The sequence below is a fragment of the Mytilus galloprovincialis genome, chromosome 11 (genome assembly GCF_965363235.1).
Source record: "Mytilus galloprovincialis chromosome 11, xbMytGall1.hap1.1, whole genome shotgun sequence".
Lineage (NCBI taxonomy): Eukaryota > Metazoa > Mollusca > Bivalvia > Mytilida > Mytilidae > Mytilus > Mytilus galloprovincialis.
Window position 1 is genome coordinate 34,911,339 of NC_134848.1, and position 72,089 is coordinate 34,983,427.

The 72,089-nt window shown below is 31.8% G+C and overlaps 2 protein-coding genes across 2 annotated transcripts; one reads left to right on the top strand and one right to left on the bottom strand.

The window, feature by feature from the left end:
• The first annotated feature begins 30,711 nt into the window (after positions 1 to 30,711).
• LOC143052054 (uncharacterized) lies at positions 30,712 to 40,446 on the top strand. The gene is made up of 12 exons (XM_076225026.1): positions 30,712 to 31,169; positions 32,615 to 32,836; positions 33,793 to 33,882; positions 34,740 to 34,838; positions 35,370 to 35,664; positions 36,270 to 36,552; positions 36,972 to 37,208; positions 37,648 to 37,724; positions 38,209 to 38,313; positions 38,688 to 38,902; positions 39,426 to 39,590; positions 40,051 to 40,446. Exons 1-12 carry the CDS (start codon positions 30,970 to 30,972, stop codon positions 40,358 to 40,360), a joined length of 2,298 nt encoding a protein of 765 aa, XP_076081141.1. The 5' UTR covers positions 30,712 to 30,969; the 3' UTR covers positions 40,361 to 40,446.
• Positions 40,447 to 41,741: 1,295 nt separating this feature from the next.
• Positions 41,742 to 45,407, bottom strand: LOC143052055 (uncharacterized). Its single transcript, XM_076225027.1, has 4 exons — positions 45,150 to 45,407; positions 43,358 to 43,582; positions 42,599 to 42,847; positions 41,742 to 42,038 (listed from the first exon to the last, which is right to left on the bottom strand). The coding sequence occupies exons 1-4, from the start codon at positions 45,174 to 45,176 to the stop codon at positions 41,757 to 41,759; spliced, it is 783 nt and encodes a 260-aa protein (XP_076081142.1). The 5' UTR covers positions 45,177 to 45,407; the 3' UTR covers positions 41,742 to 41,756.
• Between the last annotated feature and the right edge of the window lie 26,682 nt (positions 45,408 to 72,089).

Genomic DNA, 72,089 nt, shown 5'->3' on the forward strand with positions numbered 1-72,089 from the left:
ATAAACAATCTACCACGTGTTTGTCTGCTGTGCTTGAATTCAAAACGACCCATCAGACTTATTTACACGATTTTTTGCTCAAGCAGACAGTTAAATATGTCCGTTTACCTTATGGGGTCTGTTAAGAATGGATTTGCTGTTATAAATTGTGTATGCATGGAAATATAAGTAAGATAACATTGATTTTTACCGTAACTTTTGAATACACAACATTCCCAAGGTATCCCCACAAAACACATGGCTACTTTGTAACGACGACTGGTAACGTGTAGCCACTTTCTAACGGCAAATTTAATTGGATGATCTTCAAAGATCAATAATAAAATTGCTAATAAATGATTGGATACGAATTTGTGTCAGATTATAAATAGGTGAAAAAATGTAAACATTGAAATCCGCCATCTTGACGTAGGAAACAAACTAATTTTCAGTCTTGGATTAAAGGACATTGCGCACATTGCCAGCGTATCATGCATAAACAGTCATCTGCAAATATATCTTTCAATTTGTGTTTTACACTTACTTTTCTATGTTTTAGTTAATTTAATGTTTTACTTTACTACAGAATGGGACATCGTTCTCAAAGATGCCGCAGAAAAAATTATAGGTGGCGCTGTTTGTGGGCGTAAACATTTTTCTTACGGGTTCTTTTTTTTGTCGACAAATTGACCTCTATCTGTCAGATTCAGGCGTTTGCCTTCCAACTGTTGATGGTTTGAAGAAAACTATAAGTTATTATGAGTGAACGAAGGGCAAAGATTTTTATTCTGCAACTTCTGTATCTGTATTTTTCTTGTTGATCGTGTAAATATAAGTTACAGGACATGAAGTGACTATTATTTTTTTTACGTCACACAGGTAATGGAAAATAAATTTGTCGTTAATAGTTTAACGAATTCTGCATGAAAATATTAAGCAGTGTCGGAAGTGTTTACGAGCAGTGTTATGTCCCTCAGGAATTACGGGAAATTAAACTAGTTAGCATTAAGCATAGAAAAAACAAATGTGGTCACTTATTCTTATCCCGACCGGCAGTAAAACGTAGCCGAAGTGGGGCGTCCGATTGGCTGCGCGGAATGTATCGGGCTCACAGTCACGCCTGGTGATATTAAATGGGGACGTTAAATCCGATGCCTCGTGTTAAGAGAGTGCCAAGCTAAAATCAGCCGCGTCTAACGCTTAATCTTATTCTATTGATTTCTTACCTTGTATTACCCGGAGACTGCCTCTGCCAATTTTACCAGACTAACTAGAACGCCAGTATCCAGAAGTTTGTGTTTTCTCTTCCCCACACTTTGGGCAAATCTTCATTATGTATCCATGTGAATCCCGAACCGTGTCGATTTCTGTTTTGCTGATTTGGCAGTGAGCTAATATAAGTTTTTCGCGTTTATACGCGCACTTGAAACTAAGTTAGGCGATTTGGGGATTATCTGATAAAATAAGAGGGAAGTCTAACTTGAATGGGTCATCTTTGGCAATATTGTGAAAATTAAGTTTTAATAAACGATAAGTAAATGGTAAATTTTCTCTATTTAACGGAAATAGTTTTTGCCTTGGATTGAGCGATATATCGTTATAATCTGGAAGATCTAGTTTAATTTTTTTTTTAGGTTTGTTCCACTGGTTTGTGGGTAGGGTACAATCTACTTCTGCTGGTAGGATGGTTTTGTCTGAATTTATCGAAAGGTCCAAAGGTGTTTCAGATGACTGTGAGGGTAATGATGAGTATACGGGTGATGGTGATGTTACATGTGATGATGATGGTAATGGTGATGGAAGTGGTACTGGTGAGGTTATTGGTGACAAAGTTGTACTGCTCTTAGATAAATCCATGGGTTCCTCATTAGTTGACTCTATAATTACTGGTGTAACGGTCTTGGTTAAATTTAGGGGTGTGTTGATAGGTGCTGAGGATATAGGTGTTTCTGATCTGGGAATAAAAGGCTGGTCCGATGAAGAGTATGTCATACATGTAGGCTCTTCAAATGGTTCTGATTTAAAATTAAAATTAACTTTATAGCAAATAAGGATAAATTTTCAAAATAAACAACAGTATATACAGTTTTGTCTGTTTCACAAATAAACGAAGGTGGGAAAATGGTCAAAATGGGTGCAATGTATCAGCACATTATGTGAATATGGATACAACTACTAAATGAATACAGAAAGGACACTTTTGTCTGTTACACAAAGAAAGTGAAATAGGTGAACATTGGGTACCTTAACGATTGCTAGCTATTTAACTAAGTTTCACCAACATTTGTTTCTCTGTAAAAACACCTGTACTAAATCGGGAATATGACGGTTGTTTTCTCGTCATTCTGTTGGTTAATATTTATATATAGGTGAGTGTTTATTTTTATCAGGATAAAATACTACCCCCTTTTTGGTTCACCATCGAGTTCTGTATTTTTGTCAATACACTTCAAGGGGGTGGCATGCTTTTGGGATGTGGGTTATAGGAGGCAAAACAGTTAGGATGTGGGATGTAGGGAATAACAAAAAAAAGTTAAATGGGGAAAGAATAAGATAAAGTTTGGGAAATTGGAAAAAATTACTATGTGACAAGAAAAACAGATTTGGGAAATGAGCGCCCCGTGTACCCTTAACCAACCTTTTTCCCACCTCCAAATGTTTACAATCATGAGTTCATTCATATTCATGATGACCATTCCTCTAATGTATAGACCTTATCGCTATTTCGGAACCTGCGACACTTGACCTCAGAATCTGCGACACTTGATCTATTGACGTCATAGTATGAGCCGTGGAAGGGAGCACCCCCCCCCCCCCCCCCCCCCCACACACACACACTTTCAAAATGGATGGAGGAGGAAAAACATATTTCTTTGACTTTGTTTGTTTGTATGTATGTTTGCTTTTTTTTTGTGTAAAGGGGTTTATTTAAACGCAGGGGCGTAGTAGTCGGGGAAGGGGACCATTACACACTTGCAATGGTGAGGGGCAAAATTATAAGACCCCCCCCCCCCTTTTGACAGTTAATTTTGTTATTAAAATATAAAGTGGCTACGAATGGGGACATTAACTAACTTGTAGACTATTTCTAGACACATTCCCCGTTTCCATTCTCAATTATATTAGACTATTATGATAGAAAATATAGGTTAAAGGTATTTATTTTGGCTTGTTACTTTACAAAGCCCCCCCCCCCCTTTTTTCTTCACTTTTCAATCTACTCCTACTTCAATGATATATATATCAAAGGAATAAGCAATAATTTACATTTTTAAGAATTGAGAAGCGCTAGTGTTAATACTACTTCATTAAAGACTAAATATCTTTAAACATCGTGATACATAAACCGGTATGCAATTTTTTTTGTCTTCAATCTTTTTAATTATGCAATCGTCTTAAATGCAAATTGTATTACTTTCTAGTTGGAAACGTCGTACAAGTCAGATCCAAAACAAAAGTAACAATATAAACGGGATGGTAACAACCAACCGTAAAGTTTTTCTGCTATCGCCCGGGAATTGACCTGACTTCGACATGCAGAAAAAACTATACCGTCCTGTTTTTTTTTTGTTCTGTATCTTATACTTAAAATTGAGAACGGAAATGGGGGAATATGTCAATATGCCTAAATAAAATTGTGTACAAGTTCAGTGAAAATGGACGTCACACTAAACTCCAAAACAAATAAATGAACTAAATTTAAAAAAACACACAAGACTAACAAAGGCCAGAGGCTCCTGACTAGGACAGGCGTACATGCAATACAATATACAGTATACAATACTATTTAATATGTCTTCAAACATAATTGGTGTGTCTTGCTTAAAAAACTAAAAAAATAAAAATTAACTATCATCGTCTAGTGTTTTCAAAACACATCTCTTCACTCTGTTTTCTCTGAAATAAAAAAAAAAAAAAAACAGAATATGTGGCACTATAAAATATAATTCTAATCACAAAATTCAGATTTGAATTTCATCGGTTTAAAAGTTGGTGTGGACTATCAATCCGAAAGGTCATAATTATCCGCTTGTAGTCGCCGCTGCTTCCGAAATGACATGAATTTCTTTTTTTTTTTCTTTCTTTTGTTAGATTCCTCTTCAAGAATTATATTTTTCATCTAAGTTTGCAAACCAATGAAAAGTTTACCCTTGTTTTTTTTGCTTACACCATTTTTGTTTTATGCTGTTTTAGTTATATAAGTTTTGCTTTAAATCCATTTGGTCTTGGCGCTCCCGATGAAGGTTATGATAGAATTCAATGCCGTCATCGACTTAACATTATATAGAATTTTGTTTCTATTTAGGTCTTCTGATTTTTATTCTCAAATATAGTAGGTGGCGTTGGGCCTTCCAAACATTTGATCTTAGGCCAAAATGTAATGGCTTGTAATTTAAATGCAAGCTTTTGTCTGATGACTTTCTGTTCATAGTATATATAATTATACAACAAACACAATGGATTGCCCAAGGTAAAGTTGACCTTTAGTTATGTCTATTCTGTTAACACCATCTTGGATTTTTAAGATCCCAGGCGTTTTATTTTTTGCCTATCTAAACATATGGTACGGAGCTATCTGGTTGAGATCATCCATGAAACACCTGGTGTGATCATCCATGAAACACCTGGTATGAGCACGGAAATCATACCCTATATAAACTATTTATATTCATCTACGATTTTATCATATAAAAAGGACGTTTATTTCTAATGTAAACTTTATTTGCCAATTTCAGAGCTAAGCATATATGTCTGCTAATTTTAGAGAAATGTAGGTTTTAAAATTCCTAAATACCTGAATTGAACCCCTTTATATGATGGTTTTTTTCTTGTTCAATCGTTTTCTGTGAAGTTTTCTTTACTTTTTGCCTTTGGTCATAGTGTTACTGTACTTAACTTTGATTTGTGGTAACATATACATGTAATACGTAGAAGATTGATTTTTGAAGTCTCAGGCTAATGTTACCAAAAACTAGTGTAAAAGACAATATAACTGTCATAAATTATGTAAGAAATGAATTATTTCTTAAATAAACAGGAAAAAACATCAGACAAGTCTTTCCCCTTTTTGCTTACTCACTAAAGGTTCTGAATTTATAGTGTATAAAAATAGACTGTAGAGTTACCTTAGTGTTAGTCCACATTTAATTTACTGTAAATGTGTTTTAAAAAAGAACAAACTGTATCATGTGTTAAGTACGATACACAAAGGGTAATGCATGTTCTTAAACAAGAAAATGATGTTTATACTTACGGTCTTTCAGAGTGCGTATGAATAGTGGATCGCCAAGTTGGCTTTCTCCATCTGCAGAACTGGCAGATAACTGGAACTTGTATTCAGTGCCAGCCTTTAGCCCATGAGCTTTGAACATTTTACCAGGCGCTGTCACTGATTTTTTGTAATTCGTTGAAGGAGTTATCCCGTAGTAGATATTGAATTTAACGGGTATATCAAAATCTGGAGAATTCCAACCGATCGCAATACTGGTTTGATTGCGTTTGAGTAGCTGTAAATTGCTTGGAGTCGGTGGAACTAAATAGAAACTTTTGAAATAACTCAACATTATTAAGTAATTAAATGCAGTCTAACAAAGTTCGCAAAATCAATAAAAAGAATGACATCAACCACAAAACGTAAAGTTTCAATCACATAACGTAAAGATGCAACCATATGTTATAATGATATATCCCTATACCTTAAAGATATAACCACATTACGTGAAGATATAACCATGTAACGTAAAGATATAAGCAAGACACGAAAAAGATATTACACATGTACCACATATTAACGTTTTTATGTAAACATATAACGTTTGAGCGTTCCTGGTGAAGTTTAATCAAAACAAATCGCATCTGACGCACCAATTCATATCGAACTATTATAATTCAATGTACTGTAAATTCACAGAAAAATATATTGATTGGCAATTTGTACATTTTCCATCCTACTACCTAACTGTTTTAGATCATAGATAGATCGTGATATTCGAAAATATTCGAAAATGTTCCGTAATAACGCCATGAAAAAATGCAGCAACGTCACGTTTTCGTGTCAACCCGCGTCAATTTATCATGAAATGCACGCGACATTTTTTCACACAACTGAACAACTATCGCAATTCTGTACACATAAAAAAAACAGTTTTTCAAACTACTTCATGGTATTTCATATTCTATACCATGTTTAAAAATAGGTGTTTAAAGACATATGACTGCTGAAAAAAAGATTAATGACATTTTATTTCATCAGCTCGAACAGCAGCTTGCACTAGCGTGGTCATTTGATATTCTTGTTCACAAAGTAAGTATTAAAAACAAACACGGCATTATTGTATATATATCTGTAATTGCGTTCAGTTTTTGTTGAGGTTATATTAGTACTACTTTCTTGATACCTTTGTTTTTGAAGCATCTTTTACCCGTATCTCACAGTGATTTTTTATTCTCAAATTATTTTACAAATATTATTTTACTCTATTTTTTTCTTAATTTGTTGTTTTGTTCTATATCTAGCATCCTCCAAAAATGTTCCCAATGATGACTGGCGTATAAAACTATATTCACATGTCACCTGGGAGATGTTCAAATGAGAAACCATATTCAGTTTTACTGAAGTTTCAGCCAAATTGAATGCATCGTGTTTTCACAATATTACAAGGTTCTTTTGACGTCCGAAAAGCCTTGCAATAACTGTTTGAGTGATACCCATAAGACAATATTTTGTTAGTTGTACAAGGTGTTCCATGGTATCAGTCTTTTGAACAGTTAAAAAGGAACAAAATGGATAAAAATAATGAACTTTCCAATATCAAAAATCAAACAAAAATCCTGGTTATTGCATATATATAATTGTGTGTTGTGATTTTGCATAATCATGTTGTTTTTATTCTTGTAGGTGTGAATTCTCTGGAAATTAATCTTAATAGAATTCTTTCAGTGCGCATGACACGTTCTGTTGATATAAACCTCTTTGGGTGCGCTTGATAAGAAAATACCAAGGGGACATTCAACTCCTTGGCAGATCTGACTATCAAACGTAGATGAATGATAGCGATATTTGTCGATTGCTTCACCTCTGATAGTAGGAGAAAGGCAGGCAACAGTATTTTTCGAAGAAGAAAAAAAGACAAACTAACTACACAAAGCTTATAATAATAATAATATTAATGTAAGCAAAACATTACACCTACCTGGATCCAAACAGCATGATAAGACACGATCACAACACACAAGAATAACAATCAGCATCAACATTTCTGCTTCTTTGGTGTACTTTTGTCGTTATGAAATTAACTTAGTTGGGTCAGTTTTTATACTAACATATCTTGATAATGATTTTTTTGGTAATGTTGATTATGACATTCTGGTAACGTGTTCTCTAATCATTAAGACCATTTATATTATGTAATACCAACCTTTCTGGAAAGAAACATAATTATATAAAATGATATGAATAAAAAGAAGATAAATGTCAGTGAGTCCTTCGTCTGGATTTTACTAGTGCAATAAAGCAAAATTTACATAAAAACACAAACGAAAATATCCCAAAGTGCAGCTTCACCTGTTGCGATAAAGATCATGTCATTATGTTTGCTGTCCATATCCGGTGCAATTTAGAGCTTGTTTTGTCTATACGTGTATACAGTCGGTCGATTTAGGTTTGCTGTCTATACCCGCGGCTATTAAGAGGTTTCCATACCGTGTACTGTCAAAATCAAAAAAACGTTTTAGAGCTTTTCAAGCTGTGTCTTGTCTTTACTCAGGCGATTACGACCGTGTCATAAACTGTAAATAAGGCTCGCTGGTGCGTGCAAACTTATGACTTGCTGGAAATGACCTTTATCACAACGGCAAAAGAATGATAACTCAAAATAATATGGATCATAAAAGGCAGAATTCCTTTAATCAATCTTGCAGGGTAAAACGGACTTCAAAATAATGTAATAAAAAAGCCGGGTTTCGGGTATTTGATATAAAAAAAAACGTTGATATGACAGTCACGTGGTTGATGTTATAATTTCATACCTAAATATTCTTTATGTCAATGCATTCTTAGTTGTGTTTTCGCTGGAGAGTGGCGTGTAATTTTGAATGCTAACACAAAACAAAAATGAATAAAAGGTTGCTGAACTTTAAAGTCTGTTAAAACATAATATAAGTGGTTGGTTATAACTCGCATGTTAGCTTCAACATATAATATATAAACATAACAAGAGGTGGTATGATTTTCAATGAGAAAATTCAAATAACCTGTTTATAAGTAATTAAAGGTCATCGTACGGTCTTCAACAATAAGAAAAACCCTTTCTGTTTAGTCAGCTATAAAAGGCCCCAACACGAAAAATGTTAAACAGTGTAATCGAGAAAACTAACGGCCTTATTTATAACAATAAAATTTACGGAAATCAAATATGACAGACATGAACCAACGACATCCACTGAAATATAGGATCCTGACTTGGGACAGGCACATAAAGAATGTGGCGGAATAAACATGTTTGAGAGCTCGAAAAAGAGCCGTCCACAGAGAGAGCCATGTTTTAAAGGAGGCCTTACCCAAGACCAAGCAGATATTGTCATCAATCAAGTCCAGTATTATGAGAAAGGTGTTGTTGACAAACAAAGTGAGACTGATTCTGTCATCATATTATCAGACTAGAAAGATTTGCAGAATATACTTACTGATTATAAGTCAACTCCAAAGACCACAACAGTGTCAATACAAACAGATCCTCCTCGAATTCCAGATATGCCAAGCCATATATTTGAAATTCTCAGGGTAGTAAAAGACATCCGTGGACACATCCCATCATCACGGCAATCCTTTTACAGCCAAATACAGTTTATATGGCTCCTGCTGGATACGCTACCGCTTCTTCCTCAATCAATTACAATTCTCCTTTAAGTTCTTTACAATTCAACTCTAAATGTGCACAGCATACGAAAACAGCAACCGCTTCAAAACCAAACAAATCAAGCTTCTCAGATAGCGAGGAACATATTTAAATGGACAATAGATGGACAATAGACATCCGCAGAAAATAGGTGATTTAAACTGTGTAACTGAGTGGACCGTATCACATGAAACTCGGGTGTTTGTTTATTTTGCTATCTTCTGCAGACTGGAAAAAACTGGACATCAAAATCCAGGTAATTTTTTCATTTTCTGAAAAGTAGACTTCATATAACTTTTATATATCTAGTTCCTGCCATGCCTAAAAACTTTCCTAGATGTATCAGTTTGTCTGTACTCATAGTAAATTTTGAGGTGTAAACACGGCCATATTTTTCAATTCCTTATGATGAACCTTAAAATGGATTGGTGCCATATCCATATTACTTTTGACAGCCTCTACTCTTTAACTGTTTGTACTAATTTATATGGGATTGCTGATAGGAGACATGCATCGCTCTCGTTCTCATGCTTAGATATGGCACAAAATACATACAGGTAAAATATCCGTCGGATTTCTTCTTTAATCTTAGCGAACAATCAACGGATTTCTTCTTTAATTTTAGCGAACTACCAACGACAAAAGTACTTTATTGTTATATTTGTAATAGATGTGCTTTGATGTGCCTGATTAATTCCCCTTAATTTGGACAGATTAATTATTTAGTATTTAAATGTTTCTTTTAAGTTAAATTTGATTTAAATATAGTAGGATAAAAGTAAGGATTGTTAATTTAACTGTTTTAGTATTTAACTTTTGATGTTTTTATAATTTTGTAAGAATATTCATTTATTCAACTTTTCTTCAGTACCTTTTATGTTGAAGTTCTCCTGATTAATGACAAGTTTATGATATCATTTGATATTCAGTCGGAGTCGGCCTTGCACAGGCTTTCAAATACTCGCCGGAACTAAAATTAGTACTACTCGAGTCTAGAGTTCGCCACCACTTCGGTGCAGTTCGCCAGAGTTAGTCACCCCTTTTTGGTGCAATTTTACTACTTTAAAACACAACGCGAAGCAAATTTACTTTATTTTACTTAAAAGACTAACTCTGGGAACACTTCATTTTCATTTTTACATTTGAAATAACTCTATTTTTGAACTTCAGTTTAGAAAGTTTTCTGACTCCTGTTTATTTCCGACTTTGTTTAAATTCATGCAATTATTGTACATTTATGAATAAATTATAGTTTCATTTGATTCATTGTCTGTTATTCAGCCATAATCTGATATCAGGTATCCCGATGGTCGAATAGGGACAAAGTACTGGCCACTACACGTCCCGGGAGGTGTCGTCACCGACCCCCTCCGTTACAAATGGTGCCGTGACCAGGATACCTGATCCCTCAGTTTTGGTATGAATATTTTTATTGCATTTATTTTTGATATTGTTTAAATTTTTGATTTTCAAAATGATAAAGTTTGAACAGAAGTTTTAGAAATTGACCGTATTCTATTCATAATTATATTGACAGTAAAAGCAGACTTGTTATTGGTTTAATAATATTTTTTCTACATTTGCCTATTAATTTTATACCTTTTTTGATAGGTTTAGAAATCGACCATTCTCTACAGAGAAATATATATTGACAGTCAAAACAGACCTGTCATTGGTTTAATAATATTTTTTTCTATATTTGCCTATTAATTTGATCTTTTTTTTGATAATTTTAGAAATCGACCATATTCTATAGAGAATTCTATTGATAGTAAAAAAAGACCTGTCATTGGTTTAATAATATTTTTTCTACATTTGCCTATAAATTTGATATTTTTTTTATTAATTTAAGAAATCGACCATATTCAATAGATAATTGTTTTGACAGTAAAAATAACCCTGTCGTTGGTTACATAATATTTTTTCTACATTTGCCTACAATTTTATACCTTTTTTGATAATTTTAGAAATCGACCATATTCTATAGGTAATTATATTGACAGTAAAAACAGACCTGTCATTGGTTTAATAATATTTTTTCTACATTTAGCTTTAAATTTGATACCTTTTTTGATAATTTTAGAAATCGACCATATTCTATAGGTAATTATATTGACAGTAAAAACAAACCTGTCACTGGTTTAATAATATTTTTTCTACATTTGCCTATCAATTTTAAACCTTTTTTGATAGGTTTAGAAATCAACCATTCTCTACAGAGAATTATATTGACAGTAAAAACAGACCTGTCGTTGGTTTAATAATATTTTTTTTCTACATTTGCCTTTAAATTTGACACCTTTTTTGATAATTTTAGAAATCGACCATATTCTATAGGTAATTATATTGACAGTAAAAACAGACCTGTCACTTGTTTAATGATTTTTTTCTACATTTGCCTGTTAATTTGATAACTTTTTTGATTATTTTAGAAATCGACCATATTCTCTAGAAAATTATATTGACAGTAAAAACAGACCTGTCATTGGTTTAATAATATTTTTTCTACATTTGCCTATAAATTTGATAATTTTTTTATTAATTTTAGAAATGGACCATATTCAATACATAATTGTTTTGACAGTGAAAACAAACCTGTCATTGGTTAAACAATATTTTTTCTACATTTGCCTAAAATTTTATACCTTTTTTGATAATTTTAAAAATCGACCATATTCTATAGGCAATTATCTTGACAGTAAAAACAGACCTGTCATTGGTTTGATAACATTTTTTCTACATTTGCTTCTAAATTTGATAACCTTTTAAGATAGTTTTAGAAATTGACCGTATTCTATTCATAATTATATTGACAGTAAAAGCACACTTGTCATTGGTTTAATAATATTTTTTCTACATTTGCCTATTAATTTTATACCTTTTTTGATAGGTTCAGAAATCGACCATTCTCTACAGAGAATTATATTGACAGTCAAAACAGACCTGTCATTGGTTTAATAATATTTTTTTCTACATTTGCCTATCAATTTTTTATTTTTTGTATAATTTTAGAAATCGACCATATTCTATAGAGAAATCTATTGACAGTAAAAACAGACCTGTCATTGGTCTAATAATATTTTTTCTACATTTGCCTATAAATTTGATATTTTTTTTTATTAATTTTAGAAATCGACCATATTCTATAGAGAATTCTATTGACAGTAAAAACAGACCTGTCATTGGTTTGATAATATTTTTTCTACATTTGCCTATAAATTTGATAATTTTTTTATTAATTTTAGAAATCGACCATATTCAATACATAATTGTTTTGACAGTGAAAACAGACCTGTTATTGGTTAAATAATATTTTTTCTACATTTGCCTAAAATTTTATACCTTTTTTGATAATTTTAGAAATCGACCATATTCTATAGGTAATTATATTGACAGTCAAAACAGACCTGTCATTGGTTTAATAATATTTTTTCTACATTTGGCTCTAAATTTGATACCTTTTTTGATAATTTTAGAAATCGACCATATTCTATAGGTAATTATATTGACAGTAAGAACAGACCTGTCACTGGTTTAATAATATTTTTTCTACATTTGCCTATTAATTTGAACTTTTTTGATTATTTTAGAAATCGACCATATTCTATAAAGAATTATATTGACAGTAAAAACAGATCTGTATTGGTTTAATAATATTTTTTCTACATTTGCCTATCAATTTGATAATTTTAGAAATCGACCATATTCTATAGACAATTTTATTGACAGTAAAACAGACCTTTCATTGGTTTAATATTATTTTTTCTACATTTGCCTATTATTTTGATAACTTTTTGATAATTTTAGAAATCGACCATATTCTATAGAGAATTCTATTGACAGTTAAAACAGACCTGTCACTGGTTTAATAATATTTTTTCTACATTTGCCTATTGATTTTATACCTTTTTTGATAGGTTTAGAAATCGACCATTCTCTACAGAGAATTATATTGACAGTAAAAACAGACCTGTCATTGGTTTAATAATATTTTTTTCTACATTTGCCTATCAATTTGATATTTTTTTTGATAATTTTAGAAATTGACCATATTCTATAGAGAATTCTATTGACAGTAAAAACAGACCTGTCATTGGTTTAATAATATGTTTTCTACATTTGCCTATAAATTTAATACCTTTTTAATAAATTTAGAAATCGACCATATTCTATAGAGAATTATATTGACAGTAAAAACAGACCTGTCGTTGGTTTAATAATATTTTTTCTTCATTTGCCTTAAAATTTGACACCTTTTTTGATAATTTTAGAAATCGACCATATTCAATAGGTAATTATATTGACAGTAAAATCAGACCTGTCACTGGTTTAATGATATTTTTTCTGCATTTGCCTATTAATTTGATAACTTTTTTTATTATTTTAGAAATCGATTATATTCTATAGAGAATTCTATTGACAGTAAAAACAGACCTGTCATTGGTTTAATAATATTTTTTCTACATTTGCCTATAAATTTTATTTTTTTTTATTAATTTTAGAAATCGACCATATTCAATAGATAATTGTTTTGACAGTGAAAACAGACCTGTCGTTGGTTACATAAAATTTTTTCTACATTTGCCTAAAATTTTATACCTTTTTTGATAATTTTAGAAATCGACCATATTCTATAGGTAATTATATTGACAGTAAAAACAGACCTGTCATTGGTTTAATACTAATTTTTCTACATTTAGCTTTAAATTTGATACCTTTTTTGATTATTTTAAATATCGACCATATTCTATAGGTAATTATATTGACAGTAAAAACAGACCTGTCACTGGTTTAATAATATTTTTTCTACATTTGCCTATTAATTTTATACCTTTTTTGATAGGTTTAGAAATCGACCATTCTCTACAGAGAATTATATTGACAGTAAAAACAGACCTGTCGTTGGTTTAATAATATTTTTTCTACATTTGCCTTTAAATTTGACACCTTTTTTGATAATTTTAGAAATCGACCATATTCTATAGGCAATTTTATTGACAGTTAAAACAGACCTGTCATTGGTTTAATAATATTTTTTCTACATTTAGCTTTAAATTTGATACCTTTTTTGATAATTTTAGAAATCGACCATATTCTATAGGTAATTATACTGACAGTAAAAACAGACCTGTCACTGGTTTAATAATATTTTTTCTACATTTGCCTATTAATTTTATACGTTTTTTGATAGGTTTAGAAATCGACCATTCTCTAAAGAGAATTATATTGACAGTAAAAACAGACCTGTCACTGGTTTAATGATATTTTTTTCTACATTTGCCTATTAATTTGATAACTTTTTTGATAATTTCAGAAATATACCATATTCTATAGAGAATTCTATTGACAGTAAAAACATACCTGTCATTGGTTTAATAATATTTTTTCTACATTTGCCTATAAATTTGATAATTTTTTTATTAATTTTAGAAATCGACCATATTCAATAGATAATTGTTTTGACAGTGAAAACAGACCTGTCGTTGGTTACATAATATTTTTTCTACATTAGCCTATAAATTTGATACCTTTTTTGATAATTTTAGAAATCGACCATATTCTATAGAGAATTGTATTGACAGTAAAAACCTTCTATCATTTATGGGTAGACTTTACATAGATAAATTCAGCCGTATTTGACGTGAAACTGTACTTATGTGTCCCGTCATACTTTGAACCACACCATTATTTTATTTATTATTTTTACTGTAAGTCTGTTTTTTGTTATATCTACTTTACGTGAGTCTGCATTTATGTATGCCGTCATACGACAAAATTATTTTTATGTCTACCTGTGCGAATTTCAAACGCGCAATTTTACACCAGTAATGAAAACCTTCTTTCATTTATGGGTAGACTTTACATAGATAAATTCAGCCGTATAAGAAAAGCAAAATGAGAATGTTAAATTTTATGTATGCCTTTTTGTGCTACTTTGTTACATTTGTTGTTTATGTAGTGATATTAAGATAACACAATATTGACTGTTGTACCCCTATTTTTGACATTTTTACTCTTTGAGTATGTTTGTTTTGTTCATGCATCGTTGACAATGTAATGGAATTTGATGCGACTGTCATACAAGTGAGAGGTTTAGCTAGCTATAAAACCAGGTTCAATCCACCATTTTCTACATTAGAAAATGCCTGTACCAAGTCAGGAATATGACAGTTGTTATCCATTCGTTTGATGTGTTTGGACTTTTGATTTTGCCTTTTGATTTTTGATTTTCCTTTTTGAATTTTCCTCGGAGTTCAGTATTTTTGTGTTTTTACTTTTCATTAGTTTAATATTATTTTTTCTACATTTGCCTATAAATTTTATAATTTTAGAAATCGACCATATTCTATAGACAATTTAATTGACAGTAAAAACAGACCTGTCATTGGTTTAATATTATTTTTTCTACATTTGCCTATTATTTTGATAACTTTTTGATAATTTTAGAAATCGACCATATTCTATAGAGAATTCTATTGACAGTTAAAACAGACCTGTCACTGGTTTAATAATATTTTTTCTACATTTGCCTATTAATTTTATACCTTTTTTGATTATTTTAGAAATCGACTATATTCTCTAGAAAATTATATTGACAGTAAAAACAGACCTGTCATTGGTTTAATAATATTTTTTCTACATTTGCCTATAAATTTGATAATTTTTTTATTAATTTTAGAAATCGACCATATTCAATAGATAATTGTTTTGACAGTGAAAACAGACCTGTCGTTGGTTACATAATATTTTTTCTACATTAGCCTATAAATTTGATACCTTTTTTGATAATTTTAGAAATCGACCATATTCTATAGAGAATTGTATTGACAGTAAAAACCTTCTATCATTTATGGGTAGACTTTACATAGATAAATTCAGCCGTATTTGACGTGAAACTGTACTTATGTGTCCCGTCATACTTTGAACCACACCATTATTTTATTTATTATTTTTACTGTAAGTCTGTTTTTTGTTATATCTACTTTACGTGAGTCTGCATTTATGTATGCCGTCATACGACAAAATTATTTTTATGTCTACCTGTGCGAATTTCAAACGCGCAATTTTACACCAGTAATGAAAACCTTCTTTCATTTATGGGTAGACTTTACATAGATAAATTCAGCCGTATAAGAAAAGCAAAATGAGAATGTTAAATTTTATGTATGCCTTTTTGTGCTACTTTGTTACATTTGTTGTTTATGTAGTGATATTAAGATAACACAATATTGACTGTTGTACCCCTATTTTTGACATTTTTACTCTTTGAGTATGTTTGTTTTGTTCATGCATCGTTGACAATGTAATGGAATTTGATGCGACTGTCATACAAGTGAGAGGTTTAGCTAGCTATAAAACCAGGTTCAATCCACCATTTTCTACATTAGAAAATGCCTGTACCAAGTCAGGAATATGACAGTTGTTATCCATTCGTTTGATGTGTTTGGACTTTTGATTTTGCCTTTTGATTTTTGATTTTCCTTTTTGAATTTTCCTCGGAGTTCAGTATTTTTGTGTTTTTACTTTTCATTAGTTTAATATTATTTTTTCTACATTTGCCTATAAATCTTATAATTTTAGAAATCGACCATATTCTATAGACAATTTAATTGACAGTAAAAACAGACCTGTCATTGGTTTAATATTATTTTTTCTACATTTGCCTATTATTTTGATAACTTTTTGATAATTTTAGAAATCGACCATATTCTATAGAGAATTCTATTGACAGTTAAAACAGACCTGTCACTGGTTTAATAATATTTTTTCTACATTTGCCTATTAATTTTATACCTTTTTTGATTATTTTAGAAATCGACTATATTCTCTAGAAAATTATATTGACAGTAAAAACAGACCTGTCATTGGTTTAATAATATTTTTTCTACATTTGCCTATAAATTTGATAATTTTTTTTATTAATTTTAAAAAATCGACCATATTCAATACATAATTGTTTTGACAGTGAAAACAGACCTGTCATTGGTTAAATAATATTTTTTCTACATTTGCCTAAAATTTTATACCTTTTTTGATAATTTTAGAAATCGACCATATTCTATAGGTAATTATATTGACAGTAAAAACAGACCTGTCATTGGTTTAATAACATTTTTTCTACATTTGCTTCTAAATTTGATAACCTTTTTAGATAGTTTTAGAAATTGAATGTATTCTATTCATAATTATATTGACAGTAAAAGCACACTTGTCATTGGTTTAATAATATTTTTTGTACATTTGCCTATTAATTTTATACCTTTTTTGATAGGTTTAGAAATCGACCATTCTCTACAGAGAATTATATTGACAGTAAAAACAGACCTGTCATTGGTTTAATAATATTTTTTTCTACATTTGCCTATCAATTTGATATTTTTTTTTGATAATTTTAGAAATCGACCATATTCTATAGAGAAATCTATTGACAGTAAAAACAGACCTGTCATTGGTCTAATGATATTTTTTCTACATTTGCCTATAAATTTGATAATTTTTTTATTAATTTTAGAAATCGACCATATTCAATAGATAATTGTTTTGACAGTGAAAACAGACCTGTCATTGGTTAAATAATATTTTTTCTACATTTGCCTAAAATTAAATACCTTTTTTGATAATTTTAAAAATCGACAATATTCTATAGGTAATTATATTGACAGTCAAAACAGACCTGTCATTGGTTTAATAATATTTTTTCTACATTTGGATTTAAATTTGATACGTTTTTTGATAATTTTAGAAATCGACCATATTCTATAGGTTATTATATAGACAGTAAAAACAGACCTGTCACTTGTTTAACAATATTTTTTCTACATTTGCCTATTAATTTGAACTTTTTTGATTATTTTAGAAATCGACCATATTCTATAAAGAATTATATTGACAGTAAAAACAGACCTGCCTTGGTTAAATAATATTTTTTCAACATTTGCCTATCAATTTGATAATTTTAGAAATCGACCATATTCTATAGACAATTTTATTGACAGTAAAACAGACCTTTCATTGGTTTAATGTTATTTTTCCTACATTTTCCTCAAATTTGATATTTTTTTGGATAATTTTAGAAATCGACCATATTCTATAGGTTATTATATTGACAGTAAAAACAAACCTGTCACTGGTTTAATAATATTTTTTCTACATTTGTCTATTGATTTTATACCTTTTTTGATAGGTTTAGAAATCGACCATTCTCTACAGAGAATTATATTGACAGTAAAAACAGACCTGTCATTGGTTTAATAATATTTTTTCCTACATTTGCCTATCAATTTGATATTTTTTTTGATAATTTTAGAAATTGACCATATTCTATAGAGAATTCTATTGACATTAAAAACAGACCTGTCATTGGTTTAATAATATGTTTTCTACATTTGCCTATAAATTTGATACCTTTTTAATAAATTTAGAAATCGACCATATTCTATAGAGAATTCTATTGACAGTAAAAACAGACCTGTCATTGGTTTAATAATATTTTTTCTACATTTGCCTATAAATTTCATAATTTTTTTATTAATTTTAGAAATCGACCATATTCAATACATAATTGTTTTGACAGTGAAAACAGACCTGTCATTGGTTAAATAATATTTTTTCTACATTTGCCTAAAATTTTATACCTTTTTTGATAATTTTAGAAATCGACCATATTCTATAGGTAATTATATTGACAGTTAAAACAGACCTGTCATTGGTTTAATAATATTTTTTCTACATTTGGCTCTAAATTTGATACCTTTTTTGATAATTTTAGAAATCAACCATATTCTATAGGTAATTATATTGACAGTAAGAACAGACCTGTCACTGGTTTAATAATATTTTTTCTACATTTGCCTATTTATTTGAACTTTTTTGATTATTTTAGAAATCGACCATATTCTATAGAGAATTATATTGACAGTAAAAACAGACTTGTCATTGGTTTAATAATATATTTTCTACATTTGCCTTTAAATTTTATACCTTTTTTTATAGTCTTAGAAATCGACCATTCTCTACAGAGAATTATATTGACAGTCAAAACAGACCTGTCATTGGTTTAATAACTTTTTTCTACATTTGCCTCTAAATTTGATAACCTTTTTAGATAGTTTTAGAAATTGACCGTATTCTATTCATAATTATATTGACAGTAAAAGCACACTTGTGATTCGTTTAATAATATTTTTTCTACATTTGCCTATTAATTTACCTTTTTTGATAGGTTTAGAAATCGACCTATCAATTTGATATTTTTTTTGATAATTTTAGAAATCGACAATATTCTATAGAGAATTCTATTGACAGTCAAAACAGACCTGTCATTGGTTTAATAATATTTTTTCTACATTTGCCTATAAATTTGATAATTTTAGAAATCGACCATATTCTATAGACAATTTTCTTGACAGTAAAACAGACCTTTAATTGGTTTAATATTATTTTTCCTACATTTTCCTAAAATTTGATATTTTTTTTGGATAATTTTAGAAATCGAACATATTATATAGATAATTATATTGACAGTAAAAACAGACCGGTCACTGGTTTAATAAAATTTTTTCTACATTTGCCTATTAATTTTATACCTTTTTTGTTAGGTTTAGAAATCGACCATTCTCTACAGAGAATTATATTGACAGTAAAAACAGACCTGTCGTTGGTTTAATAATATTTTTTCTACATTTGCCTATTAATTTGATAACTTTTTTGATTATTTTAGAAATCGACCATATTCTATAGAGAATTATATTGACAGTAAAAACAGACATGTCATTGGTTTAATAATATTTTTTTCTACATTTGCCTATGAATTTGATAACCTTTTTAGATAGTTTTAGAAATTGACCGTATTCTATTCATAATTATATTGACAGTAAAAGCACACTTGTCATTGGTTTAATAATATTTTTTTCTACATTTGCCTATCAATTTGATATTTTTTTTGATAATTTTAGAAATTGACCATATTCTATAAATAATTTTATTGACAGTAAAAACAGACCTGTCATTGATTTAAAAATATTTTTTCTACATTTGCCTATAAATTTGATAATTTTTTTGATAATTTTAGAAATCGACCATATTCTATAGGTAATTATATTGACAGTAAAAACAGACCTGTCACTGGTTTAATAATATTTTTTCTACATTTGCCTATTAATTTGATAACTTTTTTGATTATTTTAGAAATCGACAATATTCTATAGATAATTATATTGCCAGGAAAAACAGACGTGTCATTGGTTTAAAAATATTTTTCTACATTTCCCTATCAATTTGATAATGTGAGAAATCGACCATATTCTATAGAGAATTTTATTGACAGTAAAAACATACTTGTCATTGGTTTAATAATATTTTTTTTACATTTGCCTAAAAATTTTATACCATTTTTGATAATTTTAGAAATCGACCATATTCTATAGGTAATTATATATATAATATTTTTTCTACATTTGTCTATAAATTTGATACCTTTTTTGATAATTTTAGAAATCGACTATATTCTATAGGTAATTATATTGACAGTAAAAACAGACCTGTCATTGGTTTAATAATTTTTATTCTACATTTGCCTTTAAATTTAATACCTTTTTTGATAAATTTAGAAATCGACCATATTCTATAGGTAATTATATTGACAGTAAAAACAGACCTGTCACTGGTTAAATAATATTTTTCTACATTTCCCTATTAATTTGGTAACTTTTTTGATTATTTAAGAAATCGACCATATTCTATAGAGAATTATATTGACAGTAAAAACAGACCTATCATTGGTTTAATAATATTTTTTCTACATATGCCTATCAATTTGATAATTTTAGAAATCGACCATATCTATAGATAGTGATATTGACAATAAAAACAGACCTGTAATTTGTTTAAAAATATTTTTTCTACATTTCCTATAAATTTGATAACTTTTTTGATAATTGTAGAAATCGACTATATTCTAATTAATAGGTAATTATATTGACAGTAAAAACAGACCTGTCATTGGTTTAATAATATTTTTTCTACATTTGTCTATCAATTTAATAATTTTAGAAATCGACAATATTCTATAGAGAATTTTATTGACAGTAAAAACAGACCTGTCATTGGTTTAATAATATTTTTTCTACATTTGCCTAAAATTTATACCTTTTTTGATAATTTTAGAAATCGACCATATTCTATAGGTAATTATCTTGACAGTAAAAACAGACCTGTCATTGGTTTAATAATATTTTTTCTACATTTGCCTATAAATTTGATAATGTTTTTATTAATTTTAGAAATCGGTTGATTGATTGTTGGTGGCTTAACGACCAGTGGCAAATATTTCATGCATATTCAGGACGAGAACAAGTTCACAATACATACAATAGGTAGGTTGATACAATAGAGGCCATCTGGGATGATGGTCGGAAATATTTGGACTGCCACTGGAAAATGAGGGTATATTGGATAGGGACAGAAATTTTTCCTTGCAACAGGCCACCTACGGACCCCTCAAAGAGTTGTTGCAAGGGTTCTTAACGTGCAAAGAGCGTGGCACTCTCTTTACACGAGGCATCGGATTTAACGTCCCCCTTCTGACCGGACGTGACTGCGAACTTGATACATCCCGCACAGCCAAACGTTTTACTGCCGGTCGGGAGAAGACTAAGTGACCATATTTCTATTTAATAATATTTTTTTCTACATTTGCCTCTTAATTTGAACTCTTTGATTATTTTAGAAATCTATATTTGCCTATAAATTTTATACCTTTTTTTGATAGTTTTAGAAATCGACCATTCTCTACAAAGAATTATATTGACAGTGAAAACAGACCTGTCATTGGTTTAATAATATTTTTTCTACATTTGCCTATAAATTTGATAAAGTTTTTGATAATTTTAGAAATCGATTATATTCTATAGGTAATTATATTGACAGTAGAAACAGACCTGTCATTGGTTTAATAATATTTTTTCTACATATGCCTAAAATTTGATATTTTTTTGGATAATTTTAGAAATCGACCATATTCTATAGAGAATTATATTGACAGTCAAAACAGACCTGTCACTGGTTTAATAATATTTTTTCTACATTTGCTTATTAATTTGAATTTTTTGATTATTTTAGAAATCGACCATATTCTATAGATAATTATATTGACAGTAAAAACAGACGTGTCATTGGTTTAATAATATTTTTTCTACATTTCCCTATCAATTTGATAATTTGAGAAATCGACCATATTCTATAGAGAATTTTATTGACAGTAAAAACATACCTGTCATTGGTTTATTAAAATTTTTTTTACATTTGCCTAAAAATTTTATACCATTTTTGATAATTTTAGAAATTGACCATATTCTATAGATAATTATATTGACAGTAAAAACAGACGTGTCATTGGTTTAATAATATTTTTTCTACATTTCCCTATCAATTTGATAATTTGAGAAATCGACCATATTCTATAGAGAATTTTATTGACAGTAAAAACAGACCTGTCATTGGTTTAATATTATTTTTTCTACATTTGCCTAAAATTTGATATTTTTTTTAATAATTTTAGAAATCGAGCATATTCTATAGATAATTAAAATGACAGTAAAACAGACCTGTCATTGGTTTAATAATATTTTTTCTACATTTGCCTCTTAAGTTTATACCTTTTTTGATAGGTTTAGAAATCGACCATTCTCTACAGAGAATTATATTGACAGTCAAAACAGACCTGTCATTGGTTCAATAATATTTTTTCTACATTTGCCTATAAATTTGATAATTTTAGAAATCGACCATATTCTATAGACAATTTTATTGACAGTAAAACAGACCTTTCATTGGTTTAATATTATTTTTCCTACATTTTCCTAAAATTTGATATTTTTTTTGGATAATTTTAGAAATCGACCATATTCTATAGGTAATTATATTGACAGTAAAAACAGACCTGTCACTGGTTTAATAAAATTTTATACATTTGCCTATTAATTTTATACCTTTTTTGATAGGTTTAGAAATCGACAATTCTCTACAGAGAATTATATTGCCAGGAAAAACAGACCTGTCGTTGGTTTAATAATATTTTTTCTACATTTGCCTATTAATTTGATAACTTTTTTGATTATTTTAGAAATCGACCATATTCTATAGAGAATTATATTGACAGTAAAAACAGACATGTCATTGGTTTAATAATATTTTTTCTACATTTGCCTATGAATTTGATAACCTTTTTAGATAGTTTTAGAAATTGACCGTATTCTATTCATAATTATATTGACAGTAAAAGCACACTTGTCATTGGTTTAATAATATTTTTTTCTACATTTGCCTATCAATTTGATATTTTTTTGATAATTTTAGAAATCGACCATATTCTATAGATAATTTTATTGACAGTAAAAACAGACCTGTCATTGATTTAAAAATATTTTTTCTACATTTGCCTATAAATTTGATAATTTTTTTGATAATTTTAGAAATCGACCATATTCTATAGGTAATTATATTGACAGTAAAAACAGACTTGTCACTGGTTAAATAAGATTTTTCTACATTTCCCTATTAATTTGGTAACTTTTTTGATTACTCTAGAAATCGATCATATTTTATAGAGAATTATATTGAAGTAAAAACAGACCTGTCATTGGTTTAATAATATTTTTTCTACATATAAAATTGAGAATGGAAATGGGGAATGTGTCAAAGAGACAACAACCCGACCAAATAAAAAACAACAGCACAGGGTCACCAACAGGTCTTCAATGTAGCGAGAAATTCCCGCACCCGGAGGCGTACATATGCCTATCAATTTGATAATTTTAGAAATCGACCATATTCTATAGATAGTTATATTGACAATAAAAACAGACCTGTAATTTGTTTAAAAATATTTTTTCTACATTTGCCTATAAATTTGATAACTTTTTTGATAATTTTAGAAATCGACTATATTCTAATTAATAAGTTATTATATTGAATGTAAAAACAGACCTGTCATTGGTTTAATAATATTTTTTCTACATTTGCCTATAAATTTGATAATTTTTTCTATTAATTTTAGAAATCGACCATATTAAATAGATAAATTATTTTGACAGTGAAAACAGACCTGTCATTGGTTAAATAATATTTTTTCTACATTTGCCTAAAATTTTATACCTTTTTTGATAATTTTAGAAATCGACCATATTCTATAGGTAATTATATTGACAGTTGATACATCCCGCACAGCCAAACGTTTTACTGCCGGTCGGGAGAAGACTAAGTGACCATATTTCTATTTAATAATATTTTTTTCTACATTTGCCTATTATTTGAACTCTTTGATTATTTTAGAAATCTACATTTGCCTATAAATTTTATACCTTTTTTTGATAGTTTTAGAAATCGACCATTCCCTACAAAGAATTATATTGACAGTGAAAACAGACCTGTCATTGGTTTGATAATATTTTTTCTATATTTGCTTATAAATTTGATAAAGTTTTTGATAATTTTAGAAATCGATTATATTCTATAGGTTATTATATTGACAGTAGAAACAGACCTGTCATTGGTTTAATAATATTTTTTCTACATATGCCTAAAATTTGATATTTTTTTGGATAATTTTAGAAATCGACCATATTCTATAGATAATTATATGGACAGTAAAAACAGACCTTTAGTTGGTTTAAAAATATTTTTTCTACATTTGCCTATAAATTTGATAACGTTTTTGATAATTTTAGAAATCGACCATATTCTATAGAGAATTATATTGACAGTATAAACAGACCTGTCATTGGTTTAATAATATTTTTTTTTACATATGCCTAAAATTTGATATTTTTTTGGATAATTTTAGAAATCGACCATATTCTATAGATAATTATATTGACAGTAAAAACAGACCTGTAATTGGTTTAAAAATATTTTTTCTACATTTGCCTATGAAAGTGATAACTTTTTAGATACTTTAAGAAATCGACCATATTCTATAGAGAATTAAATTGACAGTAAAAACAAACCTGTCATTGGTTTAATAATATTTTTTCTACATATCCCTCAAATTTGATATTTTTTGGGATAATTTTAAAAATCGACCATATTTTTGGATAATTATATTGACAGTAAAAACAGACCTGTAACATGTGTAATTGGTTTAAAAATATTTTTTCTACATTTCCCTCTAAATTTGATAACTTTATTGATAATTTTAGAAATCGACCATATTCTATAGATAATTATATTCACAGTAAAAATAGACCTGTAATTGGTTCAATAATATTTTTTCTACATTTGCCTATAAATTTGATAACTTTTTTAATAATTTTAGAAATCGACCATGTTCTATAGGTAATTATATTGACAGTAAAAACAGACCTGTCATTGGTTTAATAATATTTTTTCTACATTTGTCTATAAATTTGATAATTTTAGAAATCGACCATATTCTATAGATAATTATATTGACAGTAAAAATAGACCTGTAATTGGTTCAATAATATTTTTTCTACATTTGCCTATAAATTAGATAACTTATTTAATAATTTTAGAAATCGACCATTTTCTATAGGTAATTATATTGACAGTAAAAACAGACCTGTCATTGGTTTAATAATATTTTTTCTACATTTGTCTAAAATCTATACCTTTTTTGATAATTTTAGAAATCGACCATATTCTATAGAGAATTATATTGACAGTAGAAACAGACCTGTCATTGGTTTAATAATATTTTTTCTACATATGCCTAAAATTTGATATTTTTTTGGATAATTTTAGAAATCGACAATATTCTATAGATAATTATATTGACAGTAAAAACAGACCTGTAATTGGTTTAAAAATATTTTTTCTACATTTGCCTATGAAATTGATAACTTTTTAGATACTTTAAGAAATCGACCATATTCTATAGAGAATTAAATTGACAGTAAAAACAAACCTGTCATTGGTTTAATAATATTTTTTCTACATATCCCTCAAATTTGATATTTTTTGGGATAATTTTAAAAATCGACCATATTTTTGGATAATTATATTGACAGTAAAAACAGACCTGTAACATGTGTAATTGGTTTAAAAATATTTTTTCTACATTTGCCTATAAATTTGATATCTTTATTGATAATTTTAGAAATCGACCATATTCTATAGATAATTATATTGACAGTAAAAATAGACCTGTAATTGGTTCAATAATATTTTTCTACATTTCCCTATTAATTTGGTAATTTTTTGATTATTTTAGAAATCGACCATATTCTATAGAGAATTATATTGACAGTAAAAACAGACCTATCATTGGTTTAATAATATTTTTTCTACATATGCTTTTCAATTTGATAATTTTAGAAATCGACCATATCTATAGATAGTGATATTGACAATAAAAACAGACCTGTAATTTGTTTAAAAATATTTTTTCTACATTTGCCTATAAATTTGATAACTTTTTTGATAATTGTAGAAATCGACTATATTCTAATTAATAGGTAATTATATTGACAGTAAAAACAGACCTGTCATTGGTTTAATAATATTTTTTCTACATTTGTGTATAAATTTAATAATTTTAGAAATCGACAATATTCTATAGAGAATTTTATTGACAGTAAAAACAGACCTGTCATTGGTTTAATAATATTTTTTCTACATTTGCCTAAAATTTATACCTTTTTTGATAATTTTAGAAATCGACCATATTCTATAGGTAATTATCTTGACAGTAAAAACAAACCTGTCATTGGTTTAATAATATTTTTTCTACATTTGCCTATAAATTTGATAATGTTTTCATTAATTTTAGAAATCGGTTGATTGATTGTTGGTGGCTTAACGTCCAGTGGCAAATATTTCATGCATATTCACAATACATACAATAGGTAGGTTGATACAATAGAGGCCATCTGGGATGATGGTCGGGAATATTTGGACTGCCACTGGAAAATGAGGGTATATTGGATAGAGACAGAAATTTTGCCTTGCAACAGGCCACCTACGGACCCCTCAAAGAGTTGTTGCAGGGGTTCTTAACGTGCAAAGAGCGTGGCACTCTCTTTACACGAGGCATCGGATTTAACGTCCCCCTTCTGACCGGACGTGACTGCGAAGTTGATACATCCCGCACAGCCAAACGTTTTACTGCCGGTCGGGAGAAGACTAAGTGACCATATTTCTATTTAATAATATTTTTTTCTACATTTGCCTATTATTTGAACTCTTTGATTATTTTAGAAATCTACATTTGCCTATAAATTTTATACCTTTTTTTGATAGTTTTAGAAATCGACCATTCCCTACAAAGAATTATATTGACAGTGAAAACAGACCTGTCATTGGTTTGATAATATTTTTTCTATATTTGCTTATAAATTTGATAAAGTTTTTGATAATTTTAGAAATCGATTATATTCTATAGGTTATTATATTGACAGTAGAAACAGACCTGTCATTGGTTTAATAATATTTTTTCTACATATGCCTAAAATTTGATATTTTTTTGGATAATTTTAGAAATCGACCATATTCTATAGATAATTATATGGACAGTAAAAACAGACCTTTAGTTGGTTTAAAAATATTTTTTCTACATTTGCCTATAAATTTGATAACGTTTTTGATAATTTTAGAAATCGACCATATTCTATAGAGAATTATATTGACAGTATAAACAGACCTGTCATTGGTTTAATAATATTTTTTTTTACATATGCCTAAAATTTGATATTTTTTTGGATAATTTTAGAAATCGACCATATTCTATAGATAATTATATTGACAGTAAAAACAGACCTGTAATTGGTTTAAAAATATTTTTTCTACATTTGCCTATGAAAGTGATAACTTTTTAGATACTTTAAGAAATCGACCATATTCTATAGAGAATTAAATTGACAGTAAAAACAAACCTGTCATTGGTTTAATAATATTTTTTCTACATATCCCTCAAATTTGATATTTTTTGGGATAATTTTAAAAATCGACCATATTTTTGGATAATTATATTGACAGTAAAAACAGACCTGTAACATGTGTAATTGGTTTAAAAATATTTTTTCTACATTTCCCTCTAAATTTGATAACTTTATTGATAATTTTAGAAATCGACCATATTCTATAGATAATTATATTGACAGTAAAAATAGACCTGTAATTGGTTCAATAATATTTTTTCTACATTTGCCTATAAATTTGATAACTTTTTTAATAATTTTAGAAATCGACCATGTTCTATAGGTAATTATATTGACAGTAAAAACAGACCTGTCATTGGTTTAATAATATTTTTTCTACATTTGTCTATAAATTTGATAATTTTAGAAATTGACCATATTCTATAGATAATTATATTGACAGTAAAAATAGACCTGTAATTGGTTCAATAATATTTTTTCTACATTTGCCTATAAATTTGATAACTTATTTAATAATTTTAGAAATCGACCATTTTCTATAGGTAATTATATTGACAGTAAAAACAGACCTGTCATTGGTTTAATAATATTTTTTCTACATTTGTCTAAAATCTATACCTTTTTTGATAATTTTAGAAATCGACCATATTCTATAGAGAATTATATTGACAGTAGAAACAGACCTGTCATTGGTTTAATAATATTTTTTCTACATATGCCTAAAATTTGATATTTTTTTGGATAATTTTAGAAATCGACAATATTCTATAGATAATTATATTGACAGTAAAAACAGACCTGTAATTGGTTTAAAAATATTTTTTCTACATTTGCCTATGAAATTGATAACTTTTTAGATACTTTAAGAAATCGACCATATTCTATAGAGAATTAAATTGACAGTAAAAACAAACCTGTCATTGGTTTAATAATATTTTTTCTACATATCCCTCAAATTTGATATTTTTTGGGATAATTTTAAAAATCGACCATATTTTTGGATAATTATATTGACAGTAAAAACAGACCTGTAACATGTGTAATTGGTTTAAAAATATTTTTTCTACATTTGCCTATAAATTTGATATCTTTATTGATAATTTTAGAAATCGACCATATTCTATAGATAATTATATTGACAGTAAAAATAGACCTGTAATTGGTTCAATAATATTTTTTCTACATTTGCCTATAAATTTGATAACTTTTTAAATAATTTTAGAAATCGACCATGTTCTATAGAAAATTATATTGACAGTAAAAACAGACCAGTCAGAGGTTTAATAATATTTTTTCTACACTTCCTTCAGCATGGCTTGATAAATTTTTGAACATAATTAGAAGAACATTATCATTCTCCTTGTCCCTTGGTGAATTACGATCTTTTCACCAAATGTATGTGGCTTCATGATCTGTCAGGTCCTGACGCATTGAATGTTTTTATTGAATAAATGATCTACATGTATATGGTTTAACTCTCTGTGCTCAAGGCAGAACAATCTTCATAAAATGATTTCTTTATTAAATATTTTGTGACCTCATTTCAGTGACTTATTTGAAAAATTTAGATTTTCAGAAATTGCAGGACAAATTCTGAAGTTGTTCGCAACGATCAACAAAATTCACACTACTATATATACTCCTTGCTAGCCAATGAAGTATTTGCCAATAAAGTATCGTTATAACCAGAGTGACTTGTTAGCTTACCCTGGCATATTACTATGGCCTTTGGGAAATCAGAATAGTTATCACAGATACCAGGATTATAATTTTGTACGCCAGACGCGCCTTTCGTCTACATAAGACTCATCAGTGACGTTCAAAATAAAATATTTATAAAGCCAAACAAGTACAAAGTTGAAGGGCATTGAGGATCCACAAATTCCAAAAAGTTGTGTCAAATACTACTAAGGTAATCTATGTCTGGGATAAGATAATCCTTAGTTTTTCGACAAATTTAAAGTTTTGTAAACAGGAAATTTATATAAAAAAATGACCACATTATTGATATTCATGTCAACACCGAAGTGTTGACTACTGGGCTGGTGATACCCTCGGGGACGAAACGTCCACCAGAAGTGGCATCAACCCAGTGGTGTTAATAGTTATCACAGGTACCAGGATTATAATTTTGTACGCCAGAAATCAGATGAAGTAATTGAAAGCTTAAGGTTTGTTCACATTTTCCAGAGTAAAATTGCTCCAGACAGCTTGACCACAGCTGCAATAGTCATAGATGTTCATTAACAGATGTTATTGACGGCAAATATTCAGTTATTTTATGCCATCCTGAGGCACTATTCAATACAAAATCTGGACAAGGAGTTCTCAGAAATAAGACATTTACCAGCAAAGTTAAGTGTGTGGTTATTGATGAATGTCACATTGTTGAAAAATGGTAAATATGCAAGAGCTTTTTGAGGTAGTTTTTCTTTTTGGCCCAGGAACCAACCCTCCCTAAATAAATATTTGTGGTAATCTATCATTCTGTCTGCTTCATCAATTTCCTACACAGGAACAAATATTTTTGCATGTAAATGTATAAAAGACTTATATTTTGTTCTTTCTAATGTATAAATATACACAAGAAGGACAACAGAGTTGACGTACGTTGGTTTGATTCCCACCCTACGCTTTCCAAAGGTGTACATACGGCTGGTGCAAAGCGGGCAGATAAGCTTAGTGGCCCCGCGTCGACTCTGTTGTCCTTAGTCGTTAATGACAACAAGAGGCCAGAGAGCCACAGCTACATTTTGTACTGCTGCTACCCAGGGAGCGACCCGCTGCCTTCTTTTTTCTCTCGCTTCCTCTTGCTATTTCTTTTTTTATAAGTCCCAAGTGGTGAACGACGATAAGAAGCGAACGAAAAGAAGAGATGGTATGATTGCCATAAAGCCTTCAACAATGAACAAAGCCTATACCGCATAGTCTGCTTTAAAGTAATCTGAAATGCCAAAATCGTTTTTTTTTTAGTTTACTGAAATAATCGGATATAAGTAAACCTTTATCAATTATAAATTGAAAATATTTTACTTTTTTGAAAGATACGATGTTGTTTGTGAAAAAACGTCATTTTATTCTGTTTTCGATAACGCTTGCTTCCTGGACAACGATGCTAATCATATGCAATGACCCCAGATTTGCACTCAATCGGTAAACGTTATGCGCATGCTCGGTAATTATGGTTGCTGAAGAAAATGTCGGAAGCAAAGAAAATGAAACCGGGCCCTCAGCGTAAATTGAGTGATTCTGGCAGAAAAAGGAACAAAAAAGTGGTAAATGCAAAGTTAAACAAAAGTCGAATTTACATTGGCAATGAATATGATCGTTGGATGGAGATAAAGACCGCTCTACGTCTGGAAACGAACTCGGAAGTGGCAAAAATTCTTCTTGACAGGTAACTTAATTTTCTTTTTGATTTTGCATTCTATTTTTTGTTTAATTCATGATAAATATATTTTTCCTCACCTTAACTTTAGACAAGGTTCTCATTACATAGAAAATAAATATGTATTACCACATAAACCGTTGAGAAAACATCGTTTGACTGCATTGTGTAAACGGGTACATTTTTGGGGGCCCAATAAGGGGACAATACACAAGCAACTTCTATTTATGCTGAAAACCATGTTTTTAGTAAGAACAACAGCAGCACTGCATGCTTTATTGAATCAATAATGTTTTAAAGCTGCTTTCAATGTGATTGTCATAATTAAAATATTCATTTAAAAATGTAGCCATGTTTTGTTTAGGTAAAAAAATAATGGTTTTACTTGAATATTTGTTTTACAAACAATCATTAATTTGATTTAAGATTATATGCAATACTTTTTTATATTTCTTGTACTCCTATATTTGGTCTTCAGGCCACATGACTTTAATGGGGTTCTTGGTTGTATTTATTACAAAGCTGTCTAAAGAGCTAGATAAAATGAACATGATTCTATTATCTAAAATAGTGTTGGCTGTATTTTTTTTCTGAGCTATTCAAAGTTTTATCTAAATTTCAAACAAACAGTTAAACTGTTAAATCCCAAAAAAGCATATTGTAGAATCCAAAGGCAACAATAAAATGTTTCACTTTATACACGTGGAAAATTAATATAAAGCTGTAAGTTTTTTTTTTCATTCTAAAACCTATAAAGTACATTTTTCATCTATATTTTAAAATTTACAAGAATCACAATATTTATACCTCCCCCTTAAAATTATACCCCCACTTTAAAAAAGGGGGGTATACTGTTTTACCTCTGTCTGTCCGTCAGTCTGTCCGTCAGTCAGTCCGTCCCATGAATATTTTTCGTCGCATTTTTCTCAGGAACTACTATACTAGGATTTCTGAGATTTGGTTTCAGTGTTTATCTAAGTCAGCTATACCGTGTGATGCGTTTTCAGATTGATCACTTGACAACTTCCTGTTTTCCGAATACTTGTATGATTTTACACATGATAGCCAAGTTGAAAATTTTCGTCACACTTTTCTCAGGAACTACAATACAAGGATTTCTGAAATTTGGTTTCAGGATTTATATTAGTCAGCTATACCGTGTGATGCGTTTTCGGATTCATCACTCGACAACTTCCTGTTTATCGAACACTTGCATATTTTTACACTATTTATATTATCCACTTGCGGCGGAGGTATCATCAGTGAGCAGTAGCTCGCAGTTTCACTTGTTGAAAAAACATTAATTTTTACAAGGTTGTCTCCTGTCAATGCTTATTGGGAAAAATGACTTTTGTCGAAATAAAAATTTATGTTGAAGGTGATTTTGCCCAAATTATTTTTTTTGTCTCAGTGAATTTGATTAAACCAATTTTAATTTCAAATTTCGTTTACAGGTATGCAGTAACTGCAGCATTTTCAGAATCATTGCCAATCAGAACTCCTGCAACTGCATGTGCAACCCCCTCTGGAGCTGCACATGTTTCTACACCTGCCCAATGTGCAACCCCCTGTGGAGCTGCATATGTTTCTACACCTGCACATTCGGCTTGGAAAATGTTCAGTGCACATTTATCTGATGTTTCTGGGATGTCATCTGAACATGAACAGGTTGAAAGGTAAGATAAAAAAAACTAATGTACAATGTAGATGTGCATATTGACAGGAAATTATGATTCAAATTTTTTTCTTATACAATTTTTTTTTCTTACACATATTTTATTTCTCCATTGACAATGTGGGAACCTGGGGTGTGTGAGCGCACTCACTAAGGTTCTTTAATTTTATTGGTGTTTTTCAACAATAAATATTTTTATTGAAAAATTAGAAACTTTATCATTATGCTTCTGTTTGTTTTGATGGTTTAATTTGTTAACTAAAAATAATAAAATATGTTCCTACCTACAATGTACCTACCCATATATTTTTTCCTTAGGTAGGGGAACAGCAAACAAACTATTAGTTAGGACCAAAGTGTTACATTTGCTAACATTTTTCCTACTGTATGTTCCTAAGTCTGTTTCCAATCTCTAACTTTAAATGTCTCAATTAGATATTTTGAAACTTTCTGTTTCAGTACAATATTATGCAATGCTACAGTGTTTTATTTAAAGCCATAACCCATGCATCTTGATGAACCTTGTCCAGACATTTTTTTTGTCTTTAAAGACAGGTCTGATTCAATGATTCTAAATTTAGCAGATGATATAAAAAAGAAGATGTGGTATGATTGCCAATGAGACAACTATCCACCAAAGACCAAAATGACACAAACATTAACAACTATAGGTCACCGTATGACCTTCAATAATGAGCAAAGCCCATACCGCATAGTCAGCTATAAAAGGCCCCGATAAGACAATGTAAAACAATTCAAACGACAAAAATAACGGCCTTATTTAAGTAAAAAAATGAACGAAACTCAAATATGTAATACATAAACAAACGACAACCACTGAATTACAGGCTCCTGACTTGGGACAGGCACATACATAAATAATGTGGCAGGGTGAGACATTTTATAGTTCCCTAGTGGCAAAAGTGTGTTATATATGTCTGTATATTATGATTTCAGGAGAGATGATCCATGCATGTCTGGCATTGAAGAAATGGGCCTAGAAAAATCAGCTTTACAGAAATCTTGTAGTTTTATAAATCCATTTAAGTAAGTTTGTATACAACATGTACAATGTACCTATAGAACTGTAAATACTACATTATTATACATTTAATGTTTTTTTCTAACTTTTTGTCGCACTAACTTTGCAAATAGATTTTACGTAAAAATGAGGCAAAAGACACACATTTTTTTATTTGATCATTAGGAAGAATAAGGTCAACAGTTCCTTAAAAGGTATCACTCATAGGCATTGAAATTCTAGTTTGATTTAAATTTTTGAGGTAGTTTTTGATGAAGTTGAAGTCCAATCAACTTGAAACTTAGTAAAATCAACTTGAAACTTAGTAAAAATGTTCCCTACATGATCTTTCTAATTTTAATGCCAATTTAGAAATTTTATCCCATTTTCACGGTCCACTAAACATAGAAAATGATAGTACGGATGGGACACATTCTTGTTATGATCTATAATGCCAATCAGCAGTTGCACCTGACATCAGTCTCTCATTATGAAAATGTACATGTAAATATAAAAAAGAAGATGTGGTATGATTGCCAATGAGACAACTCTCCACAAGAAACCCAAATGACACAGAAATCAACAAAATGTAAGTTCCTTCAATAGGCATTTAAGAGAATGTCAGTGGTAACGTTTCTACAATGTCAATGAATGTACATGTACATGTCTGTTGTACCATGTTGTAGAAGAGTGTGAGCTGTTGTTTTTCTTGAAGAGTTTCATATACAATGTATGCCACAAAGAGTAAAAGGTTTTAAGTGTTTTCTGTTAGTACAAATGTAACAAATATTGATTTACAAGCATGAAATTCATAAATATATTTGAATGAAAGGGTTAGAAAGTATGAGATCAATCATCATCTAATATTGTCTTACATTTTCAGTCTGACTATGAACAATTCTGAAAAGAACTTTATTGGTGACTGGAATGAAGATGATGACTCAGCAAGTGATTATCAACCTAGTTTGGATGCCACTTTAAGGTAAGATGAATATGTTAGATTCTCTCCTCATTCATTTTAACAACAACCAAAAATATGTCATCCTCAGGTCACCTTAAGGTCTTCAACACACTTGAAACTCTTCAAGAAAACCAACAACTTGCAATGAGCTCTTTAAATTATTTTGCACATGTAAAATATGGACAAGTTTCAGAAAAAAAAGAGTTTTTGCCTCCCACACCACCATTTTGGAAAGGGAAGGATGAGATTCTTACGATTAAGCTATCACAGTTTTCTATAAGATAATATTGTCAAGTTCCAACAATATCTTGGTTCCCAAGATACATTTCATACTGCAAGGAAACAAAAATGTGTAAAATAATAAAAAGACATTTGGTTAAACGCTACAATGGATGGATAAAATAACTAAAAGTGGAAGGATAAAACATACCCACATTGTTCATTATATAACATATATGACTATGCATTTCAAACCACAATTCTTTATTGGTTTTCAAACTGGATATGCTTTCAGTCACCAATTTTATATCTTAATGATAATCCATATTTCAGACAGGACCACAATATAAGAATGGACTTAGATTCTGATGATGAAGACATAGATATTGATATTGAAAAAGGAGACAGTATTGCTGATGAACCAGCAGTTGAACTAGGGCCAAACATTAGCAGAATAAAAACTGATAATGATTTAACTGCACTGCTTGAAGACAGAACATTTTTGGTTTTTTTAAACCAAATTTTGGTATTGGCAAAAATGAAAGTTGAAAACTGTGCAGTAGTGGGTTGCCATGAAGAAGTTGTTATTAGCACTGAAGTGATTTCATCTGCATTGTATTTAAAATGGGTATGTATTATTACAGTTTGTGCTAAAACTGTTCAAAATTACTTGAGTAAATTTCAAATTAAATTAATTTAGACATCAGCATCAAGCTAGTGGCACAGGCTGTACTGAGATAAAATATAATAATACTCAACTCAATACACATTCACACAAAAACAACACATACATGTTTAATTTTATTTTACATACAAAATATTTTTTTTATCAATGATTAAATTTAATATTGTTTATATAGGTAACTACAAAATGTATATCTACATAACCCATCTGAAAAGGTTCGTCACTCTTGTAAAATGTAGTTCACTAAATTTTAGTAAGTAACTTCTGGTTTTCGTTTTAATCTTGTACTGTATTAAAGGGGACGAAACAGAACACTTTTTTGTGATATATGACAAAATTATATTTGTTTACAAATGCAAGAATATTTCATGATCCATAATCTAAATTGTAGAAAACAGTGCAGACTGTGTTGTTTACATAAATGACGTCAGAAATAAAATCCCCTAATATTGACAGCACAACCAACTTTGGACCCATTCCTTATTCGCTGGTATTTCTCATATTAAGATTAAACACATCAGTAATGTTCTATTTATTTTCTATTTCAGACTTGTAAAAATAACCACTTGGTAAACAAATGGTGCTCTCAGCCAGTATTGAATCGTAGGTTACACAGTGGAGACCTTCTTTTTTCATCAGCTCTATTGATATCAGGATGTAACTTCCAAAAGATTTCCCTGTTTGCAAGATTTTTAAAACTGGCAATTCCACTTTCTGTATCTTATCTAAAGATTCAGCGGACATATTTGGCTCCAACATTAGATGAGATCTGGGAGAAAGAACAGAATCAGGTTTTCCTTGAATTTAAAGACAAAGAACTTATTTTACTGGGTAACTTTTTACTTAAATAATAGTTTACTATGTTACTTTGGATTTGAGATTCAATATTTATCAATTCAAAGTAAATAATAAAGTAGAGGTATTTGTTTTTTGGCCATGGGTAAAAATCTCTGCTATATGTTTGCAAAGTTATTGCAACAATTGGATCTTATAACCAAATGCAAAGGGAGACTGTGAGGCATTTTTATATGAACTACAATCTTAATGAAATTTTATCTCTCATTTCTTCAATGTGAACACATAACATGCGTCGGTCGTAGTGAAGTTATTAGCCTGGAACCTTTAATAAGTATTTCTAATATATTTTTAGGGATAATTTAACAAAACCCCATTAGGCATTTAGGGGTGATGTGTGGGTCTTTCAAACACATTCTTGTAAAATTATATTTTTGATATTCAAATTATTTAAGGTGATGGAAGGATGGACAGTCCTGGCCATTGTGCCCAGTACTGCACCTACACATTTATGGAAATGGATACCAAAAAGATTGTATGCATAGTGACCATGGACAAACGGATGACCGATAAAAAAAGTACAAATCTGGAGAAGGCCTGTTTCCTGAAAGGTTTACTGTTTCTATTAGGAAAAGGATTGAAAATAGCTGAAATAGTCACTGATGCCCATGTCCAAGTGGAAGCATTAATGAGTAAGTTGTATAACGATTTCTTATATACAATGTATGCATAAGTTATAGTATAGTAAAAAATTGTAAAAATTATTTACACCAGGAGTAATTGTTTCTTTTGTCAAAATATTGCACTAAGTATGTACACATTAAAATACAACTGAAGCAAAAAGTTTAAAAAAAAATGTACATTAATAAACGTCAGGTTTCAGTTGAGAACCCATGATTCTATGGTAAAGATTGTATCTGGTCTATATCAGTATATGTTGAGAACCGTTATTTTTTCAAACTAGTAGTTGACATACATTGATTGTGTCACAATGTATGTAATGTACGTCAAAGGTCAAGGTAAACAACTTCGGTTGGAGTTGAGTACCCTGCATCCATATGCTGAATAAAGTATGTTCAGTGCACTGCATGGATATTTAAAACTGTTTAATTATGTATAATCTTCTTTCAGGGAGAGAATTTCCAAATATCAAACATTCCTTTGATATTTGGCATGGGGCCAAAAATCTTGGAAAGAAGATCATAAAGGTAGGTATCAAAGAAACAGTTTAATTTATATACTCAGTCTTCACACTGAGTGGCAGCCCAGGCTTGTAAAATTGCTCTCAGGCCTGTAAAAATCATATCTAACAGAATCTAACTAAAAATTTTCAAAAATTTAGACTAGGGCCTGTAGAGTTTGCAGTTCATTGTGAAGACTGTATACTAGTATTATTCATGTCTGTTTGTCAATCAACTTATTTATCTAATCTGAAACTCAGCCTTAAAAAGTGAATGAATTTTGAAAAGAAACCCTCACGGAGTCATTATTAATTGAAATCATGATGCCATTTCCTTATTAATTGCATTAGGTTTTTTTATTTTCTACAAATACAACTCGAATTTTAGGTGGTGTTAATTTTTTTATTTTGAATAACAGTTATAATAAGCTTCAAAAATACATTTTATCATGAATATACACAATTATCTACAAGAATTTGCCTTTTGTTTTAATGTAACTTATTTTTAACAGGCTGGGCAGGAAAAGGAAAAGAAATGTCTACTGGAATGGACTAGAGATATTGTAAATCACTTTTGGTATTCTGCAGATGTATCAAAGTCTATTCAAGAATTCATGGTATGTTATGATATGGTATTACATGTTATTGTTTATGGTTATTGTTTGATCTGTTATATTTTAGGATTAAATACCACCTCGTCCAGTAAAATTCAGAATAAAAATCATTTTAAAAAGAAGCGACTAAAAATCAGTATTGAATTCTTTAAAGACATAAGAGACATGTATCAAAAAAGAAAATTATGAATGAATGAATATTTTATTCCCGACTTGAAAAAATATCATTGTCCGATAGGTGAAAATCAAATTGTATTGTGTGAGAAAAACATTTTTGTTGTCTCTTTATTCTCATTTCCCTATTTCTTTGTAATTTGAACTATAAGGTTGTATTTCTAATTTGAATTTATTCCTCAATTGCTATTTTGAATTTACAGGGCGTGTGGTGTGGAATGATACACCATGTTGTTAATGAGCATGAATGGTCTATGTCTTACACTGACGATGGAACATATTCCTGTAAACATGGTCCGTTATGTGCAGAGAGGGAAAAGGGTTGGTTGAAAGCTGGTTCACCAGCTCATGATGCAGCCATTGGAATTGTGATGGACAAAAGATTCATTAAGAAAATTCCTTACTACTTAAACTGCAGGTATGATATAAGTTATCTATGTTCATATCCTAAGATATGGGTATTTTAATCACATGAAGTACCCAAGTACATCCTGAGGGAGGCGGGGGGCATTATGTTTTCTGGTCTGTCCGTTCGTCTGTGCGTCCATTTGTCCTGCTTCAGGTTAAAGTTTTTGGTTAAGGTAGTTTTTGATGAAGTTGAAGTCCAATCAACTTGAAACTTAGTTCACCCTATGGTATGATCTTTCTAATTTTAATGCCAAATTAGATTTTTACCAATTTTACAGTCCATTGAACATGGAAAATGATAGTCGAGTGGGGCATCCGTGTACTTGGACACATTCTTGTTTTTACTAATTTTCAACAAACTACACATTACGGCTCTTTGAAATATGGTATTAAGGTTTATATGAGCTTGCTTTACTGTGCAATATGTTTTCAATTTCATTACTTATTAACTTCCTGTTTACCTTATAATTTAAATGGGGGTATCATTAGTGAGCAGTAGCTTACAGATTCACTTATTATTTACTTTTTTTCAGGAGCACAGCTGAATTGGAAAATTTCCAAAACTTGATTCTTAAATATGCTTCCAAGCGCCATTCTTTCAATCCAGTTTCATACAGAGCTCGCAATCTGTTAGCAGCCCTGGATAATAATGCTCATTGCCAAAGGCAAATGATGGTCAACAAAGATGGCAGCACTAGGTAAACTATTATTGTTATTCCCCATCTATGATAGGAGTAGGGGCATTATGTTTTCTAGTCTGTGCGTCCTTTCGTCCATCTGTTCCGCTTCTGGTCAGGTTAAAGATTTTGGTCAAGGCAATTTTTGATGAAGTTGAAGTCGAATCAACCTGAAACAAAGTCACATATTTCCCCATGTTAAGAACTTTCTAATTTAAATGCCAAATTAGATTTTAACCCCAATTTCAAGATCCACTAAACATAGAAAATGATAGTGCGAGTGGGGCATCCATGTACTATGGACACAATCTTGTTTTTATTTGGAAAAATCGTTTATGGAATAGTACAATACTGTCAGCCTCCATAATATGCAGACTGCAATTCAAACTTTTTTGGGAAGTCCGTAAATATTTGATCTATTGGGTCGTCTATCACTTGGTACACTATTGAGTATTTATATACATTAAAAATTTTTTTTTAGGTATCAGAGATACTACAGCAAGACTGGTATTAAGTGGTCAGTGTATGCTAAAAGGGAGGACAAAGACTATCACCATGTCCCTACCATAATAAAAACCATAGTAGAAAACCGACTACAAGATCCTGTTGGGATGAACAGAAAAGTGCTACTAGATGTCAATGACCCAAGGAGAGTGTCAGCAGTACTTGCACCAACCTTGCCACCATCAACAGCTGATCTTGTCGCACAAAAAATATCAAGATTTAACAAGGAAGACCCAGAAAAAACTCTCGATTACAGTTGGACTGATGTCCATTTAAGTACCAGTTGATTATAATGTTTTATGCATTATGAATTGTAGAAGCATTTTAGAAAGTTTTTTATGTTCAGACAAAAATAAAATTGCCCAACATTTTATTCTAGATTAGCTCTTATTGATTTTGTACCTGTATTGTACAAATTAGAATAGACCTTGTACATGTTGTATGCTAATGATACTAATTCATTGTAATTTTGTACTAAATATTTGCCTGAAAGTTATATCCCAGGGTGCTATACCATGTAAAGTGATATTATTGTCATTGATCATGAACTTCCTGTTAAAACTTGTCATTTCTCTGCGACATGTGTTTTCAATGAAAACTCACAAACATTGTTTTTTTTTTACTTGTTTGCTGTTTTTTCAAAAAGTCATATGGAATAGGTGAAATATATTTGGTTTATGCAAGGTGTAGATTTTTTGTCTGGTTAGTAATATCTGACCTTTACATTATTTGCATAATTCATTGGTCAATGATAAATTTCTCTGATTTGGTCTGTTGTTCCAATTCTATAAGGATAGTATGACTACCGGCACATTTAATTTATTAAATAATTGAAAAGTGTGTGTGTCTTTCTGGGAGGTGTCAGTTGATCTTGACCTTATTTTCATGGTTCTTAGTCAAAGTTCAATTATATTGATGTTTGTGTTAGAGCAAAGAAATCTTATATATAGATGCACCTATGGTAGCACTACAAGACCAAAGCAAAATAATAATTGCGAGTGCCATTTCACAGTTCAACAACTTGCATCTATGGTAGTCAATCAACATGAAGACAAAATAAGATAATTAGAACCTATCAAGACAAAGTAAGATCATTGTAACCTATATTTCATGGTTCACTGACTTAAAATTTCATAAGAAGATATGGTATGAATGCCCATGAGACAACTCTCCCTCGAAAACACCCTATAGTTGAAGTAAGCAATTTAATGTTACAGTACAGTCTTCAACACAGATCTTTGGCTCACACCAAACAACAACCAATGAACAGTGGTAGTTCATCAGTATCCAGACTAAAATTAAATCACTGTAATCTATATTTCATAGCACTGACTGACTATTTATAAAAAAAGAAGATGTGGTATGATTGCCAATGAGACAACTATCCACAAGAGACTAAAATGACACAGAAATTAACAACTATAGGTCACCGTACAGCCTTCAACAATGAGTAAAGCACATACCGCATAATCAGCTATTAAAGCCCCCGAAATGACAATGTAAAACAATTCAAACAAGAAAAGTAACTGCCTCATTTATGTACAAAAAATGAATATGTTGTGTTCTCATGGAACTTTTCCCATATGTAATTATTTGGTCTATGCTTTGTGCTATTGTTGATTCAGATTATTATTCTTCAGTTTGGTGTTCAGAAAATAAAACCTTTCATATTACTATTTTATTTTATCCAAGTCTGCCACCAACAAACCCAACATACTGGCCAAACCCAACATACTGGCCAGTTGCATCGGGATACTTGTCCCTTATTCCCCACACACAACAGCTGGGTATAACCCTCCTATTTCCTGCCCCCAAATATCCATGAATCCATAGTATGTATTGCCTGTAGGCAGCATGGCGATGACACCTGTTGTAGTTGTCATCTTCAGGCTGTGCCAGAAAATCATTCCGGTACCGGATTGCCAGCTCCAAAACAAGTTCATCTAGGACACATTGCTGGAAATCCTAGAAATAAAGAATATTATTTATTATTTAATGTATTTTTAAAAAAATACAAATATTGTAGCATAAATATTATACCAATACAGTGTCAAATGAGAAATGTCAAACCAACTACAATGAAAGCTTTACAGCACAAGAAAAGAAAACGGGGAAAAAATGTAAATCATATAATGCAGACAGATTGTGCAACAAGAACAGTATGACGACAGAGATGACACTAACAAAAAGAACAAGTGAAACTGCGAGCTACTGCTCACTGATGATACCCCCGCCGCAAGTGGATAATATTAATAGTGTAAAAATATGCAAGTGTTCGGTAAACAGGAAGTTGTCGAGTGATGAATCTGAAAACGCATCACATGGTATAGCTGACTTATATAAATCCTGAAACCAAATTTCAGAAATCCTTGTATTGTAGTTCCTGAGAAAATGTGATGAAAATTTTCACAGATCCTAACAAGAGTAACATCAAGGTGCAACAGAAAAAGAAGCAAGCTATATTTTTCTCTATTAATTCTATTTTTTCTACAAGTCAAATTGTATTTATGTTACTGTAATCTTACCGGTAACCTTGAATGGCAGTTCACAGGCTGTCTTTTGCAACAGAGCCTCTCCTGCTGTGTTGGCATCTCTCTGCAATTAGAGCAGGAGCACCATGATGGCTGGTCTGGTTTTGGTGGTTCTGGTCCAGCTGGCTGCCCATTGCCAACATTTGAATTGTCCAGGATGTTGAGTATAAAACTGGGCTGTGCCTTTGCAATTTGTTTGAGAATAATGCGCATGTCATCAACGGACATTGAATTGACTCTATTCTGAAAAAAAGCGATTAAAATTGAAAGTAGTACAGTCCAATGTTACAACTATTGAGGGTCACTATTTACAGATGATCAGACTTTGCTGATTTACCTCCATGACAGTTTAAGCCGACGAATCACCAAAAAATAATGTTTTTGTTTCAAAATCATATTAAACACAATGTTTTTTTTCGAAAATTTAAATGGTAAATGATTAACGAGCGTACGTAAAATGTTTCCTGGAATCCATAAAGATGCGTGAAACTAAACACATACACAGAAACATCAATATAGGATTTTACAGATGTAATAATTATAGATTGTATGTTTCTGATCACTTTGAAAATAACTTTGATATGACTTTTTTTTTCTTACAATATAAATAAGAAGATGTGGTATGAGTGCCAGTGCACATTTCAAATCCAATTATTATAAGTAGGAGCTGAGAAAGCTACAGGACATTGGTAAGGCGGGCACAATAATTTGAAGATAATGATTTTGGTATTATTTTCTGTTGCTGATCAATACCTCAAGTTGAGCTATCCTGTTTTCTCTATTGACCTCTTGGAGCTGGCCTCTGTTTCCCTGTCCTCTGCCTCTTCTGCTGCCTCTCGCCTGACCTCTACCTCTTCCACGTCCACGTCCACTGCCCCTTCCACGACCTCTCTTTGGGTTTCTCTCCATAGGCTGACCATTGTCAGAGCTAAGGTCAGATGTTGGCGACCTGCTCCTGTTACTTGATGCATCTGAAAACTGTAAATAAGATATTTTATTCCATATGTATCTTATATATAAGGACAAACAATATTTGGTCAAGACAAAAATTCAAGAGCCCCCCTTATTGTTTGTTTTGTAAATAAATACTTTGATCCTGAATTTTGATAAAATAAATAATTTGACCAGCAAGAGGATAAAAAAATCTTCTGACAGGATATTTACCATAAAAAATTATTTGAAATTTGAAGAAAAATAAATTGTCGCGCCACTTACCAAAACAAAAAATTCTGACCAGAAACCCCCCCCCCCCCTGTAAGTTAAATGGTCCGTCCCTAAAGAGCATAAAACTTAGAAAGATATTCTGAGCTGTCTTACCTGAAATATATGTATACCGGTAAGAAAGTAAAAAAAAAACCAACAACAAAAAATTAAATCATGTTACAGAAAAAGTTTCTATTGCTTTGTGACTTTTTCTAAATCATTTCTCAAGAAGCTAAAGAGCACAAAACTTGTAGAAAAATATGCTGAGCTGTCTAGCAAAACTTACATCTTCAGAAAAAGATATGAAATAAAACTATTTACAACTAGAATTGCAATAATGCATTGCATACATGTTTTTATTTTCCCTTTATATTTGTGACTATATTATGACCATTCTCATACTAAATATATTTGGACTTTTAATATCTATAATTATATATTTGATCATCTGAATATTTTCTTTTTAAAACAAAGACATTGTGACTTTTTTCGATATAAGAGAGCTGCCATTCGATTTTAGTTTTGATTAAAAAAAAATGCAGGATGAGCAGCTGGGCCCCCAAAAACAGGATAAACTTATAAAAAAGGCAGGACTAAATATAGTGAAAATTAAAAAAGAAAAAAAAAAGCAGGACAGACAGCTAAAAACACGCAGGATTTTTTATCCAGAATATCTACCATACGAAAACTTCGACACCCTTCCCGAAATTGAATTGATTTTCCCTTCTATTAAACCTGGAGGTGGATATAATACAGCCCATGAAACAGTTATGGCTTGTGTCAAACTTGAGTGTCGACTTAGGAGGGTTCAGTGGCCCTGATTAGTTGGAAAATACAATGCATTCCTGTTGCTTCTCGATCCGAACTTTAAGCCGGCAGTGACTGATATCATTTTAAGTGACTCAACATAAGAGGGACCCGTGCCTTCTTGCTCCGAGGTACATAACTTGCGTTTTTTGCAAAACGGCAATTTGAAATCTGTTTGTTTGCGTTCATGTTGAAATTTTGTTTATCTGACACTTTTTGGCAACTCCTTTAACTATTCATTCGAATATGATAAATTATAGATAGTTTTTACATGTGACACGGTAGATCCGACGAGGAGTTTAGATAAATTTATAGATTCTTTGTTCTATTTTGTTTTCCCCAATTGGGGCCCCTAGCAATGATTCTTCACGATTTTAACGTTTTCAGTCCAATTTTTGAATATATATCGAGGAAGTAAGGATGAAATTTATTACAACTGATATTTTTTTAGATAAACAGTTGAAAGAATTTCTTTGCAAGACACTTTAACGCTTGAAATTTAACTTCTTTCTGAACCAGTATAACGTGGACTTACCTCAGCATCCATCGTTGACGTCATCATTGTTTACGCTGGTGAAGATCGGCAATCATCGGAACGGTGCTTCCGAAAGTTAATTAACCTCCATTGTTATGAAAAAACTCGTAGCAGATGGAATTGTTTTCTGGTTTGCATGCCATATGATCGCGATTTTCGTACTGAAACAGCCACGAATAGTTTAGTTTTTAGGGAATGTAAACATAACAAGCATATTTTTGAAGACATTTTTTTTACCCAAAACTCGTTTCATATTACTTTAAATGGCACCAAATACCAATGTAAAACAATTCAAACGAGATAATGTATACAAATTATATTAGTATTACTTTTGCCTATTATAAATATGAATACATGCGTGTCTGTTTCATTTCAGGGGCAAGGAGTTTCGTTTCTCGTTTGCTAGTCTACATACACTACCTGCTTTCTTTTTTGGGAAACCCATTCTTGGCTTGAGTGGTACACTAACATCAGATTTAATAAAAAGAATACCATCTATTCTCGGAATGAAAAACCCAGTTTTCGTACAAGAGTCCAGATCGACCAAACATTTTTTTTAATAAAGTTGAAAAAAACTACTACTGTTGATGTGAGCAAAATGTATAAAAAAAAATTCATAGATTAACGTGACAAATTATTTTCAGACAAACACTCTTATCCTGTAATATTAATGTTCATACCGATGTTATACATAAGTCATGCAGCTAGCTACTTGAGACATCTTTTCGTATTTTTACATCATAAAGCCATAGGAATTGATTTTTTAACTGAATATAAAGGTTTTCATATCAAAATTGATTGATTGTTGGTTGCTTAACGTCCAGTGGCAAATATTTCATGCATATTCAGGACGAGAACAAGTTCACAATAAATACATTAGGTAGGTTGATACAAAAGAGGCCATCTGGGATGATGGTCGGGGAAATTTGGACTGCCACTGGAAAATGAGGGTATATTGGATAGGGACAAATTTTGCCTTGCAACAGGTCACCTACGGACCCCTCAGAGAGTTGTTGCAAGGGTTCTTAACGTGCAAAGAGCGTGGCACTCTCTTTACACAAGGCATCGGATTTAACGTCCCCCTTCTGACCGGACGTGACTGCGAACTTGATACATCCCGCACAGCCAAACGGACGCCCAAAAAGATATCAAAAGATATTGTTAGTGGTGGAAAGACCTTCAATTGTTCTCTGAACAATTGGTTTTTAATTATATTATGTATTGTTCTCTGTTATCTGTTGTTTTGTCACATTGTATATACTTGTTTATGTATTGCCATAGCATGTTATTTATGCTTTCGCAAATAAAATATTCCTTCATTCATTCAAATCATGAATCGTACGGTCTGTTTGGAGCAAGTGCCTGGTACATCGGAGGGCGATATCAAGTGGGTGATAAACATGTCGGTCTCTTTATATTAGTATCATTTTCCTCTGATCGAATTGCTATCCTCGGGGATGCTAATTTAATATTAAGCAATGTGAAATAACGATTAAGTTTCCTACTCATATAATTCGCAATGTTTTATGTGTACATGTCATGCTGTCCATCAAAGGCCCTTAATTGAAATGATAAATATTCTTTCCTGATAAACTCCATGGTCCCAGCGAAGGGAAATCAGTTAGAAAACATGATTATCTGATGGAGTAAGTAGAAGTAGTGTAACGGCCTTCCAATCAAAACAAAAACAACATACATGTGCTTTTATTGTTTGTTTATTTGAACCATGTGACTTTATCAATTTGAATATTAAAGGACACCAATGAAAATGTTCATCGCTTTATAGTTTTGATTATTGATTTTATGTCATCAATAAGTTAACTTACTATACACAAGCTTTTCATGCTTTTAGCATGGTGAGTTTTATAACAATGCAAAGAGGCTCTGAAAAGTTTATTAAAAAACAGACTAAAGTTAATATGCATTCAGTTATCTAATAATGTGCAAAATGCCCATCTTGGAAGCAAACAATTTGGGAAAATTAAAGAAATGTTTTTATAGTTGGTAAATTATGGCATAACTCATGTCCACTAACAGAACATATGAAGGTAAACAAATAAAACAATATTCATTTTCATATCCTTTGCCTATAAAGTACTGTTATACTACTTTATACTATATCTAATATTTTTTTTAAATAGGAAATGGAAATTGCAGTTTCCTATCATATATATATATATATAACAATTATTACAATCACATGACATGAACTCTAAGTTTGGTTGATGGTCAGTAGAGGTCATCTTTATATTTAAATATACAAAGTCACATGGTACAAATAAACAAACATTAAAAGCACATGTATGTTGTTTTTGTTTTGATTGGAAGGCCGTTACACTACTTATACTTACTCCATCAGGTAATCAACACTTCAAAAAATAAAATTAATGGGAAACTTTTTTAATTATTGACCAAAAATTATGAAATTAATAGTCAGAGTTCGTATATATCATATATTAACATACATCGAGGAAAAAGTTATTAATTTATAAAAATCAATTTTTGAGATTTTTTTTCTGCAAATATATAGAAGTCAAATGGACTATAATAATTCTATGTTAAGCCCAACCCTTATTCATATGACCTATGTTGATTTGAACTCTTCAGTTCCCAATGCGCAATCGCACATTGTGCCTCGAAGGGAAACTTGTCGAACAGGGATATGTTATCGCTGAAATGGTACATGAATTTACAGTTTCTGCGAGAAAAGAAACAAAAAAGAGGTGCAGACAAATAATTGTAAATTAAAAATAAAAAACAGCGAGGAGATCGGTAATTAAAATCACCCAAAAACACCTCCTACGCAGGCTAAGTAACACAGAAGTAGCCGACGGTTTGCGTAACCTGTTTACATTACGTAAATATTCCAGATCACATGAACAAAAATCGCAACGAGTTCATTATTGTCAAAAATATGTTTATAAATTTACGGACAGGAATCTTCCACCTGAGAAGAAATTAGAAATAAACTTCCTACAATTTAGTATTATTCTTCACGTGTATCCTTCATGGAGGCCCCTATTTAACACACAAACACGTGTTTTCGGCATGGTTTGGTCATACAAATGTGATAACAAGTGTATATTAATATGATCGCAATTGTTGGAGAATCTTGGGTTGGAATAATATGCCGGTTTTTGTTACATTTTTTATTTACATAATTTGATAAATGGCGTCAAATATGTACGTGGTAATATAAAGTAATTATCAAATACGTAAGAAAACAAAAAGCACATGTTAATATCTATTTATATCTTGGTTAAGTCAGTCGCTGTGTCGGCAAAGTTCGGGAAGTAAACCCGATGCATAATTAATGAGATGAATAGGCACGCAACACGATATGAATTATCAATTATTAACACTTCTGTAGTTTATGAAAACATTCTAGCGATCTTATTGCATATTTTTAGTACATATCTTTGATTTTTTCAGCTTTAAAACTTGTTCATAATTTTGTCAAAATCGTAGCTACTATCCCTTTAAATGGTTGTTATTAAACCAGCCCTCGGCTCTGTCGTGTGGTATTGCACTTTACTATTTTTTGTTATTTATTAGTATGATTATTATCAGTGGTTGTGATATATGTGTGTTAACGGAAGAATTATAATGCACTCCCGTAACAACGGAGCGCGGTGAATTTGTTCTCTCCCATAGTTACTGACTCTGTTATTTTTAATGTTTATATAATGTGGTGGAATTATGCACTCATTGTCCACTTTCTCAATATTTAAAAAAAAACTATTATTTTTCAACTTACTTTACAATATTTTATAAAATTGTCAATATATTAACAAAAGCCATTCATTCCGCAAGAAACCGTAATGTTATAATGGTTAAATAACTGGCACAGTAGTAAATGCAAGATCATTGCCAGGTTACCTGACTGTGTAAGGGGCCGTGGAAAACGGCGAATCTAGGCCTACATTTATTAAGTAATATATAGTGAATACCAATGTTGAGTTCTGAATTGGTAAATATTTAATTCAGTTCAACCTAAGCTGTGGTATTAATGAAATTCAAAAAGGACCAACGTTTCTAGATATCGTGTAAAATATTATCGCTCTCTAGTTAAACCCCTCCTTCTGGATATACATTTTCCACAGGTTTCGGGTTCAAGATAAGTTGATATATGTATATAGCAGTTTTATACTGTTGACATTCATTTCACTCTTACATGTATGATTAACCTGGTCTCTGATCAATTTAAGTGACAGTTTAGATTTGTTTTTATAATCCACTTATTGTAATGTATATAATCGTTTTCATTTTTAGATAGAAACTTGGAGGGGGAGGGGGTATTATCAAATCAATGCAATTTTAAATATTCTAAATTATGAACTCTTGATAATTTATATGAACAAAATCTAAAACATGTAGTCTTAAAGAAACTCGGAAGATAATTTTAAATGCACCTTAAGATAATAGAATTTGTGCTGATTTCATAATGATTAATGCTGTCTTTTACCATGAATTTCTAAAGATATTTTTTTACTTTTCCTATTACTGATCATTACTTCTGAAATGAAAGTGTTGAAGATACGATTTTGACTTTTTCTGTTTGACACATAATGATACTATCAATTATTTCATATTAGTTAAGCATGAGCTTCTCTTATTGGGTAACAAGGCCAGGGGCCACATGACATTCTGTGTTCTTCTGCAAATTGTCGATTTCCCTTGAAAATAAGATTGATTGATTGTTGGTTGCTTAACGTCCAGTTGCAAATATTTCATGCATATTCAGGACGAGAACAAGTTCACAATAAATACTATAGGTAGGTCTTGAAATAATAGAGGCCATCTGGGATGATGGTCGGGGAAATTTGGACTGCCACTGGAAAATGAGGGTATATTGGATAGGGACAGAAATTTTGCCTTGCAACAGGCCACCTACGGACCCCTCAAAGAGTTGTTGCAAGGGTTCTTAACGTGCAAAAGAGCGTGGCAGGCTCCTTACACGAGGCATCAGATTTAACGTCCCAATCTGACCGGACGTGACTGCGAACTTGATACATCATACATCCCGCACAGCCAAACGGACGCCCCACTTCGGCAAGCGTTTTACTGCCGGTCGAATGAAGACCAAGTGTCCATATTTCTATTCCCCAGTCACCCTTGGGGGTAAAAATAAGATTGAAGGAAAAAGGACATTTCGTTTAAAAAAAAAACTTGACTTCTATGGGATTAAAAAATAAATGATTTGATTTGTTGCTGAATAAATTCACAAAAAGACAGTTTTAAAGAGAAAAAAAACAAACATAAATTCTAAAGAATTATTATTGTCAATAAAGAGATACTAAGTACCTAAAAATAGATGTTTACCAACATTGTCGACATCAAACATATAATTTGTACCTATTCTTTAAAATCACAGATCAGAATATTACACCGGTTAATTAATCTTAATCTGTATGTATTCTAATCTAATAAAAATTCGTACTATTCCGATCAACATGTAAAATATATTTTACATAATTCAAGCTTTTGCAAAAAGGGACACTAAAAAACACATAGGTGTTTCTTTAAATAATTGTTATCATGTTTCAAGAAAACAAACCTTTAAATTTTGATTAGGTGCCAAATTTCAGAGGCAGATTTAGCTCCTCCCCCCTTTTTGAGAAAAAGGGAAAAAAAATGATTGCTTATATAGGTAATGACTGAAGCGTGACTGGAGCAGGCTCCCTCTTAGGCAGTCAGTGGGCCCCACTTATGAAAATTTCTAGATCTGCCAGTACAAATGTCAAAGTAACGTGCTTGCCCAAAAAGAACATAAACTGTAACATTTAAAAAGAATGTCAGTAACCAGTTTTGTTATATAATAGGCGGTTAACATTTCTGTGGATAATTTAGAACTTTTTCCTATAAAATAAAGTCTACCGATAGTCATAATGAGATAAAAAAAATATGTCTTATATAAATTTATATGCCTAGCATGTCGGATACAGTGCAAGGAGATTTGGTGTCACGATATCTCAGTAGCACAAGTTCGAATCCCCGCGAGGGAATGGCAAAAAAAATTGCGAAAGCAAATTTTCATATCTAACATTGTTCAGTTGGAAAAAACGCCCTCTCGCAAAAAAGTCAAGCATTATAAACGCTTGAAGGCGATATATATACAAAATGTTCATATTATCTGGAATAAACCCATGATGATTGCGTTCCATGTCAATGACATAATTATACAGACGCACAATAAATATTTCATTGGTTAAGAATTTGTCATCAAGACTTCAAAGTTTTTACAAGAAATACAACTTCTTAATCTTTATAGATGAAGTAATAGTATTATGTATAAAACAGAAGATGTGGTATGATTGCCAATGAGACGTACAACTGTTCACAAAAGACCAAAATGACACAGACATTAACAACTATATGTCACCGTAGTCGACGTATACTTTGGCACATATCTGATTTCGTACACGTTGTCAAGTCCAAAATACGCTTGACTTTAAAGTACTGAAAACCATAAAATAAATTAAAAAGATTTTATTTGGGAGAATTTACTTTTATCCTGTTGCATGCAAAAACTATTAATTTTTTTTTGGTGAAAAGGTTGTATGATTTTTTTTTTTAAATAAGGTTCTTATTAGTTAGTACTTGATTTAAGTTGCCCATATAGTTATATTTCTTTTACTCAGACTATTTCTTTTACTCAGACGATCTCCAGCATATGAACACCATTTCATCATCTATCACCAGAAGATTTCATGATCTTCAGAACAATCCACGCCATGCAAATGTTCTTGGAGAAGAATTAAGCAGGTCATTCCTGTTTAATGTAAGGCATTCAGCACAGAACCAAAGAGACAGAAGTGGAAGATCTGCAAGAAGAAGCTCTGCTGCAGATTTGAGGATAAGCTCTTCATTTAAAGCGCAAATAACGTGTTTGCAAGATCCATGTGTAACAAGGATAAACACAAATTTGCACCTCGACAGTTTGACTTCTGTCGGCTTAGGTATGTATTATGGTTTATCAACATTACTCTGGTGGAGACTGTATATAGTCAAAACAATTAAAAGCGAATTTACACTATCTTCCATTTCATAGGGGACATTAGAAATTGGCAAGTGAAGTGTTTACATCTATGAATATTCAGTAAACATTGTAACGCTCTTTCGATGTTGGTTTACATTTCATTGTAATGCATTAATTAAAAAAGTCTTTAAAGTCTGAACAATATAATCTAGATTCAATTTGACTTTTTTGGCAAATAGTTATGAAATAGGAAAATTATAAGCCCGGCATAAATCAGTCAGATGGAATAGAGTATTATTATTATATTCATAATGATATTGTCACTACTACCAAAGTGAGTAGGGAAGCAATGGTAAATATATACGTGTGTATAAATATATATAATATATATATAATAAGGTCTCTGCGCAATGCTAGGCGGTGTTGTCGTAGAAGTTAGAAATAAAAAGTACAGGTTCTAGCCCCGGTGCCGGGGAGGAAGTAGCGAATCAAATCTACTCTAACCGTGGTCGTTAAGTTGATGTTCTAAGTACTTTATATATATATGCATGACATTAATGAGGCATTTGAAAGATAAAAGTTATTAAGCATGTTAGGTAAGTTGTTAAAAGTTTATATCAATGATTGAACATACAACATGTACAAGTAAAATGACGATAATTTCATACATAATGAATGATAAATTTTTAAACACCTATTTAAATCAACGGTTAACACCAAATGAGTTTGAAGCACTGGCAGATTCTGGCTATCATATGTAGAAGCCATTTAAAAAAAAAAGAAATGTGTTCTTTGAACAACTCATTATTTATTCTGGCTATCATATGTAGAAGCCATTTAAAAAAAAAAGAAATGTGTTCTTTGAACAACTCATTATTTGTACATTGTGAAACATTCAATCCATCAAATGAATTTAATTTTATTGTGGAAGAGTAAATTTTTAGTATCTGACATTTTTGAAAGGGACCATCAAATTTGTATATTACAAGATATAAAGCATGTGCTAAAAAAAATTAGGAATAATTTGGAGTCAAGTCGGCCAGAAAATAAATCAAAACCAGGCCGTTGCCTTATAAACTACCCCGTCCATATTGTTTGGAGTCATTAGGAAGAAGCCTATAAATTCAATATTCAAGATGGTTTTCCTATTCACCCCAAACTCACCGAGGAACATATAAACCCTTGTTTCTAAAATGAGAAACTATTTAGCTACTGATGTTTTGAATGGTGAAATGCTGTATCTAATGAAGCATTACAAAGCCACACTTGACAACCCTGCTCAATTAGCTTCAACTGTTGAATTACTAGAAAATACAACCATTCTTGTTGACATCTTTCATGACAAAAGACCAATTGCATCTCTTGAGGACACGAGGTTGAAAAAACTAAAGTGAAGTTTTGTTATTTTTCAAAAACAGGGAAAATGAAATACTTAATCCAAACTCTATAACAAAACTAAAAATTAAATGACAGAAGAAACCAGAGAGGACAAGTTCTAGCATACAGGGCTTCTTGTCATTATGCACTTTATCAATTGAACATGGGATTAGCTTAAATCCAGGATACATAAATTCTGATTTAATAGAGAACAACTTTTGCCAGCAAAGAGGAATTAGGAATGGCCTAAATACTAATCCAACTTTGGCTCAATTTGGTCCAGCTCAAACTGCAATATGCCTAGGACAAACATCTGTTTCCTCAAAATGCAACTCTGGATCTGCAGCATCATATTACAAAGCTACTACTCCGTGTGCACTTAACCCTGCACAAAACAAGAAACCGCAAAAAAGTGTCGAAAAACCTTAGAATATAAGAACCATGTAACGTGTTTTATTGTGTACTCAATGAAAATCATAAGGCCATATAAAAAAAAAAATATGTATGTTATCTATTACCCTTATTACCCTACCCTACCCTATTTTTTAAGCTAAACTGTATTTTTGGGGACATTTTTCAATAAACTCTTTTTAGTCAAAATGTCTCTCTCATATATCATGTATAGAAAGTAGGATGAGCGCCAATGAGACAACTCTCTATCCAAGTCACGATGCATTAAAATTTAACAAATATAGGTTAAAGTACAGCCTTTAACAAGGAGCCTTAGTTCACACTGAACAACAAAGCTGTAATTTAGGACCCCACAATGACCAGTACAACACAATTCAAACAAGAAATTAACGGTCTAATCTATATATACAAAACGTGAAAAGACTAACATACATATGTTACATACCAGAAAACGACAACCACTAAACAACAGATTCCTGACTTAGGACAGGGGCATATGATATGAGCAGTCCGTTTGAACGTTTTAACTGGTGCCTTAGACTGAATGAAAAAAAAATTGGTAAAATTTAAAAAAAACTAAAAAAAAAACCTACATTTATATACCTACCCTATGTCATGTTTGTTTTTCAAAGATGTAATAGGAAACATACATATTTTTATTTGGTTTTAGGCCACACCAATTTAATTTTTAGTTCTTTTGATTCACAAAATGATCATTCATTAGACAACAACTATGAAGCAAGCAATCAGTTTCTGTATTTTCAATTTGTTTTTTAAGATATTTCTAACATTTTAGAAAATTGGCACAAGCAGAAAAATCAAGAAGATTTGGTGTAATTAAATGAACGAAAAACAAATATATAACACAGCAACAAACGACAACCACTGAATTACAGGCTCCTGACTTGGGACAGGCACATATATATAAAGTTTATGTCTATATGATGACCATTGTCCTTGACGTCATTTTCATGGTTCAGTGACTACTTGATAAAAAAGTAAAAAAATTTGCAATGTTAATTTCTCACTTATTATAAGCAATAGTATAATATATATTGGGTATGTACGTACCTTTCAATGTCTTTATGTCTGTCAGACAGTTTTCACTTGACCTTGATCTCATTTCATGGATCAGTAAACAAGGTTAAGTTTACAGGGTTAGGTATATATCTCAGAAACTATAAGCAATAGGTCTCCCATATTTGGTGTATTGAATGATTGTAAAATGTACATGCCCAACTGGTAGGTGTCATCTGACCTTGGAGGCCATACTTTGACCTATAATTGTTAACTTTTTATCCCTTGTGACTTGGGTGGACAGTTGTCTCAGTAGCACTAGTACCACATCTTTTTATTTATATTAACCTCATTTCTCAGATACTTTAAGCATCCAGTCAATTATATATGGTTATGGAATGTTTGAAAGGTGTACATGTCTGTCTGGCAATATTCATCTGACCTAGACCTAATTTTCATTGTTCATTGGTCAAAGTCATTTTTTTATGAGGTTAATTTCAAACATGCTTTTAGCAACAGGTTAACTTGATTTCTTGTATGGAATGATTGTATGACCCACATGTCTGTCTGAAAGGGATTATCTCACCTTGACATGTACATTATTTAGATGTTTTATTTAATTTAATGTAATGCTTGTGGTATATACTTCTTTTTTATACTTTCAACATTAGTTATGTTATTAACACTAGAACGGGCGAAACATTTCAGTGTATCCACTCTTGTCCGACTTTAATCATGGCACAATAATTTTAACGTTGCGTCGTTTATTTTCTCTTATTTTTTAGTGTAAATTCACATTGCGATAAGACGTATCACGGTACTTGTCTTTCCCAAATTCATGTATTTGGTTTTGATGTTATATTTGTTACTCTCGTGGGATTTTGTCTGATGCTCGGTGTCGTTGTTCTCTTATATTTAATGCGTTTCACTCGGTTTTAGTTTGTTATCCCGATTTTGTTTTTTGTCCCTGGATTTAGCGGTATACTACTGTTGTCTTTATTTACAATACTATATTTAATCAATTGCTCTTCTTGTCAATGCTATTTATATTCTTTTAAAGAATGGTTCAACAAAAATTAAATTATGTGACCTGAATAATTCTTGATGGAATTCAATTCTTATTTTGAACAAGTATACGAGATATGTAATATAACTTTAAATGTTCATTTGCTTGTTCATTTGGCAGATAATGTAAAATATCTTGGACGATTATATAGTCATAGTTGTTTTTCCTTTGAAGATACAAATGGTTGAACAGTAATGTGTATATTGTTATGTGTTTACTTTTCTGCATTGGCTAGCGGTAAAGGGGAAGGGTTTAGATCTAATAAACACGTTTAACCCGGCCATACTTTTGCGCCTGTCCTTTGTTAGTCTTTTATTATTTCCATTTTTCGTTTCTTGTGTACAATTTGGAGTTCAGTATGGCGTTCAATATCACTGAACTAGTATATATATTTGTTTAGGGGCCAGCTGAAAGACTGTTCGTTCGATTTAAGATGCGCTAAGTTGAGCATTTTACTTTTCTTGATCCTCACGTAAGCTTCGTATGTTGGCCAAGATATACTAATGAAACGGTCTGTCGGCACAACTTCTGAAAATGCACAACAAAATTGTTAAACTTGAAAGATAATTGTGACATACAATAGAGATGTGCATAGCCCTTTAAAGAATATTGGTTGACTTTTATATGAGTTCCAAACCTTTTATCTAGTGAGATATTATTTTCCCAGTTAGAATGTGGGTATGAAGATTAATCATATTTGTTTAAGAAAGAGGAAATGGTGTCTAATTAATTATCTGCAGTCATTTATTTAGAATCACTGATCTAAAATGTTATGCAACAGATTATACTGTTATGAATATTCTAATAATGTGAACTCTAATAATGTGAACTTAAATGAATGATAATAAGAAAAGGAAATGAGTCTTATATTTCTGTCTCAAATGTTTTATAGTATGACTTTTTATTAATCTTTTAGTGGTAGCTCTTAAAGAACAGTCATACTTTTATTAAACCCTGACATTGAGGATCCCTTTTTGATGGAAGTACGGAGAGGATTTGTTTTATCTGATGCCCTGGAGCTGATACGGGTATCCCAGGATGACCTGCACAACCCCTTGAAAATGAGGTTCAGTGGAGAAGATAGAGTAGATTTAGGGGGTTTGAGAGAAGAGTTTTGGAGCCGGTTCCTCCACAATATTTCCATCTCTGTTTATGTAAAAGGCCTGTTTACTTTGTATGACAAGACTAGGAATTAAATGTAATGATGATTTGATCAATTAAGGAAGATGTGTTATTTAGATGGATAAAATTATCTTTCATGTAAATTATGCCACTTATAGACTCTTTATACGACCGCAAAAAATTTTTTGCGATGGTTTTATTGGTTCGTAAGCGTCGTCCGAAGATGAATGGTTTCCGGATAACTTAAGTTAAGTTAATAGACATTTATAAAATTTTAACACAAGGTTAATAACCACTAAAGGGAGCTGGGGATTGATTTTGGGGGTTTGGTCCCAATAAGGAGCCAAAAAGGGGTTTAAATAAGCATTTGTATTGTGTTTTGCACAATAACTTTAGTATAAGTAAATACAAATTGATACTTTTCACTAGTATGCCATTTGTATAAAATCATGTATAGATATAACGGTGTAATGGGGGCAAAAAAGGGGGGTTTAACTATTAAGCATGTCTTAATTTTTTCATATCAGTTTCATTTATACTTTATTCAATGCAATATTTTACTGAAAGAAGTGCTGTGTGATTTACCTCGAAATGCAAATATACTTCATTTTTTCAAGACAAATTGATGGACTTTCTGCAGATGACCACATACAGGGAATAGCCTAATGTTCTGTTCCAAGTTCTGGTGAGACTCCATCAGAGACGTTCCAACAATCGCAGGGAAATGCAAAGTGAAGATGAATAAGATGCTGCAAGTTAAAAAGGATATATGTCTTAGTAAAGATGAATTTGGCTATTTATTTAAGGTTCTATTCATCGGTTTCGGGACTTAAACATACTCAGACTCAAATTTTAGAACCCGCAAGGGTGACTGGTCTTCATCCGACCGGCAGTTAAACGCTTGCCGAAGTGGGGCGTCCGTTTGGCTGTGCGGGATGTATCAAGTTCGCAGTCGCGTTCGGTCAGATTGGGGACGTTAAATACGATACCTCGTGTAAGAGGAGTACCACGCTTTTTGCACGTTATGAACCCTTGCAACAACTCTTTGAGGGGTCCGTATGTGGCCTGTTGCAATGCAAAATTTCCGTCCCTACACAATATACCCTCATTTTCTAGTGGCAGACCAAATTCCCCCGACCATCATCCCATATGGCCTCTATTATTTCAAGACCTACCTATAGTATTTATTGTGAACTTGTTCTCGTCCTGTTTATGCATGAAATATTTGCCACTGGACGTTAAGCAACCAACAATCAATCAAATTTTGGCTTCGGGCGTTATTATGAAGACAACTCCAATAAGGCGGTTTGGACGCATGAAATTGTTAAACGTGTTGTTTCCAATTTTTCCAACACTGCTTTATTGGATCAAAAATATAATTTTCACCAAATCACTACAATATCAAACTTTCAGCACCAGAACGGTTTGCTTTAAGAACAGCTTTTTTTCCATACACAGTTGTACTTTGGAATTCCCTACCACACAACATCATTAATGTTAACTCTTTTGATCAGTTTAAATACAAAGATCCAAAGTCAGTATATTTAGTCACCCACCATGTTTGTACATAAACGAAATATTTTATTAAAGAAAGCTCAATTATGAGCATAATCATTAATAGCATATATACAACAAGAATAACATTTCAACAATCTGGACTAACATTAATTCTACACAAGTATCAAATTATATGTGTTCCAAGGGGCGTATGTGTTAACGCTGAGCCGACGTTTAGACATCAATGTACTGATGGGTCGTCGTACATTGTACCGTGTAGCATCAACACCACTGAAGCATGACTGGATCCGCCCTGTGTGTATGTAAATAAATACGTTGTAGGAGTGTTTAGGCTTCTTCTTTCTTGCTGGCAGCAGGAACTATTCCGAATATGGCTTGTAGAAGCATATTCTTCCATTTGAAGTAAGCTCGACTGTGTTTCCATTAACCAATAAAACATTTATAAAAATTTCTATGATGAACGCACTATCGTTGCACTATGTACAGCTTTGTGGTGGCATTAATGATTCAATGATTTTTTGTCGTTATTTTCACCATTTTAGAATACGGAAGAAGTTTCTTTGCCCTGTCAAACCATCTTTGCATTGTCAGACCATAAATGCAATCTATCCATCTGTGGATACTTTTCTTTTATACCACTTCTGATAGTGTCTAAGATAACAGCACTGGTAGTACGGGACTCCTGTGATATTTGAAATATGTGGACAAATCCAAGACTTTCTATATCATTTTCTGAGTTGTGAAACACTGTACGTATGTGCCAATTACTAACCCTCTTAGCAAACCAGTTGCTCTGATCCTCACGGTACCTTCTGGGTAGATATTTCATTACCCAATCAAATACTAGGAACACCTCTGGAGTAAACATATTATCTAGTAGTTTAGATTTAGCACCATCTTGATTCCTAGATCTTACGATGTGCTGCTTCCAGCTGTTGATGCTAGTGACTGCCTGATTTACTTTGTATCTATATATATCTTGATCTTTTATAGTTTCCTCTTCAACCAAATGTGTGACAGAACTAAGAAACTCAGTGACTTGTTCACAGTTTTGGCAAACACTGTCATGTTCATGCAAACATTTTGATTTGAAACTCTGGTCTTTATTATATGACAATGCAAAAACTTTACAGTGATCTGGTACTGTAGATTGACTAGATATATGAACTGTAATTTCAAAGAACCCTTTTTAACTTAAAACTCGAGATAAGTATAGTCTTTTTATTATTTAATGCACATTTAAAAGATGAATGTATTTGAATAGCAATACTTGTAATTTATGCTAAGATTAAAAGTTGTCAGTACCACTGAACACTATCACACTGCTAATGAATTGACTGTTCCTTCTGTTGTCAATAAAATTGAAAGAAATCACACTGTTAATGATTTCACTGCGCAAACTGTTGCCAATACCACTGATCAGTATCACACTGTTAATGAATTGACTGTTCCTATTGTTGTCAATAAAACTGTTCAGTATCACATTGTTAATAAATTGACTGTTCCTTATGTTGTCAATAAAACTGATCGCAATCACACTGTTAATGATTTAACTGGGCATACTGTATCAAAGGGGAACCAATATACTGATTACAAAAGTCAAAAGGGACTTATCAACTAGTCACAAAAAAGCTCTTTGACAAATAAGTCAAAACCATTACTTACGAACTAGCCCAAAAGTTCCAACGGAACATTTCAACCAGTCACACAAAGTTCCAATTGGTGAAATTATCAAAGGTACCAGAATTATAATTTAGATCACCAGACGTGCGTTTCGTGTACACAAGACTCATCAGTGACGCTCGTATAAAATATTTAAAAATCCAAACAAGTAAATAGATGAACTGAGAATTGATGCGAAGAAAAATATCGGTATAAGTTCTAATTTATTGTTAAACATTAATCTGAAATTGACATTTTAATAAGGACCCACATTCGGATGGGGTATTTTTCTCTCTTCAGAGGGTAGTGTGAATACTAAATTAGCATACACATGCAACTTATTCCGTTTGAAGTGAGTAATGAAATGCAACATACATTTGGCTAACTAGTTGTGTTCAACCAGAGCTATGAATGAAGTTTGATCCAACATATAAATTATGTTGTGAGACATTTCCCCTAGCTCTCTTTTTCGGAACTTTTCAACTGCACTCGGAGCGGATTAACTAATCGATAAATAACTGACAGAACATAGTGGTTGTACCATTTTTTTCACACTAAAAACGACCAATATATTTTCCAATACCTGTGTGACGTAGAAAAAAATTTGACACCTATGGGTCAATGACATAGGTTTCTTCCGTCAAGTGGTCCGAGAACACAATTAATTCGTAGTGCATTTCTTTTAGAACATAAATGAAAATAAAAAAAATCCCACCTGCGCTTTCTCAAAGAAACTTTTACAGTGTGTTGTACTACTTTTGGGACAAATTATATCAAATTTATAGAAAACTTCATCGCCTCTAACTCAAAATATGGACAATTTTATGTTTAGGGCGTCTTGAAATCTTTTGACAGCTTCCGAAGTGCTCATTTTCAACCTTTTTCAGCTGGACCAAATCACTACTTTCCTTTAAACTAAAGCCAAATTTTTTTACAGTGTAATTTCATCTCCCTACTTGCAATTTGAGGCATTAAACATGGAGAAATAAATTTGGAAGGGGTATAAAAATTAATGGCAAGTAACCCACAGTCAACAATAGGGACTATATTTGTGAACAACGAAAATCAAGGGACGACAATAGTGGTCTCGGACCAAGTGTGTTGACATATTGAACTAATGGATAGAACTTCAACAATGTTAAGAAATTAATTATCTAAATATGAATGACGATTGGCTACAGCTACATCTGCATTCTCTTGTTGATGTTTATTTGTTATCATTTTGTTATGATCATCTTTGACGTAATAATGTTGACACGTCATATCAATTTTTGTCACTTAAGGTTTTGGGTAAAAAAATATGTCCCCTGTAAATATAAGTATATCAAAATTACATTATCCATTCTTATAATATGATGTACTGGTTATATGTCTGGTCATAAACGCAGACAGAGATCTTGATGTATTTCTATGCCTATGTGCATTGTAATACTTTCTTGTGGACTTTATCCCCAAGGGTGACTGGGGTATAGAAATATGGTCACTTGGTCTTCTCCCGACCGGCAGTAAAACGCTTGTCGAAGTGGGGCGTCCGTTTGGCTGTGCGGGATGTATCAAGTTCGCAGTCACGTCCGGTCAGAAGGGGGACGTTAAATCCGATGCCTCGTGTAAAGAGAGTGCCACGCTCTTTGCACGTTAAGAACCCTTGCAACAACTCTTTGAGGGGTCCGTAGGTGGCCTGTTGCAAGGCAAAATTTCGGTCCCTATCCAATATACCCTCATTTTCCAGTGGCAGTCCAAATTTCCCCCACCATCATCCAAGATGGCCTCTATCGTATCAACCTACATATTGTATTTATTGTGAACTTGTTCTCGTCCTGAATATGCATGAAATATTTGCCACTGGACGTTAAGCAACCAACAATCAATCAATCAATCTTGTGGACTTTGAAACCATTGAATACTTAAAATTTTAACAAAATCTCGATTTTAATAAAAAAAAAATTTAGTATTTTGATAAAAAAAATTCGGATGTTGACAATCATGACAATTTGTCTGACAATAAAAAAAAAGTACCTTTCAGTTGGCACACTGAATGTAGAGGTATTTTTACAGGATACACTTGAACTAAAAAAAAAAAAATTGATACATTATCTTCCTGTTCAATTAAAAAAAAAGTCTAATTTTCAAAGTATTCAAACTAGAGGCTCTCTTGGATGACGGATAGGCTACAAAGTAACAACACTTGGTCAGCACCTCATAAGGAACATTCATGCAATGTTTGGTTTTATTCCATTCAGTGGTTCTCTAAAAGAAGTCATTTGTATGCATTTCCCATAGGGTCCTATGCTAAACTAAGTCCCCCGCTGGCGGCCATCTTGGATAATGGATCCGCTACAATGTAACAACACTTGGTCAGCACCACATTAGGAATATTCATGCCATGTTTGATTTCTTTTCATTTAGTGGTTCTCTAAAAGAAGTAATTTGTATGCATTTCCCATAAGGTCCTATCTTAAACTAAGTTCCACGCTGGCGGCAATCTTTGATGATGGATCTGCTCCAAAGTAACAACACTTGGTCAACACCGCATAAGGAACATTCATGCCATGTTGTCAAGTATGAAGTCATTCCTCGCATTCAATTTGGAGAAGTGTTTGACAGCAATATTTGTAGAGCGAGCAAGCTAACAAACGAACGAATAAGGTGATTGCAATATAGTCCCCACTATATAGAGTGCAGGCATAATAATAACTTTTTACCCTTAGGAATTCGATATGAACTAATTTGGAAACAGAGCCCTTAATAAAAAAAATCTAAATGAACAGTTAGATTCAGCATATTGTAGAACCCAAATAATGAGTTTTTGATGAAATCAAACAATGTTTATTTTTTTGTAATTAAAGAATGGAAGCTTTATATTCCCACTTACAAGTCATTAATAAACAACTGCTTCCTGGGTTTCTTTGTTATTGGTCTGGATAAGAAAATGTATTTTTATATGGCAATGTATTTATCAATAAAATATTATTTTGTCATCTGTTTTTCTTTTAAGCATGGCTCTTCCTATAGCACTTTGTTTGGTTGCATAGCCAATTTCTTTCTTTGTGTCATTCACAAACGCATCACTTTCCGTATTTAGTTCTGTTATGAAACTATTGCATTCCTTGACTAATTCTTCACGGAACATCTTCCTTAAGGTGGACGAAATATCCTTAAGTTTATTTATAAAAGTCTTTGGCCTCTCCGAACCTTATTTGGGACTGAACTTGATGTCTATTATAGAGGGGGAGAGGGGTTTAACTGTTACGGGGCAATTTAATCTTTGTTATCTGTTATTTTGAATATATATTGGCTGTTAGCTGTGATTGTCTTATTCTTTGTTAGCTGTTATTGGGCCTTTAGGTTTTTTGTTATCTGTTATTGTGATAATGTATTTGCTGTTAACTGTTATTTAAAATTGGAATGTAAGGAATTTTTTTGACAGTCAATATTCGGTATAAATTGAAGATCATTAGACATTGGGGTCTACCACTACTAATATGTTTATCCCGTATTCAGAGGATTCCATTAACATATACCCATCACAGAAGTGAGGTCCAGCACAATTCAAGTATATTTTATGATTATGATTTTCGTTTGTTATAAATTCCATTTTTAGCTCACCTGGCCCGAAGGGCTAAGTGAGCTTTTCTCATCACTTGGCGTCCGGCGTCGTTCGTCGTCCGGCGTCGTTAACTTTTACAAAAATCGTCTCCTCTGAAACTATATAACTCAAAAACCATAGCATTTAGAACAAATCTGACATGGGGTTAAATTGTTTATCAGTTCAAGATCTATCTGCCCTGAAATTTTCAAATGAATCGGACAACGCGTTGTTGGGTTGCTGCCCCTGGATTAGTAATTTTAAGGAAATTTTACTGTTTTTGGTTATTATCTTGAATATTATTATAGATAGAGATAAACTGTAAACTGCAACAATGTTCAGCAAAGTCAGATTTACAAATAAGTCAACAGGACCAAAATGGTCAGTTGACCCCTTTAGGAGTAATTGCCCTTTATAGTCAATTTTTAACCATTTTTCGTAAATCTTAGTTATCTTTTACAAAAATCTTCTAAAACTACTGGGCCAAATTAAACCAAACTTGGCCAGAATCCTCATTGGGGTATTTAGATTAAAAATTGTGTCCGGTAACCTTCATGTAGGACTTGGGTTATGTGTCCTTGACCCATCACTGTCTGGTACAAATATAGGTGTCTTCGGTGCAGCTGAAAGTTTTGTCCTTGGTTCCTGTCCACTTTCTTCTACAATATACATTTTATATCAATATTAACACAAAAATGCCATTGAATATAATCACATATCCTTCATTTCCAATGCTTAACCATATGATAAAGTGAATTTCTTCTTTCGAAAATGTACCGATAAATCTCTCGACCAACACCAATGCTTGACTAATATAATTTCCAATAGTAATGTGTATAGCATACTAATGAAATAGTATAAATTGGACGAAAAATCTTGTAATTTTCACAAAAAGAGTTTTACAGATTTTCACATGTAAAAACAATCCGATTTGTTTTAACACTTCAATTTTATATAATGATCGAAAGGAAAGGATCTCAAAATGTAAACTTTCGCCCTGCAAATTGAAAAAAAAAATAATAATCGACTCGTTGTTTGTGTAATGGCCACTAATATCAAAATGACCTTAATATCATTAAAAAAGCATGAATCTTCTATCGTGTCCCCAACGCCATGAACATTCCATGATGAACTAAAAAGTTGCTCTTTCCTATATACCATAACATTTAAATATTTATATAAAAAACATTATTTTGGTCTGAGCCAACTCATTCTTGAGGTGGAGGCCATTAATACGTTAACCCTTTCAATGGGAAGGACACAAAGGCAAACAAAAAGGTTACCTTAAAAAAATAGTAATATAAAACGAAGGAAATTGGACGAGCCAAAAATCAAATTTGCCAGTAAAAATATTACGAATCATTGTGGAAAAGATATTCAAAACTTGAACCGCCACTTATTTGAAAAATATAGAATTACCAAACTAAAATCGACAGGGTACGAGATTCCCATGGTTACATTATGAAGATCTGTCCAAAGTGTGGGGAAGAAAAAAACTCGTATGAGGGACCACCTGAAAAGAACACACAAACTGCTGGATACTAGCGTGCTGGACAGTCTGGTTATCCCCTTACTTAGTTAGACTTATTTCAAAGTCCCTGGATTTCGAAACTATTTTATTTCCAGTAACTTCATGTATAGTTTTATCCTGAGTCTCCAGATATAAATTAAATAATTAAAACAAATGATGACAAATAGAAGTGTGGCACCATACATTTTAAGCACAGTCCGTAGGTACTCTTAGTTTAGAAGTTGCTAAAAGACCTATACATGGCTGTTGACTTTTTGGCTTGCCAGTAACTTTTGCCTGAAATGTATCATACAATTAAAACTGGAGACACTGTAAGCCATATAATTTTATAAGCGATCCACTTCACAAAAATATGGACGAAAGAAAGGGCATAAATCAAGTCAGGACAGCTAGAAATCTTTTACTTTTAAAAGATAGTAGTATTCACATCTAGGCTGGTCGAAAAGTTTGAAATGAGGCGGCCAATTTTTCTTATTTGTTTACAGCAACATAGCAAGAATAATATCAACGGAAGTTAAAAAATCTATTGATGTTTACCAATGTGAGCCAATTTTTTGTGCACAAAAGTCTAGAATTAAAACAAAAGAAGCAGTGAAAATACTTATTAAAAAGCAACCACAATTTAAACTCGCAAAAACTATTCCATATAATATCAACTAAATGTAACATTTGTTTACAGTATTGGCAGCATCGGCCACTGGAAAAACGCTCTTTGTGACAATATGGGACGATGGAACCAGGAGGGCACAGATAAACAGTTTTATGAAGTGGAAAAAGAAGGGAATATTATATTGAAAAAAATGACACCTACTGTGACTTTTCTGTGATACGAAGGAAATATCAAAACTACTCCTCTGCTGATTTTGGCTTCGCTGTTTTCTTTTTCTTGTTTATGCCTTCCCAGCTATCAACATGCTCCTTATTCATACATTCACCATTCTGTGTTACACATCCATCACAGAAACAGCTCAAAAGCCGAGTAACAAGATTTCCATTTGCAACAGGTTTGATTGCATGTTTTTTTCTTGTATCAGGTACTGCTTTGACTTCAATCCTGTCCTGTGTTTTCGTATATGACATCCGTTTTGGCGACGAAGAAAAAAGAACGTACCTTATGCCAACAATCGTCTTCTTCACCCTTTTGTATTGATAATTCATCACTTGCATACTTGTGGACATCCTGGGTATTACTAACTATGCCTGATCCGGCTAAAATTCAGTTGGAAAACTGATCGTTTAACTACGCCGAATTCACCATCACATGGCCCCTTGCTATGTCGTGTCCCAAAAAAGTGTTTCTCATCAGGGAATCCGTAGTCCTCAGTGCTCTTGCTGACGTCTGCAAATGGAATTTTTGATTTAAATTGACCTGGCGCTCCGTCTGAAAAATGAATTTCTCTGTTTAGTTCTACGCCTTTATCTTTCAAGTAGGTGTTTGCTAAAGCAACAAAGTGGTGAACAGCGTGACTGTCATGTTTTTTGTCTTCTGTGATAAACATCATACTTTCGTTCATAGGATTTTGGCAAGATGGACAGTAGTAATAAACTACAATTGGAAAGAGCGTCACCGTGTTATGACTCCAGTGGGCACTCTGTGCTTCGTCTTGATACAAGCATGTGTAGTTTTCGGCGAAGTCCATGCAGAAAACTACCCACTAGTCCGGGATATTTCTGATAAGTTTGGAAAACTACTCATGTTGCCGCGCAGCGTTGTGAATATGTCCACTAAAAGAATCAATTTCAGACATCAGTTCTCTGATGAATACATCCACATGATCTTTTCTTAGTTTTAACATTTTGCGGGTTTTCTTATATTTATCAGTAAAAGTTTGATTTTCCCATTTATGCTATTCTAGAGATTTGCATTTATTTTTCAAGAGCTTTGCAAGTGATGTCTGGAGCGGACCTGTCCCACATTGTTCACACTCTCTTTCAATGCATTTTTTTCTGGCAAAACTGCATCCCTTCTATCTTGGGGCATAGAGTTTGTCTTGAAATGGCATATCGATCTTTAAGAACAGTTCTGTTTCCCAATACCTTACTGATAGCCTTAATCTTCAACTCAATATTAGTCCTACAGTAATCGGAAAGGCAGTTTTTGAATGTATTTTTGTTCATAGTTTTAACGTTGGATGGCCACAACGAAGCTAATTTTCTGAAGCTAATGTTACATTCCTTATTTTGCTCCCTGAATTGCTTATATGTAGCTTGCAGACTTTTATCAAGAATTATTTTGCGTTCCAAAGTCTTCTTGCTTTTTGTCAGGAAGATAGGTAGAGTTGGCGGGTCGTTTGAAAAAATCCTCGACGGATTCAAGTGTGTTCTTATCTAAAGCGGCACTCCTTTTTTTGTTGTCCCATAAAACACCTAGCTATAAAACCAGGTTCAATCCACCATTTTCTACATTAGAAAATGCCTGTACCAAGTCAGGAATATGACAGTTGTTATCCATTCGTTTGATGTGTTTGGACTTTTGATTTTGGACTTTCCTTTTTGAGTTTTCCTCGGAGTTCGGTATATTTGTGTTTTTACTTTATACACCTTCTAATGTAGAACATTTATGAGCAAAAGTCCAAGACATGCCATATTGTTTTCTTAGTATACTGGTTTCAGAGTTATAAGCCAAAAACTGCATTTTACCCCTATGTTCTATTTTTAGCCATGGCGGCCATCTTGGTTGGTTGGCCGGGTAACCGAACACATTTTTTAAACTAGATACCCCAATGATGATTGTGGCCAAGTTTGGTTAAATTTGGCCTAGTAGTTTCAGAGGAGAAGATTTTTGTAAAAGTTAACGACGACGGACGACGGACGACGCCGGACGCCGGACGCCAAGTGATGAGAAAAGCTCACTTGGCCCTTCGGGCCAGGTGAGCTAAAAAATGAAAGTGTGAATGAGGCATTAGTGTGCTGTCAGAGCACAATTTTTTAATATATTCTTTATGCATTTAAATAATGAAATACAAAATAATTACTTGTTTGTTATAGTCTTGTGAATGCATGTAAATAATTTAAATCAACGAATTCTTAGTTAATTTTCAGAAATTGGCAGAAATGGCCAGGAGCTGACCTTCAATATGTTGGCCTTCATAGAAGGAACATATAAAATTATAGGAAAATGCTGGCAACAATAATAATACAAGGTGGAGCATTTTCTCATATTCTTACACATTTTATGGTTACCTATGGCTACATGGGTACAAGTGCAGCAACCATTGACACGCTTGATGACGAAAAAAAATCATTCAGAAGGTGATTTAAGTTTTATGTACCATTGTGTTGATTCAATACTAAACAAATGGAAATTTTACAGAAAATCCACAGCCTTTTTCCTTAATGTACTCTAATATTTGGCAATTTGGTGACGGATAGATATAGGATTATGGGATGCAGTGCTAGCATTGGTCGATTCCCTTAAACAAGTTTATAAATTTAGTTATTTGTTAAACCAAATATAAATATGGACTAAATCAGGTACCGCTTTTAGGGTGTGCTCGATTTTAGTGACTCAGCATGAGGTGTTTTGGAATTTACAGGTTGCTTAGAACATTTTGTAAAAAATAAAAGATAGCACATCATAGAAAAGCAAGTCATTTTGCAAGTGAGAATTCTATGTTTCATTGATTGATTGTTGGTTGTTTAACGTCCAGTGGCAAATATTTCTTGCATATTCAGGACGAGAACAAGTTCACAATAAATACAATAGGTAGGTTGATACAATAGAGGCCATCTGGGATGATAGTCGGGGAAATTTGGACTGCTACTGGAAAATGAGGGTATATTGGATAGGGACAGAAATTTTGCCTTGCAACAGGCCACCTACGGACCCCTCAAAGAGTTGTTGCAAGGGTTCTTAATGTGCAAAGAGCGTGGCACTTTCTTTACACGAGGCATCGGATTTAACGTCCCCCTTCTGACCGGACGTGACTGCGAACTTGATACATCCCGCACAGCCAAACGGACGCCCCACTTCGGCAAGCGTTTTACTGCCGGTCGGGAGAAGACCAAGTGACCATATTTCTACACCCCAGTCACCCTTGGGGTTTCTATGTTTCAAATTTTATATAAAAAATATCTGTAATAAACTAAATGCTGTGAATTTTCTATAAAAATCTTGGTTTATTTGCCACAAATTCCTCTTTTTCTACTAAATGCAATGAAACAGTAAATAGTAATGCTTTGCATCAAGTTTCCCGGGGCCCCCTTTACCCTTTTGACATTTTGCATTTAATTATTGTGATTATGACGATAACTGTTTTTCTCCTTTTTTTTAGGACGAAATTAGGATGAGCTCCAGTGAGTCCGATGTCATTCCGTACAACAATTTGAATAAATTAAATTGGCACCAAAACTAAAACCCGGTCAAAAAACACAAAAAAAGAACTTTAAATTTCATAAGAAATGCAAAACGACAGGCAAAAACTAGGGCCATCAACAGACCGAAAAAAAAGCGGTAGCGAAACTGAAACTTTAACAGTAGAACCAGTGGAGGTCCTGGTTTTAATTCAAGAAAAGAAACACAAAAATTCAAGTATATGGGAAATGGCAGTATGTTAAATAAATTTGTAAGAGGATCAGCACTGACGGATGGCCGTCCTCAGGTTTTCCAGAGGTACAAACAAAACATTTATGCCGGAAAATAGAATTTCACCCCTGTAAATGACACCGGACAAGTATACCTATCCTTTCCTCCAAGGAAAGACGAAGGAGATAGCGAAGGAGCACATGTCGAGACTACAGGGAATTTCAGTTGAGAAGGGAAACTCAATTGAAATCACGCAGAGGTAATTATATCAGAATTAATAATGATATGTTTAATCCAACAGCTCTGATCTTCATGTTACTTTCAATAAAATTGAGAATGTCAAAGAGACAACAACCCGACCATATAACAGAGAACAGCAGAAGGTCACCAATAATAAAAGACCAACGAAGGCCAGAGGCTCCCAACTTGGGACAGTTGCAAACATGCGGCTGGGTTAAACATGTTTATGAGATCTCAAATGGATCTCAACGCTCTCCCTATACATCTAGCCAAAGTAGAAAAATAAACGCATAACAATACGCACAGTAAAATTCAAACATTCCAGATGAAGACTACGAAGATTTGGAACAGTTTTTCACCCCACTAGACGATTCAGTTGATTTGACACCAATCCAAGAAAACGCAGACTTAGACTTGCATATGCAAGAACAACACATTACAGAACTCACAGATGACTAATCATTGAATGAAATTGCAGACATTAGCACCAATGTAATGGCAACTGATTTTGATGAACATCAAAATTCAACAAATAACAATTCATCCATTAATAAATCTGATATATCTTATGAAATTGCAGGTAGCTTTGGATTTAAAAAATACAACCCACCTACATTACTTACAAGACATCTACCTCCTGCCACAAGAAGAGATGATGATATAGTAAAACTTGAGGAAGTATTGGATGACATACTAATTAAAACTGATAAAGTCGGCTTCGATTTGATGCTAATAATAAAATTGGAGCTAATTTGCTTAAGCTAATGTCAATGTCTTCCAAATACAAAATTTTTATTCCTGAGTATCCTATTCTACATCTTAAGAAGTCTATAATAAACAATAGTTGTATATTGAATGGACAACAACTGTCATATTCCTGACTTGGTACAGGCATTTGGTGGCAACATGGTGGATTGAACCTGTCTTATAGCGTTCAACGTCTCACTTGTATGACAGTTGTATCATATTCTTATCTTATGCAGTAAATGTAAGACTTACTTTTTCTTAATTTTATTTGTAAAACAGAACTTGTGCCCCGTACATGTTACATCTAGATCTTTGTATATTTTAGGCCAATTTTCCCCGTCAAGTTGTTCCCTTCAGGGTAAGTTTTATTCACATTTTTGTAAAGCATCGCATACTTTTGAATAACTTTTTAATCTCTGACTTCAGAGTCCATAAAGTGAGATAATCAAATTATTCGAATAACATATAATGCTGTGTACAATACTTTGTGCAATTTTGAAATGTGCAACCTATACCGTATGGTATCTAATTGGATACAAACGATACAAAGGTTTGATATCTACAATTTCTCTGCTTAGTTTTCTAACTTCGAATTCAGGTTCTGATATCCAATCATCAAGCTCCGGGCTGTTACAGAAAATCAGCAGTATGTTTATCCACATGTCGATACAAAACTCAGATATGGAAATTCACTTAAAATAAAATGTGTCAGGGGTTTATTTGAAAGAATAGGTTTTTAATTTGAATGTAAATCGTGTGCTAATGATAGAAACAAGACTTACTGTAGAATATTTAACTGTTGTACGCCCGTTGCTGAATTACTGAAATGTTAATTTAAAGCTTTGTATGTTAAAAACATTTCAGTTTGAAAAACATATTAATGTTCATACCTTGTGACTGATTGTAAAGATAATGTTTAAGTGGTATCTTATTCTTCAACTCCAGAACGGAACAATGAGGTGAACATATCATTTGACTAACATTGTGAAATACAGCATGCAACTTTAATATGAACAACCTATAACATCTGATTTGTATTCATAACCGATTTATATATTTTTCAATTCCATCTCTGACAAATCATTCCATTTCTTTACGTGAAAGTGGCAAATCTACGGAAGGGACTGGAACAATTACTTGGTATCGACAAAGAGTTGTT

What these genes read in the sequence shown, in the direction of transcription:
- LOC143052054 (XM_076225026.1), top strand. Translation starts at nt 30,970, where the DNA reads ATGTCGGAAGCAAAGAAAATGAAACCGGGCCCTCAGCGTAAATTGAGT. An exon ending in TTGGAAAGAAGATCATAAAG is followed by an intron (nt 37,725 to 38,208) that starts GTAGGTATCAAA and finishes TATTTTTAACAG; the next exon opens with GCTGGGCAGGAAAAGGAAAA. An exon ending in AACAAAGATGGCAGCACTAG is followed by an intron (nt 39,591 to 40,050) that starts GTAAACTATTAT and finishes ATTTTTTTTTAG; the next exon opens with GTATCAGAGATACTACAGCA.
- LOC143052055 (XM_076225027.1), bottom strand. Translation starts at nt 45,176, where the DNA reads ATGATGACGTCAACGATGGATGCTGAG. An exon ending in ACAGGATAGCTCAACTTGAG is followed by an intron (nt 42,848 to 43,357) that starts GTATTGATCAGC and finishes GCTTTTTTTCAG; the next exon opens with AATAGAGTCAATTCAATGTC. An exon ending in ACTGCCATTCAAGGTTACCG is followed by an intron (nt 42,039 to 42,598) that starts GTAAGATTACAG and finishes CTTTATTTCTAG; the next exon opens with GATTTCCAGCAATGTGTCCT.